At 33.1% G+C, this 60,948-nt stretch overlaps 7 protein-coding genes across 9 annotated transcripts; 2 read left to right on the top strand and 5 right to left on the bottom strand.

Annotated features, from left to right (window-relative positions):
• Window positions 1–305: 305 nt before the first annotated feature.
• LOC130625882 (angiopoietin-2-like) lies at window positions 306–4,567 on the top strand. 3 transcript variants are annotated; one of them, XM_057441000.1, is made up of 6 exons: window positions 306–419; window positions 596–976; window positions 1,149–2,747; window positions 2,860–3,064; window positions 3,174–3,440; window positions 3,978–4,567. In XM_057441000.1, exons 3-6 carry the CDS (start codon window positions 2,382–2,384, stop codon window positions 4,202–4,204), a joined length of 1,065 nt encoding a protein of 354 aa, XP_057296983.1. In that variant the 5' UTR covers window positions 306–419; window positions 596–976; window positions 1,149–2,381; the 3' UTR covers window positions 4,205–4,567. The 3 variants fall into 3 exon arrangements, 2 of the variants coding, with proteins under 2 accessions (XP_057296983.1, XP_057296982.1); XR_008981771.1 differs by lacking the exons at window positions 306–419; window positions 596–976 and adding an exon at window positions 3,544–3,773 and having other exon boundaries at window positions 1,086–2,747; window positions 3,978–4,195; XM_057440999.1 differs by lacking the exons at window positions 306–419; window positions 596–976 and having other exon boundaries at window positions 1,100–2,747.
• A 9,325-nt stretch (window positions 4,568–13,892) lies between these two features.
• LOC130625219 (vomeronasal type-2 receptor 116-like) lies at window positions 13,893–16,316 on the top strand. Its single transcript, XM_057440279.1, has one exon. The coding sequence runs from the start codon at window positions 13,893–13,895 to the stop codon at window positions 16,314–16,316; it is 2,424 nt and encodes an 807-aa protein (XP_057296262.1).
• Window positions 16,317–17,009: 693 nt separating this feature from the next.
• Window positions 17,010–22,591, bottom strand: LOC130625971 (GRB2-associated-binding protein 3-like). The gene is made up of 4 exons (XM_057441092.1): window positions 22,051–22,591; window positions 20,468–20,682; window positions 19,869–20,056; window positions 17,010–19,179 (listed from the first exon to the last, which is right to left on the bottom strand). The coding sequence occupies exons 1-4, from the start codon at window positions 22,307–22,309 to the stop codon at window positions 18,741–18,743; spliced, it is 1,101 nt and encodes a 366-aa protein (XP_057297075.1). The 5' UTR covers window positions 22,310–22,591; the 3' UTR covers window positions 17,010–18,740.
• An 841-nt stretch (window positions 22,592–23,432) lies between these two features.
• Window positions 23,433–28,791, bottom strand: LOC130625908 (GRB2-associated-binding protein 3-like). The gene is made up of 4 exons (XM_057441035.1): window positions 28,191–28,791; window positions 25,105–25,319; window positions 24,779–24,837; window positions 23,433–24,243 (listed from the first exon to the last, which is right to left on the bottom strand). Exons 1-4 carry the CDS (start codon window positions 28,453–28,455, stop codon window positions 23,715–23,717), a joined length of 1,068 nt encoding a protein of 355 aa, XP_057297018.1. The 5' UTR covers window positions 28,456–28,791; the 3' UTR covers window positions 23,433–23,714.
• A 4,498-nt stretch (window positions 28,792–33,289) lies between these two features.
• On the bottom strand, window positions 33,290–36,676 carry LOC130625636 (uncharacterized). Its single transcript, XM_057440735.1, has 4 exons — window positions 36,150–36,676; window positions 34,715–34,938; window positions 34,552–34,622; window positions 33,290–34,454 (listed from the first exon to the last, which is right to left on the bottom strand). The coding sequence occupies exons 1-4, from the start codon at window positions 36,409–36,411 to the stop codon at window positions 33,710–33,712; spliced, it is 1,302 nt and encodes a 433-aa protein (XP_057296718.1). The 5' UTR covers window positions 36,412–36,676; the 3' UTR covers window positions 33,290–33,709.
• A 14,125-nt stretch (window positions 36,677–50,801) lies between these two features.
• LOC130626003 (ras-like protein 2) lies at window positions 50,802–55,505 on the bottom strand. The gene is made up of 3 exons (XM_057441123.1): window positions 55,022–55,505; window positions 54,624–54,801; window positions 50,802–52,241 (listed from the first exon to the last, which is right to left on the bottom strand). Exon 3 carries the CDS (start codon window positions 52,078–52,080, stop codon window positions 51,331–51,333), a length of 750 nt encoding a protein of 249 aa, XP_057297106.1. The 5' UTR covers window positions 52,081–52,241; window positions 54,624–54,801; window positions 55,022–55,505; the 3' UTR covers window positions 50,802–51,330.
• Window positions 55,506–57,566: 2,061 nt separating this feature from the next.
• LOC130625727 (uncharacterized) lies at window positions 57,567–60,275 on the bottom strand. The gene is made up of 3 exons (XM_057440830.1): window positions 60,174–60,275; window positions 59,018–59,256; window positions 57,567–58,367 (listed from the first exon to the last, which is right to left on the bottom strand). Exons 1-3 carry the CDS (start codon window positions 60,220–60,222, stop codon window positions 58,221–58,223), a joined length of 435 nt encoding a protein of 144 aa, XP_057296813.1. The 5' UTR covers window positions 60,223–60,275; the 3' UTR covers window positions 57,567–58,220.
• Between the last annotated feature and the right edge of the window lie 673 nt (window positions 60,276–60,948).

Raw genomic sequence — 60,948 nt, 5'->3', positions numbered from 1 at the left:
CAATTATTTGAAAGATCAACTTTCATTAGTGGTTCTATTTTGGATCATGTTTATGTTAAACAATCACTTTTTCAAAATATAGGGTGGAGGCTGAAGTTGAAAAAGTCTTTTTTTCACAACATGATTCTGTCAAAGTAACGATTTTTTTAATTTTATGATGCCATAAATTGTACAGTGTTTTAAGGGGAAAAGTTTTGGTTAAATTCTAATTTTCGTAAATCCCGTCAAAATTTGCCATGTGATTTGATAGCTTTTGGAGGATTTCTCATAAGATGTATATTTATATATTTCAAATGTTAGATTTAAAGTAAAAATGGATAAAAAAGAGAAAGAATCATTTATATATAAAGGAAAAAAATCGAGAACAAAAAATCCGTTGGAATTCCAGCAGCAACAGCCGAAACATTTCCAATGTACATGTAAGTTTTTACTTTCTTTTCTTTTCTTTCTTTCTTTCTTTCTTTTTCATTATTATTTTTATTTATTTTCGTTATTGCTCAATTCCATCCCGTCTTAATGTAAAATTTCAAGTTTTCATATACGTAATACAATGTCTTAAAACTCTTAAATGTTTTGTTTGTTCCATTAAATGCAGCTCATCTCAAAAACAGCGATCTCTCTCCTGATACTAAAAGTTCAACCAAATCAGTCACTCCAATGAAGCTAAATGACAAAAATAACAAGAATCTTCAATCGTCAAGTAATTTGGACCCATCCAAATCACCACAAGTTACTCCAACCAAGCTCACCAGCAAAAATAACAAGAACATTCAGTCACCAAGTAACTTCGATCCATCCAAATCAACACAAGTCACTCCTTGTAAGGTCACACGTAAAGATGCTGAGAAACTACAAACCTCAAATGACCTGAAATCACCACCCTTCACTCCAACAAAGCTCTTCACTGGATACTCTCCACCAATATCGCCATCTCCAAATAAACGGTTTAAAAGTTCTCCTTCTCCAACTCTAATTGGTATGATTTATCTTTAATAATTCAAAGTAATTATTATATTACTCATTGTCATTGTTTTAGCAATCAAATCAAAAATCGTTAATCTGTTATTAATACAAGTCCCTTTAAAGTTTAAATATAATTTTATTGTTTCAATTAGACATAACACAAACACATTTGTATGTATAATTAGGAAATCTACATTCTGCTATTTGATGACTACATAGTGACGGTTAACTCAATTATATCTAAATCTGGTAATGAATTCATTGATGTTTTGATGAAAACCACGGAAACAGAAAACGCAATCATTCGAATCATGAAAAACTTAAATTTAAGCATATCAATTGGATTGTTGACAGGTTACAAGTCTTCATCGCAACCAGTGCAGTTTTCAAACCTTTAACCTTCTTCCACCACAGGAACGTTTTTCTTCAATTCTTTCCGGGGGAGCAGAATTCAAACTTCGAATCAGGTGACATTCTCGTATGATTCTAGTGCAGTTACAATAAAAGAAATCCTGTGTCAAAACGTTGGAACCTATGATGTTGTTGGATCGTTAAAATGGCTCAAAGAATTGATAATGGTAACAACTTCAAATGGAAAATTGCCTCTACGTGAGGCGGTTCTTTATGACGGAACAGGAATGATTTAATTGATTCTGTTATTGAGGAAAAGCAATACAGTATCACAAATCTTAGTCTAAGGAACTTTTATGGAGAGAAATTGTCGACTACAAAAGTAACCACATTCTCGGTTCTAGATTCCAACGATACTTCACCGATTTTGAGCGCTGTTAGATATCAAACTTATCTGTCAGATGAAATGACAACAAAAATCGTAAATTAATTATGTTTTCCAGAGATCATAAATTTGGAGCTTGAAGTAATTGTATGATTTTGTGGATAAAGTTAAAAAAATGGTTCAGATCAGGGAGTATAATATTTTGTTAGAAGATAGCACCATTTCGGATATTATCGCCTGACTAAGAACTATTAGATTCGTGAAATTTTTTCTATCTTTCTATACTTAAATGGAATGATACTATGCGTCTATTACTTGACAAAGACAGTTTCAGTATTCTATTCGAAAATACTTCTTTTGCATAACAACGATACTTTCAAAGGCGTTGCTCACCCGTCTCAAGCTGTTCTAGTTTTAGTATTATCTTCACAAAGTGAGTAAGAGAACTTAGACTTTGAAACTCTAACCCTGGTCTGTATAAAATTAAAAATTAACAATTTCTAACTTGAATAATGTGACAAATTGGCTCAAACAACATTGAGAATGCTTGATTCAACTGAGCTTTCAATCGATTGGTGATCTGTTTGATTTATGAATTACAGTCATGGCTACTAAGGTGCTTACGATAGATTTGTTTTGAAAAGGTTTACTTCTTGAAAAATTTTAAAAGAGAAAGACAAGAATGGTGAAGTTACGAAAGAAATTATCCATATGTATAAAACTAACGTTCTTTTTCACAACGTTGATTACAATAAGCAGCACCACTGTACAACGTATGAGAAACTCACAAAATTTCAACAACGTTAAAGTTGCTTGGATAAACTTTGCAAAATATACCGAAAGATATTTCAACGCTACTGCATTTCATGAACAAAAAGTTACGAGTGTTGCAGTTTGTCAAAGGTTGTGTATACTCAATGAAGCGTGTAAGAGTATGAATTTGTTACCAACAAGTAATGATTTGCAATGCGAACTGTTTACTAAGAACTTTCACAGTGATCCTTGCAAACTGGAAAGACACACCTCCGCAACACATTACACTATCTCGGTAAGCATGTTTGAGACAAACTAGAAATTTGATAATAAGTAGACGTATTACTATATTTAATTGTAGATGGAAATATTTTTCTAAAAGATTCATGCATGTCACCCTTTATTAGAATCCATGCACAAAAGATGACACGATATGTCCAAAACACCAGAGGTGTATTCCAGACCATTCCATGATGTCACACAGCTGCAAAAACAAAACAAACCTAGCAGTAGGACAGTGGTGCCCAACAAACAATAAAAGTTCTTGGGTTTTCCATGAAGTATATCTAAGGACGCCTTTTTGTCTGTTATGTGACGGAAACAACCCCCTAGGTAAAAGATTTGGTTCCATAATCATTTATTTTCTGCTACTGTTTGTTGTGAAATAGTTTCCTGAACTGGCCATTCAATGCTTTTTACACTTCCGGTCTTCGTGTTTTAGGTTCGCTTGTTATTTTACACATGAAAAGAGGAGGAGATTTTAACCGAAGCTGGGAAGAGTACAGACTCGGATTTGGAGGAAGCTCTTACTTTTATATCGGACACAAGTTGGTAAAAGCAACAACCAAGGCGTTCCCTACTGAGTTGTATGTGCATATGTCTGGTCCAATGGGTACATATGAGTTTTATTACGAGAACTTTAAACTTGAGAATGACCATTCTAATTTCAAGTTGTTAACAGTAAATGGATACCATTTATTGTCGAACGGTGAGTAGTTTGTTTTTTATGATTACCATACTTAGAACCTTTACCAATGCTCATCATTATTTGCTCATCATTATTCACAATACTTTATTTCTCATTGTTTTAGGTGAAATACCCTCAAAGTATTTGAAATTTCACCCCAAAAATTGACCATTATTACAGAGAAAATTCATCCGAGATGAACAGCAAGTTTAAGTGCATAGCAACGCCCATAACAAACATTTTACCGTTTCTATAATAGTATGGGGGTACTGCGACATGAAAGAACAGCGTATTAGAATAAAATAACAAAAAAAAATAAAACATTCATTTCCTGAAATTTTACAAACGAAATTCGTAAGTAAAAGTAAAATGACATTGCTTGATTCATTGTTGAATGTTTCTGGTCTGCAAACTTATTAAACTTGGTGCAATATCATCACAATGAACTTGATCTTTCCCAAAACTTACTCGGGTTCCATATTTTTACAACTTTTCTTATCCCTGAACTTAGTATATGTGTATTAAGCCCTTTCAAACCCGAAAATTTTATTATTTTAGAAGAAGGACAAGCAGATCTGATAGATGAATTCTCTACTTCCGTAGACAGAGAATTCAGTACGTATGATTATGGAGAACACCAAACAACTGCTAGGGAAGAGAAAGCTGGAAATTGGTATGCTGGTACGGCGAATTTCTTCACCGGATATTGGAAGCAAAAAACAAATGATGACCCAAACAAGTTCTTTACCGATATTGTTCTCAAAGTGAAAAGAAAAGAGACATAAAATGTGCGCATGTACTCCTAACCTTAGCATGTCGCGTTTTGATATACACAAACAGCTAGTACTGAAACCCACAACAAGGTAATAATGAAATACACAACAGAAACAAAATACACGATGTTATTAAACTCCTTAATTCATGTTACTGTTTCACCTTTATAAATAGTTTACCTTTTAATGTACATATGATAGTTTTTGCCTTTTTTAAATTTTTTCTATCACTTACACTTACACTTGTAAATAAATATGTTATCCCACAGTCTTCCATTGTTCATGTTCTTTTGCGATATTTTATTGGATATTTTAAAATCACGTGATCGATCTATATAAAGATGGCCTTGTTTTGTAGCGATGCACTGAAATGTAATCACAAAGAAAACACAAAAAGAAAATAAACTCGTAAAATTTGAGCGCTTTAAATGTGCCAAGAAAACCCAAGCTTATTAATCGGTATTTATAACGAATTTATGTAATTTATTAATCCTAAAAAAAATGTCTAATGGTATGGCCATAACATGTCTTTCTTTTTCTTTTTTCTTCTTTTTTCTTCTTATTTTTTTTTTTCTTCTTTTTCTTTTTTTTATCTTTTCACTCACACTGCATAGGGGAGAGTGTTTTAAACGCAATGCAAAAAGCAAATGTCGATAGCGCGCTTTTTAACCAAAAACGTTTTCCTAATGGCGCCTGTTTGTACGACACTTTACCGGTATCCAAGAAGACCTTGATGATGTTATACAACATCATGATAACAAATTAAAAGTTCTGATTTTGATTGTTGAGGAACTATCATTAATTGTTTAAATTAAGAATCAATATATAAAAGTTTACAGATAATTTGGTTGATTTTATGTAGTTTAAACAACATCAAACTGTGGATTCATCTGATAGTTGGAAAGGCCTTATTTTCATAACTTCAGGCAGCAGTATTTCAAAAATTTGGAACAAACCATTCGTGTTTGACAATTAAACAATTAATAAGTGGATTGCCTAACATTTATAAACGATTCCCAGAAAGCATATAGGGTCTGAAAGTACGAACTAAATCTGATAAGAATTAGCTACATAGCTAGCTGCCAGGTTACTTGACTCAATAGTCACATGGTTTTTTTTTTATTCTCAGCTGGAACAACTGTTTGGTAATACTAAATTTTGAAACCACAGTATGTATTACATTTTCGAGCCGATCTAGTGTATATATCCTAGTTATTTAGCTTAAAATATATAAACCAACAGCCAGAGGAAACAAACTATGTAGTCTGCCACAATTCAAAAACATGAGATATATAGCTACATTTGTGAAAATTTGAGTGTTGCTAGAAATACCTGATTAAAAGTTTGGATTTTTTCGATATATAGTTTTTTTTAAAAAAAAAGAAAGATAGTAAAGCTAGGCATATTTTAAAACAAACTTTATTTCGTTAATAACAAGAAAAAATTAAAGACAGCTTTAAAAGTTGTCTATGAGTGTCTTTATTTTTTTTTGAAAAATCTTTCTTGGTTTGGGGAGATAAAAGTTTGCTAGTTATGCAAAACTATGACATCATCGATTAGATGCTCAGAAACGATTGCTGGTATGAATGATAATCAGGGTAACTAAAGGCTAAAATACACGGTAAGTTTAAACGGACCGTTTAGTCTCTTTAATAATAGCCGTATTTTGTCTGTCTGTCCGCGAAAGCCGCGCCCTGTTACGGAAACACGAAATGCGATATATAAAGGACAGGCGACCCCGTGGATTTTTCCACGGGTTAACGGCTATCTCTATAATAATAGCCGTCGTCTGTCTGTCTCTGCGCGGACCCCCGCTAAGTTAGAAAATGATGTTACGGAAACACGAATATCAAATGCGATATATTCTTATCCACTTTGTTGCCACGGGTAAATTCAAAGGACGGGCGAACCCGTGGATTTTTCCACGGGCAACGACTAGTCTATATTATAATGCCCATATACGTCTGTCTGTCTGTCTGTCTGTCACGCAAAATGGTAGCTTAGCTGCGACGGGCGAACCCGTGGATTTTCCACGGGCTAACGACTAGTTGTAAGAAAAAACTTACAAGTTTCGTTGCAGGTAATATACCTGTCTACACGTTAAGTTAAAATGTATAAGTTTTTCTAAAAAACTCTTTCTTTACAATGAATACCAAAGAAAAAAACTCGTAAATCTTCCGTTGCATGTATTGTTATAGCAGCGGCAGGCGAAATGCTTCCGTTGCATGTATTGTTATAGCAGCGGCAGGCGAAATGCTGAAAGAAAAAAAGGGGTTATGATTAGAAATTTAAAAAAATATGCTCACATTTTTCGTTTAAACAATAGCCATTAATCATTCTGTTAATTTCAATAGAAAAAACTTAAGGCTAAAATACACGGTAAGTTTAAATGGACCGTTTAAATGTAAGACTTACCGTGTAAATAGCAAAGATGTACAACTTTTCTCGGTTTTATAAGTTTTTTTAAAAGTTGGACATGTTCAACTTTTCCTAAGTTTTTTCTATTGAAATTAACAGAATAATTATTGAGGTATTGTTAAACTAAAGATTTGAGCATATATTTTCGGTTTCTAACCAGTAGTCTGCTTTTTTTCTTCTACGATTACCCCTTCTGCTGCTATAGCAATAACCGCAATGAAAGATAAACGTGTTTTTTATTTGGTATTTACTGTAAAAATTTTTTTTTAAAGAAACCTATACATTTTAACTTAACTTTTAAAACCGAAAAAAGTTGTACATCTTTCCTGTTTACACGGAAGTTTTTTATCTTATATTTACACAGTCTATTTAAACTTACCGTGTATTTTAGCCTTAAGTATTAATATCAATATGCTCAAAATATCAAACTAGATAGGTAAAAGCATATTTACATCACCACATACCTTGATAACTTTTAAAACAGCACTGCGTTTTTTCTACTCCATGATATCATTCATTAATAAGCACAATTATCAGAACTTTTAAGTCAAAAATCATGTGATCATGTTTTTTAGAAAAAGTAGAAAGATTCATAGACAAAATTTTAGGCTATATCATATGAAATCAACTTGTTTTCGCAGGTGGTGAGTTTAAAATTGTATCTATGATCTAAACGGAAGTTAAGGCTTGTTTACACTTTGACAATCTATATAATAATACGCCAGTTCCGTGTGTCTGTCTGTCACTTTTGCAAAGTGGATTACATTCTTCAAAATTTTCTTTAACAAATTCTATAAAACATCGCCTATAAAATTGTTCTGTAATTTACCAAACTTTACCGATAAAATAGTATTGACGTCAAAGGAAAGTTAATTAAGATTAGTGAAGCCATTACAATGCACTTAAAACTTTGAGGCCAAATAACTTGGAAACGAGGTGGTGACGTCAATGTTTTTTCACCGCGTGGGTAACTAGGGACAACCTGGGACCAATTTGAGTAAGTTTTCCAAACCTGGGTCCCCTAATCCGTTTCGGAATGGACGGTTTGATAACGTCATCAAAAAACCTTTAAACCTTGATATCTCTGCAACCGTTTGTCAAAGATACATGATCATAAACATTTTCTTGATCAGCATTTCAAGATATATACGATGAAGGCAACAGGTATACAAATTTCTAAAAAAATATATTTATTTTGTATTTGCACTACTGACGTCAGCATAAATCTAAAACAACCTATTTTTCCATTGTCCTTCTGCCTAAGTGGATTTTTCCACGGGCCTTATCGACTATCTATATAATAATACGCCAGTTCCGTGTGTCTGTGACAGGCAAAGTTGATATCGTCATTTTCCTTTGATGTTGCCGAAATTCTCTTTGAAGTCGCCAAAAAAATTATGTCCATTTTGCTAGCGGGTTTACTTTGTTTACGTCACGTGATGAAAACGACTCAATTTGATTTGCTGAAATAAATTCAACGGCTAACTTTCCAAAAATGGTGTCCCTCGACACCGAAAAAAGCACAAAAGAAAGGTCCCTTTGTCTTGAAGAAAGTGCAAAAAGTGATTCAGAGAAAAAAAAAATCTAAGTAAAGAAGTAGAAGTAGAAAAATAAAGTTGAAAGCCACAAGAAGTTACTTCGGAAGTGAAGAGTGGAGCTAGGAAGTAGTAAAGTTAGAAGTAGAAAATGCATACTAGAGTTTTAAGTGGATTGGAATTCAGGAAAAGTAAGAACTTTGGTATATTTAGACGTTCCGTTCCGTTTTTACGTTGCTGAAGCTGCGTGTTACTTTTTTTTATGTAGTACACTTAAAATTCTCAAGCAGAATCGCATTCTCAAAGAAATCCATTAAAGCTCCAAATTCTTAAAGTTTTTACCGCGTTTTTTAAAAATAAAAAAGCTAGCCATATTTGTTTACAATTTTTTGCATAATTAATGTACCCCCTGGTGTGTAACTAATGGATTTGTACTAAAATTCAAAATGCTAGATAAAGCTTTTAGCTGGCTAACAAACTAATTTGCTGGAAAAACATAAAACTTTGGTTTGTTTTACATTACTATTGTTTCTCTTTATAATGTCTTTAACTAAGCATGAATAGCTAGCTATAGACCCAGTTAAGTCTCCCCAGTTCAAGTATATTTAACTGGGTGTCTTACCTACTGTTATCTGATAGCTAATGTTAGCTTCAAGGCTCCCATCCCAAGCTTAGCTATACCTCTAACCTATCTCTTCTTTTTTGAACACGAATTATGATGTAACAAGCTAGCTACAAAATCTTTCTTGAACTTTTAGGATGGTGTGACTCATTGTTATGCCTATAGAGTATAATTTTTTCACATTACCTAATGAACTTTACAATGGGGACCACAATATTTATTGTTTTGTTTCTGACATCCCGTTAAACTTTTGTCAGCCTACATGTAATATGCCAGGCTTTTTGCCAGGTTTTTTTTTTTACATTCGATTGGAAATTTACGTGGGTTAATGATGACTGGGTTAAAAAAAATTATGAGAAGATGGTATGATTAAGTCAGTTTAATATTGTTTGTGTTGCAAAATTCTGTTTTTTAAAATTTTGTGTAAACTTTTGTGGAAATAGACCACATGCAATATGTACTGAAAGAACAAATTTTTGTAGAATCGGACTTCACTGTAAGCTGTTGTATAAGATGATGTTTTTATATTTCGTAATATAAACTATTGTTGGAGAGAACTAACTGTATGTGATGTCATTTTTGTTGGAAGAAAATTCCATGGTTTCACGGTTTTGTTTTTCTTGAAAATTTTACAAAATTTTTTAGGGATATATAAATGTTTGCTGATGATAAAAAAATACTTAATGTTCTGACTGAAACTGTTTTTGTTTTTTATATTTTGTAATCTAACGGGCGAGGACTGTATACACTGAAATGACTGATTTTTCTAAATTTTGATGTGTTTTATAACCTTTTTGTGGAAGATTAATGGGTATTGGCAATATACGATATGCTGAATGAAATTATTTTGTTGATTTAGATGTGCTTCTCAAAAACCAATCTATTTTACATTTTGTGTAAACTTTTGTTTACAAACCGTATACAATGTTTCCAAAATAATGAGCTTTTTTATTCAAGTTTATCCTTTGCTTATTGATTTTTTGACATTTAGGTTCAAAATTGTTGATAAAGGGCAGTACGGATCATCATACTTAAAAAGAAAATTTTTTTCTTCTTAACTGGTTGATTTTTACATTTTGTGTAAATTTTTTGTGGAAGAGGATGGTATGCAACTGAAATGACTGATTTTTCTAGATTTAAATGTGATGTTTTCCAAACTATGGCCTTTATAAGTATAAGACAATATTTAAAATGTGTAAAGAACTTATTTTTGTTGATTTATGCTAACTCTTGCAGGCCAACTTTTTGACATTTCAGAATAAAATTCTGAGTGTTTTCAACATAATCACTTATAAAATGTATACATATTTGAGACGCGTTATTTCTGACATTGTTATTATCCGTGTTGTGACTGTCAGTGCTGTAACTGTTGGTGTTCTTACTGTCTGTTTAGTGAGTATTGGTGTTGTGAGTGTCGATGTTGTGAGTGTCGTTGTTGTAAATTTTTATCAACTAGATTTTGCACCTTGCATGCTGTTCTTTTTCATTTTGTGTAAGATTTGTGTGGAGGATTTAATGCGATTTGACATTTGATATTGGTGTAAAATTTTAAGAACATTTTTTTTGTATATGCACTGCTGACGGCAGAAAAACATCTAAAGCAACCTATTTTTTCGTTGTCCTTTATTCTAAGTGGATTTTTCCACGGTCCTTATCGACTAGTCTAATAATATGCCAGTTCCGTGTCTCTGTGACAGGCAAACTGGATGTGTTCATTTTCCTTTGATGTTGCCGAAAAATGCATGTCTAATATGTTAAATTTTCTAATGTTACGGCGTGACGTCAATAACACTACTTTAACGACAATATCCTATATTAAATTGACGAAGCCATTACAGTGCACTTAAAACTTTTACGCCAAATAACTTGGAAACGAGGTGATGACGTCAATGTTTTTTCACCGCGCGCGTAACTAGGGACCACCTAGGACCAATTTGTGTACTTTTCTCAAACCTGGGTCCCCGAATCCGTTTCGGAATGGACGGGATAATGACGTCATCAAAAAACATTCAAACCCTAATATCTCTGCAACCGTTTGTCAAAAGTACGCAATCCTATACATTTCCTTGATCGGCGTTTCAAGATCCATACGATAAAGGCAACAGCTATACGAATTTCTTATAAAAAATTTGATTTGGTCAGGCCATTGCTAACGTCAGCTAAATTTTTGAACCCTTATATCTCATTAACCGCTCATCAAAAGCACATGATCATGCACATTTTCTTGATTAACGCTTTAAGCTCTCCACAATAGAGGCAACGTGAAAACAAATTCTATTATTTTTGGTGGATGGGTTGCTGACGTCATCAAAATTAAAATGATGTTTTTTATCCTGCCTAAGTGGATTTTTCCACGGGTTTTATCGACTAGTCTATATAATAATACGCCAGTTCCATGTCTCTGCGACAGGCAAAGTGGTAGTGCTGTTTTTTCTAAACAGACAGCTGCGGTAACGTGTCGCTTTTGCTAAACTTTTCTTTTATTCTGTCTTTCGTGTGATTTTCAAATTGATTTTAAAATTTTTGTTAAAAAAAGTCATGGTTGATTTATTTTGTTCTCATAAAAACCTTTGTGTAATGATGTAAACTTTATTACACAAAAGTCACGGGTAATTAATTTTTATTATTCCCTTTAGCACGTTTCTATTGTCTACTGTTATATAGAAAACATATTGGTTTCATTTATTCTTGTTTGAATGGAATAAACAACGAAACATTTGACGAAAAGAACAATAAATTTCGCTGTTTTTTTTAATTTGATCTCTATAGTGGATTTTACCACGGGACTAAATACCAGTTGTAAATAATACCCGATAACAAATCTATATCTAGTCTCTGAAACGGAAAAGATTTGATAAGCCATGTGTGTCCTAAAAATAACAGTGGCTTTACATCATATTAATGCTTCACGTATTAGTTTTTAATAGTTTTTTCCTAGTTTATAATGATAAAATTTCTAAATAATAAAGAACGAGAAACATTTTTTATAGGTTTCAGGGATAAAGCTGTCAAAGTGTGTATAAACACCACTCAAAGTGGATTTTCTATAAACTTATGTAACAAATAACAATGATTAGATGCAATGTAAATATGGAGAAAAAAATTAATGTTGGTTTCAGTTTTAAAGGAAAAGAAAATGTTAGGATGACATCCGGTGACGAAAATAAAACAAATGTATCATCCACGTACCTTTTATAATAAACTGGTTTGAATTCTCGTGGACAGTTTTCTAATCATATCATCTTGCGATAAGCTTTTCATCTCGTGATTTGTTCCTTTGTTATCTATGTTAATAGTTAATGAATATATTGTTGATGATTCGTTTTACATTCGCTGAGGAAGTTACCAGTCAGAACGGCAATCCCTTCATGGCTAGTTGAGAGATAGACACTTTGTTTGCTAACATTCATTTTGACCTAGCAACATTTTGTGCTTTCATAGTGCTAAATAACAAAAGCTAGTTATATACAAAAAAAGTGCAATATTTAAACTTGACTAAAATTAACTAAATAAATTAGCTTAATCCTAAATGTAGCTATAAGTCCCTGTTTGATTACAACATAAAAACAACACTGAAGTTGTCCTCTTTTTTGTAAACATCCGCCGGTGGTATTTGTGACAAGTACCAAACTTTATGTGTACAATATTTGCGTGCACAGCGCATGTGAATTAAAGTTTGCGCCATTGGCTGCATCTTCATGAATCACACCAACGGACCAAAAACCGTGTTATGCTATTTCCTGTCACCGATACGGAGGTCTGGATGTGATATAAATCGGAATTAATAGAAACGCTATATTTTTAGTCGCCTTTCTGAATGCAAGCCCCTGTATGCTTTGTGACGCGTTCCTTTGATGAATACAGGATGAAGTTTTAAATAGCAAAATGATATCTCAAAAGCCAACGTAATGGATAAAGTTATTAGCTTTTTTGTATTGTGGGTTAAACATTGAAGCTCTTTACGCCTAACAGTCACACTAAATTTTTCGTTAACATCTTTAACGCTTTTAGCCCGTTAATTAATGCTGTTGACCCGTAACGTAAACAAGGCTGTCTAATTTAAGTGCTTCACATTATAAGGCAATGATCTGTTGTGACGCTTACGATTGCTGAAACCTCCATGGTGTTGGCCACGGCAAAAAAAATTAGACAGTTAATCTCAACCTGCTTGTATCACTTGACATCTTCAAACTTTACCATATAATCTAGCATGGTCTTATTCAGCACCAAAGTGGTACATGTCTCGCGCTTTTTGGCTAGTGTACAAACTGCTCTTTCTGCGCGAATCCTTTTTCTAATGGAAAGTATTGGTGATACTTAACTAATTTTGGCACCAACAAAACGATAAACAACTTGTGTAATATACAGACTACAAAATTAACACCAAGTCTGCAAAATATATATTTTAAAAACAAGAACCTGTTTATTGTTACAAGAGTCGCTTTCTTATCATGTTTCGGACAATTAGAAAGTTAAATAAAATTGCTTCCCGTAAAGGTTGAATTAAATGAAAAAACAAAACAGTTTTACACATTAGTGAGCAAAAGGCTAACCACCACAAGGACACCATAATACTTGATACAAAAAAAATAGAAAAACTAGATTAAAAAGATGTGTCTTTTAATCAAAAAAATTTAAGCGGAATGTGATATGCAAAAGAAATAAAATGAAAAAAATTATCATTTGATTATTGGTATGATGGGATTTTTTTGAAACATTCATAGGTCAAAGAAGATCAATTTATGTTGCACAAAAAGAAGACAATTTTTTTAAACGATATGAATGCTTTGTTAACCAAAACAGTAACAGGTGCAATGTTATCTTTACTTTTTTTGCACGCAAACAATCTCAGCTGTTCCAGCCACCGTGTGGTAGTATTTAGAACGTAAAAATAGAAATGAAGATAAAAAAAGAAAGTATTTTGTAATCTAAACTATATAACAGTACGCAAAAGTTAAAAGAAAAACAATTCCTGTCAAAAACACTAAAAAATTTTAAATTTATAAAAAAGTAAAAAATAAAAACGAATAGAAAGTCAAATAAAGATTAGATAAAAATTGCGTTACTTAAAATTGACTGAAGAAAGAGCAGTGTTGAAAAAGGTATAATGAACTAACCGGTTATCATGGCTAGTGCAATGCATCTCGTAGTTTTTCTTTTGTCATGTACTGCAGGATATGGTACATCGCAACAAGAATGTCAAGTGGCACAGAAAATAACAAAGTACGGTGAAGTGTACATTGTGGGCATATTCTCTATGTGGTCGCAATATAATCAGAGCGTCTACGATGTTGAAGCGATGATTCACCACTTAGCTATAACACGTTCCGGAGGAAATCAGATTGGGTATGTCTCATATGATATATGCAACAATACAAACTTGCTAGTTGAGATCTTGCTATCATTAGCACTTGGAAAGGAATACAGAAGCGAAACTAACCCCGATCCTCTGCGGCCTCCAATCATGGGGCAAATAGAATGTCAATGCAAGAAATCAAATGTCTTAGTTGTGCTGGGATATATGCCTGAGTTCTTGATTAGACTTACTGCTAATATTTTATTACCAACAAGGATACCATTTTGTTCAAATAACCAATTTTCAATCTTTCCAGACGTAGCGAATTCTCACCCACATTACGTACCTGTATTCGAAGATGGAGAACCATACAATCACCTTCTACGATTAATTACTAAATTCCAATGGAAAAATATTGGTTTGATTACAATAGGAAAAGACAAGGTAAAGTTTTCCCAAGTGCTTAACGAGACGTGGAACGTTTTAACAAATGAAAAAACAGACATCTGTGTGTCGGCTAACACAAACGTTAACGATATAGAAGTCCTTTCTTCAAACAAAAATATCAGCGTTGTTATAATTTGGGGTACGGATAGAGATTTGCAAAAATTTCTCTATAGTTTAAAAAATATTACAGGAATAACTTGGATAGCTATTATAAGTCGGAGTTTTCTTTTCAGACTGTCATACATTCCTAAAAATACAGTTGATGGTTTATTTGCACTAATGGACAAATACGGTTCGGATAGCGTAGACTATCTATCTTATACGTTAAGCAAAATAACCAAGTTGACTGCAGATCGTTGGATACAGAAGTTTTTTAACATCTCCAATGCGACAGATGACACGTCATTGAAGGACTTTTTAAACCATCAACAAGTACGCCTTTACAGTTACCTTTATCGTATTCTCCTAGTGTTTTCAAGCAGAGACAAAGCAGAATCTAGTGCAGAAAATACGTGGTCTAAGAGTGTGGAGTGGATTCGAAATGCTGTATTATTTTTCAATTTTGACTTTACTGGTCTTACTCTATCTGGATTCACCGAAGTCTCAAGAATTACATTTCCATCCAATGAAATACCAAACAATTTATATTGGTCTCAAAATGCAACAAACCCAACTGTTTCACAATGCTTTCAAAAACCTTGTCAACCAGGCTGGGAATCTAAATTTAAAAGTTTACTTTCGAATGAAACTAAATGGGGAAGAGCCTACGGCTGGACTTGCAGGAGGTGCAAAACAGGATTTTTTAAGTCGGTATACGGCACACAACCCTGCGAACCGTGTAGTGGCCTAACCATACCTGTATATGATGCTACCAGTTGTTATGATCCGTATAAAGAAACATTTGTTGACTATAAAAACCCAACTGCAATATTTGCTTTAGCACTGGCGGGATGTGGAATGTGCATTGCACTCTTCATTTTCATGGTGTTCTTTAAATACCGGAAAACGCCTTGCGTTAAAAGCACAGACAGTAGGCGAACATTTGTCCAACTAATCAATACAATCTTCTTCTATCCAATATTTATAATGCTGGTAATGACAAAACCAACGATTGTAACCTGTACTGCTATTCCATTTTATGTAGGGTTAGCATTTACACTAGTATGTTCAATAACTTTAGCAAAAACGCAGAGACTACTCTTTGCGTTTCAAGCCAAGTTAAAGCTCTCTCATACACAAGTTGTGTTGACTAGAGCAGCTGAAGTCGTAATTGTAGCCATCTCTGTTTTAGCTCAATGTTCCTTGTTCGCAATAACGTTGGTTAGTAAGCCAGTGAAAGTGTTGTCCACCCTTGACAAGGAAAGCATGGAAAGGCACATGTTCTGCAACACGGACAGCCATCTGCATATTCAGATTGCGTTTCTGTTAGTTCTAACAATTATGTGTAACATTCAAGCGTTCCGTGCAAGGACGTTGCCCCAAAATTTTAATGAAGCAAAGGACATTGTGTACGCGGCATTAATCACAAATTTATGCTTAATCAGCATATTCCCATTATATTATAGCCAGGTGGTTCAGTCAAAAAAAACATTGGTCAACATATTCGTACTTCTTCTAACAAATATATTCTACATGCCCTTTCTTTACAGTAACAAAGTGTACATTATATTATTTCAACCAAGTCGGAACACTACGCAAGCATTCCGTGAATCCATGTTGCAAGAAATGAAGAAGAAAGTTGCTAAAGCCACAACGAAAAGAGAACGTAAATCGCTGGAGAAGAAAAAGTCAGGCCAATCCGCCTAATTATAAGAGAATTGACGGAAGTACTTTTATTGCGTGGTGTGTGCAAGTGATGCAATCAAGAACAGCTATGATTTACCATGACTAGTTATTGATATAGGGTTGCACAGTATGAAAAGTTTTATTATTAAATGTGTAGTTTGTATATTTAAAGAAACTATTTTATGTGGTCACGGATGGATACGGTCCAGCTTCTTCACATTGTTTTATAAATGGATGTTTCAGCCATCTTGGTATGGGAATTAAATTGTCTTTGTTCCTTTAAAAACATACAAATATCAAGAAAAGTTCGTTTTGGTCTACATCTTCACAAAGAAAGAAAATAGCGATAAAATCTAACCAAATCATCGTTGCAAATTAAATATTGTTAAGAATAACTTGTAATGTATTATCAAAAAATAATTTGCAAAAGAAAAATCACTAGCATGGGATATCTGTCAAACGTTTTTTGGTTAAAGGGTTTCATGCAGCGCGGGATACCAGTTTGCACTAAAAAAAGAGCTGCTTTTTGTGTTTTGATGATTTGAAAAGAAGGGCTACATTATTTTTTAATTCGTACCTCAAACGAAAATAACTTTATTTATTATTATCTTTACATCTTTGTTATAGTAGAGTCAGTCTAGAAAGAAAGAAAGGTGCAGCGAGTGTCATACAATACCTAACACAAAATATTTATTCCTTTGCGCTTATTTTGTACTGTTCTGGTATATTTACAATGCATGTGGAAAACTCGTACTCGTGACTTAAAATTCTTTTTATGCACAATAATATAATTTGCTGTAGCTTATTGGCCAACTATAGAAGTTAGTTTAATGAGGCTAATTTATTCTCTATTAACGTACCATAACGTCACAAGCTTTCGTTAAACTGATAAGAAGATTGGTGGAAGGATTTGTGATGATGTTATCAGGCTGTTCACATTCAATATAAATTTGAAACTTGTTATTGCGTAAAGTTTAAAATAGTGATTAAAATAATATTATGCGTTCAATACACATAAATTGAGATATCTGGGTTATTTTGTATGAAATATGTAAGGAAAAATAAAAAAAATCTATATTACCATTTATAAAAAATAGAGAATATACACATAGTCAAGGACTACTGTCTCGCTACTTGCAGTACCATTTCGCATGACAGACGTATTCAACGGGTGTTATAAAATGGATACATATTCCACGTATCAATTACATTCACCTGTGTCTTCCTTTACGGACCTGCGTCTGGAGTTGTCCTTTACAGTTCTGAGCCCTTTGTTCTGGGTATAGGCATAAAGGTCTTAGATCCTACTCATCCTGTTCAAACATATACCCAATTATTGTCAAATTTATAGCGCTACAACATAAAATTCTTATGCAACTTGAAGCTATGGGCTATAAAAGTCAATGAGTGGGATCTCTTATCGGGGACGATAAAATTTTATCCAAGAGCACCAGGTAAACAAGCCCTGGCATTAATTCATAAATCCGCTGCTAATTTCGCTTTTATAAGAGCACAAGGCAGGAGCCATATTTAACTACATGGCAATGCGCCAGAAGAACGGTGATCAACCTTGTCATCAACCTGAATTGTGACATGAAAACACTCTCTAATATAACTGATTTGTGATCTTATCAACCTCTCCCATTGTTATGATACCGTGAGGCAATTTCATAAATGCAGTATAAGGTTTCAAGCATTCAGACTTTTAATTAGCGAGGATCCCACAACGTGCAATACAAGAGATGGTTCAAAAAACAAACATGCCAGTAATATAACATACTTCACTCTTTAATAATTTACATAATACATAGTATTTATGCTAAATATGTCTAAAGACAGAAAATAACTTTGTATAAAAATCGTTTACAAAGGAAATTTTTTTTATTTTTTTAAAACAATATACAACATAATTACGATCAATTTTTTTGTTCCATTTCTTTTTTCGCCATCTTTAATCTCCCATTCAAACCGTGCACATTGCCTTTTTCAGACCAGGTAGGCTAATTGTGTTCTAATTTTCAGCCTCAAAATTCCACTTAATGTTATTCTTTCCATCCAAAATCAATCTTTATCGTAAATTCAGTTAACCGACAAAAGTTTTGGCATGTTCTACGCACTTTGTTGCTTTTATAAAAACGAAAAGCTAAGAAAGTCAAAATAATAAATTGAAATGGTTGAAATGCTAACGAAAAGTTTATTGTTGATGAGGTGCCATGGTTTTTAAAATGTTTTTTATGCAGCGACGAAAATTGAGAGTTAAGGACTTTAGCTATTTTATGTGTTGCACACCCCTCCTCAAACCTCTTCCCCTCTTAAACCACTTCAAGACACTTTTCGTTGTAGCTACTAATTTCTGTCATTTCTTACAGATGCATCTTGTTTACAGAATAAGTACTTTTCTGCTATTTTAATTTTTTCATTCATTTTGCTTTTTGATACTTTTTCTTACGTTTGCTTTATTTTTGTCAAAACACATTGACATTCTGATGTTGTCACCTTTATGCCATCTTCTAAATTTTCAATTGACTTTAAATGTGAAACTTCTAATTTAGTATTTAAGAAGAAAATAGTTCCGGAATGTCCCTCTATTAAAATCTTTGATACTGTTTTTTCATTTAAAAAAGGTACTGGTCTTTTATCAATACAATGGTCGTCCAGAGGAGGGCCGACATGTAAACTTCGAGTCCGCCGTGGTTTCTTTCCATTCTCTCTTGGAGGCACACGTTGATACGCCTCAGTCACCGGCCGTGGTGGTGGATTCTTTTCTTTCAAAGGAACCATGGGCACGTAAAAGCTGTCATTTTTTTCCTCTGATAGGGTTAAGGCTGTGCCAGACATGAAACCACTCTCTGAATTCGAAGACAGACTTGATGAGGTACTGGGACTGCAAAACAAAAACAAGTATCACAGTTTCTAAGCGCAACTTTGTCCCCAACAAATCTAACAGTCCTCAGAGCGAGATTGGGCGAGTGGTGCACAATAATCCTCTCAGAAGCTACTAATAAAATTCTAATGAGCCAGTTATATGACACCACAAAATGAGTAGGTGAGTTTAAATTGAAGTAGAATCGAAATGATCGTGTAAACAATAATCTAATTATCTGTTAAAACGGCGCGCCTATTGCCTAGCTGGTATTAGTTGTTAAAATGGCGCGTTTATAATATTAAAGAGAACTCGATAATAATAGAATGTAATTATTGTAATTAAATTGTTATTTCTCGGATCTAACGACATTGAAAAACAGACTGACAAACCACAAAGCAGCTTAACATAAGCAAGAACCTTGCAAACGTTGTAGCTACTTAGCCAATCGCGGTAGTTGTCCTTATGTTTTTGTTTGACTTAAAAAATCGACGTTACAAGTCATTTTAATCTCTTCTACAATAATATGCTCCTAAAAATAAGATTCAATATAGAAAACTGCAGTTGCTGTTTCTGAGGATAATCCTAATCACCTGTGGTTCTCCTAATCAGACCTTCCTTATAGAATGTAAAAGAGTTTTGAAGTTCGTGTTATCTTAATGACAAATAAACATTAGTAAAAACAAAACAAAACTATAAAGGATCCATACTTTCTACGCCCTATGGTCGTTGCTTCGTTCATCGGTTTACTTGTTGGTTCGCTTGTTGCTTTGCTCGTCGGTTCGTTCTTCAGTTCGCTTGTTGGTTTGCTCGTCAGTTCGTGCGTATGTTCGGTAGGCGGTTTGCTAGGCGGTCTGCTCGGCACGTCAATCATAATATTTCGAATTACTTCATATATCTAAGGTCGATGTAAGTTGAAAATTACCGTCAAACAATTTTGAGCTCTGCTCAGTAATATCAAATGGAAAATTTACCATATAAACACTGTTAGTGAGATTAATTAATAGCCAAATTAATTTTTGCGCACTTTGCGAAAATAAGTCGAAATATAATAAGAAAATAATGACAATAGAAATTATTCGCGAAAATGAATTTCTATGAAAATCCTATCTGCATTTCTCTATTCGCAGAATTTCTGAAATTTGTGTCAAAATAAAAGTAATTCACCGAATATTTCTAGTACATTGCATAATCCTCTTATATCATAATAGTATGCATCAAATTCATTTCCAATTTTTTTCAATTCTCTTAAACATTTTTGTAATGCTGCATGATTCAGTACTTAATAGCGAAAAAGAAATTTAATTACATGTTCTTTGCAATAATGTCCGGCATCTACGTGTAGCGTTGACTCGATTGCATTCAAAAGTTCTTTAAGCCATTTCTTTCCAGCTTTCTCTGTGTCAGCGCAAAGATAAAACTTTCTTTCGATAGTGTCGAGGAGTATAACATGATGATGTGTTGTTTCAAAGCATGGTGGTTTGCATTCGCTGACAGTGTAGTTTTTTAAAATCGGTATTGTTTCTGAAACGCAAATATTATATCCATATCAACGCTGATTCTAAAATTTAAGTTTGTAATTGGAGCAAAGATATCAGTTCGCAAACGAATACCAATCAATTTTTTTCATCAAGGCAAATTTGCCTCGATTATCTAGCTTAAAATTCTGATCGCGATTAATGTCTTAATGTGAACAATTATTAAAAAATTTTATTAAGAGCATAAAAATTCAAAAACAAGAGCATTTCCGTACGCTGCTCTAATATATTTTTGAATGAACTCATTGTCTCGATAACCTCAAACACAACAAAGAGAATTTTAATTTAAAATGATCATGTACTCACGAAACACAGAGATTTATTTGCTACTCACAAAACTTTGAAAAGGGACACTTCACTCTGGGTATCAATCCTGGTACTTCTTAACCTATTAGCTGCAAATGAAGAAACATATCTTTTGATTTAACTGACTTTCTCTTAATCCAGGAATTTGCCAACCGCTTCTCGCAGCTACCATTTTAGACTTACAGATGGAAAGTTTGAAATTATACAAAAGAACAGTAATTAGTTTGTGGAAAAGACACAATATCACATTTCTTATTTGCACCCTGGAGATTCTGTGCGTCATTTAACGGTTTTGGTCGACAACGTCCTTGATTATAGAGGCTATTTGTTACCCTGTGGAATATTCCACGGATGATTTCCCGTCATTTATATTTCCCATTTCGCAATTTCTTGCATTCTAGCCCGCCTGTTAACTTAAAGTAATGAATTTTGCTTGCACGAATTCTTACTACTATTAGAAGTGAACTTATAATGAATTTTTTAGTTTAATAAACTTATGGTTCCTAAAACATTGCAAAGAGATCGTAAGAATAGAAGCTATTATGCGCCTTTCATTGCAATATATTATACCAGTTGGGATAAAAGCTTATTAAGTTTTCTAGATTGCCTGTTCATGTTAATACTTTTATTGTCAGCATGCAATTAAGGACTTTTCGTGTCAGCTTGCGAAACTTAAAAGGAAATACCCTTTACCTGATTTTGGATTTTTATTCAGCCTACGTACTTTTGTTATAAAATTATGTGTAGAAATTTTCAGAGCAGTTTTTGCATTAAACGTCGTATAAGACTGGAGTTTCAAGAGCAAGTGGTCAGAGTTTTTTCTATCAACTGTCTAGTAATTTAGTTATTTCGCAATCTTTCGTTCTGCAAATTAATCCTTTTACTATCTTTACCTCGTGCATTTTAGTGATGAAAATTAAAAACAAAACAAACAAGCAAGCGGGAACTGAAACAAAAAAGGTAAAATAAAATATGAAAAAAACAGAATAGAAAAAGCAATAGTAAAAATGAAGATAGGCAAAAAAATTACTAACAAAAATAAACTAACTTATAGGTTTTACGCCATTCTTTCGATCCTTATCATCTTTCCAATAAACCAAATACACATCGTGCAAATTTTCTAACGATTTAGAACCCTTTTTTGACCAATTATGAGGCACAGTGTGTTTATGATTTATATGAAGCAAAGCAAAATATCGCCTTCGCCAAGATTGTAATTGTTGAAGTTTCTCAACTGGAGGCGATTTAATCATCCAATCTTCCATCAGCACGTCTCCAAGTTTTCCTTCGTTGTTCTTCGCGCTCATCGTAAATTGTGTTGTTATTTTGATGTGCTCTTCCAACTATTGTGTCTTGTTGTCTTACGACTTTGGTAAGCATGCCTTCTAATACTTAAGTAATAACCGTTTTTTAATTATCTTTCAGATTTAGAAAGCGTTTCAGCTCAATATCATATAATAGGACAGGAGATCAAGAAAGTTAATTTTATTTGTTCTAATTTGAATTGCTCGATGTTGCCACTAATATTGATGTATTTGTCTACCATCGTAACTATTGCATAGCCCAATTGCACACCAGTCTATGTACTTATACTCCTTAACAAAATCATTTAAATATCAATAATCAGACTAAAGCCCTATAGAGCAAAAGCCATGTTTTTATAATGTAAGGTTTAATAGTTTATATGAACAAAAAGCATTATTAATTAACATTCTGTCTAAATATTAGACAGATTAATAATGGATCGTAATATAAATGGATCGTAATATAAATATTAAGAAAGTCACAGCGTTCGGATCCTAGTAAATTATGCTTCAGTTTGGCTAGTTTCATAAAAACAAAACAAATGCATTTTTTTATTTATTTACGACCTAAAATAAGTTGATACTTCTCTTACGAGATCTAAAAATCCATCACACATTATTGATTTGTCGATATTCAACAGCGACAAAGAACAACATTTATCAAACTAAGTATAAATAGCAAATTCTCTGCAACTGGCAGACTGCAAAGATTCCTATTTTTGTACATCAGGTGGACGGCGATTAGAATATGCAAGTCGCATTATCGAGCACGCCTGCACCACAAGTCAACGTTCCCGAAATATCAACAAAATGATCATGCTGATGTCAGCAACAATTAAAGCGATTAAAGAGTTTTGATTTAATAAAAAAACAACTTAAGATCGTATATTGACAGGTAAATTGTGACGTTAATCTGTTTTAGAAATAGCCTATTCAGTTGCTTGTGGCGATGAAGTAAAAAATTAGCTGTCAACATAATTTGACCAAGATTATAGATGAGATGTATACGTTAAAAATTGTAATGTTAAAGTACACTCTGTTGATTTCTTTTTGCACGTGTGTGTCGGTTACAACAGAACTATAGCGCTGTAACTTAACAAAAGAAGACTTTATTAAAAGAAATTCTCAAAGTATATATTTAATTAAATTGTTTACATGCAGTTGACAATAGTGCAACAATGGAAGCTAATAATAAATACATTTAATTTATCTCATTAAATACTAATAATAATTCAATATATTTTTGTGCGCATTTGCAATCATTCTTTTACATTTCTGTAGCACAATCTAAAATTACACTTCAAATACTGTACCAGTTTGAGTGTTGATACAACGCCAAACTAGTATTTATTATTATTACCAGTTTTTAAAAATCAGTCGACATACGAAAAATCGAGGTTATAAAAAACTACGTTCTATGTTCCTGTTTTGCTTCTTCCTCTTTCCTTTGTACGAGTGTTGAAAACACGCATTGACCTTGTGATGTCGTCACTTTTAAAACGTTCTCTGATAATTCAATTGAGCTTGAACTTGGAAATTCTAATTTCATGTCTGAAAAAACAATCGTTCCACACTCTTTGTTTATCGATATCATTGACGCTAAATTTTTAAAGTCGGAGTCGTTACTGTTTTTCCCGTTATTGGTATTATTGGCAGGTTCTTTGGAATTCAAAGAGAATGATACTTCTTCGTGGTGGTCGTCAAAATTATTTTTAGTTTCTGCCAAGCTGTGGGTTCTCGAAAACAAATTGTTATCAGATACTGATCGTGGTCGTGGTCTTGGGACAACGTAGTGAGGAAACTCACTAGAGTTTAATTTGTCTTCTTGAAGATATAATTGGGAATTATCCGGGGATGTGATAGAGAATGACCCAATTGTCTTCCTGTTTTGATCAAACTCATCGGATATCGAAGAAAGACTCGATGCACTACTTGAACTGCAAAATATAAACATGAAATCTTAGTTTAAACTTGGTCTTCGTATTTTTTTAATCTTTTTTTTGAAGACTAGAGGAACTGGATTTTTTTAAACATTCAGTAAAAGGAGCGAAACCTTACTTAATAGATGACTTACATGTCTACAAAAGTTAAAAATTTGCAATTTCTTTGCACAAGTGCAAGCATTTTTGTAGGTGGAACATATAAACAAAAGACCAAAAGGAAGTTAATTAAAAAAAAAAGAGATATTTGCTTAAGATTAGTAAAAAGAAAAAAAGAATTGTAAGAATATTGTTAAAATTTAATTCCAGTTCCTCTCGGATCTTATGCTACCCGAAAAATCTTATATCTTCTTCAATAGCCTTCGCACCCTGTGTCAATCCTGCTTTTTCACCTAAACAAAAGTGCGCGCATGCCTACTGTTCTCAAAATGAAATTAAAAGAACTACGTCACGCGGAAAGTGGTCCTTAAAACAATTATCAAGACTACTTATTATTGGGAATTAAAATAAACAAAAAAAAATGTGTTGATACCTCCTGGTTCCTCTTGTTGCTGGCATTTGTTTCATTATGTCTTGGATCATTTCATATATCTAAGATCAACATACATTTCAAGTTAACATTAAGGATAAGTAAAACTTCAATAAAGGGCCTGATAATTTTTCTAAATACGGATTAGTATCAATTAATGTACAAGGGGTATAACATGGTTTTTAAAGTATGGGTAGGAGGCGGTAAATCATCCATAAGTTGTTTTATTATTTTTTGAGTCATAAACGCATCGCCTCCGTCAACTTTTCAATGTCGTAGGATCCGTTCTTATTTTTTAACTACTGTAAGAACAAAAATGTAAAGCTTACTGGTTCATTTGGTGTATTAGCATCGTCTATGTGTGGTCTTGATTCGATTGCCAGCGAAAGAGCTTCATGCCAATCTTTTTTTGCTTTCTCTGATTCAGCAGACAGATAAAACTCTCTTCCGACGGTGTCAAGAAGTAAAACATGAAGAAATTTGTTTTCAAAGTATGGAGGTTTGCATTCCTTAACAGTGCAGCCTTTTAAAATCGGTATTGTTCCTAAAGTACGGATTCTATTGAACTAGTTATTCAAACACGTAGAAAGACCCATAAATTTTTTGAAATTTTATCACAAAGCGGTTTGTTGTTAATTTCATTGAAAAGAGACTGCTGACAAAACATTTTAGAAGAAAGAGACAATAACAATGTGCATGTGACATTGCTCGTATATTAATCCTAACAAAGGAAATAAATTTCCTCTGATTATAAAACCTTTATAGTAAATTTAAATGAGCATACAGTAGAATTCACAGCTAATCAAATTGCTTTATTTTGTATCACATGATTTGTTCTAACCAATTAAAAACGTAAAACGTTTATAAAATACAGAACATATTCATAGAGGAAATATAGTAAAAATATAGTAGAATTTACCGGTTACAAAGGGACATAAACAGCTTTTGCATTAATATAATTGACTAGTTATATACCCCGTGGAAGTATCCACTTATTTTTTTTGCTTTTTATCACAACGGTTGGTTGCTAATTTCGTTAAAAAAGCTGAAAATAAAACACGAAAAACCGAGGTAGTATTCCAAAAAACGTTTTAAAAATTTAACTACTTCTTATCACAAAATGGTTTGTTATCAATAAAAGTAAAAAGACACGAACAATCCATTAAAACTTTCAAAACGATATAGACAACAATAATAACAACTTTAATTACCCGCGGATTTTACTTGTACAATACTTTACAACAAAGCAACCTTCCTGGTAAACCTACATTAGCACACACAAAAAATTCCCGCTGTTGAAACTGTAGCAACAATAAATAGAAAATGTAGCAATATCATATTGTAAAGTTTAAATTTAATAACCGTAATTGTACTGAGACCAAATGATCATCAGAAACAAGCCTGGAATAATTAGTTCGGCAGCCTTGGTTACAAAACCGGCGGTTGAATTTCGACTTTAGTGATCTACACAAAACGAAAGCAACTCTTAATCATCTTTAATATAGTATTTGGCACCCAAATATAACTAAAAATAGCAATAAAATAACTTAAAAATATTTAAGCTTTATCCATAATTTATTTTGTATAATCGCGTACTTTGCTTTTCAATCAAGTTGTTTGGTAAAATAAACTTTAAATTTTTTTGACCCTGCTAGCTATGTATTTTCTATTTAATTCTGCTGAGAAACATACCAAATTATTTTATATAAAGTCAATTAAGGCAACATCGAAGTTTTTTTAGGCTATTTAGTATAGCATTTTGGTCAAATACGGTCCCTCGTGTTGCCTCTGTTTCTTCACCAAAACAAACTTTTGGTTCTACATTTAACATTATATTTTGCGAATTGCAGTTTAAAAAACAATATATATGCATAATATCGTATGTATTTTTCTCAAAAAATGTTGCCAATCATAAAGGGAGTAATTTTTCATTAACAGGTTGTCTATAGTGTTGCAATAAAGTTGGAAATAATTTCTTTTACCTTGACCTTCGGAGTGGTCTCGTTAAGACACAATTCAGAAAGTGAGCCATTTGTAACCCCTTTAACAGCATTTCAATATAATGACTCCATTTTTTGACAAAGAAATCAATTCGCTAGTTTAAAGACACACGGGACATTATCGACGTTCGATGATAAAGGAAATCGACTAATTGTTGTTGCGGAACGAAAACAATTACCTTAATGGAATACATTTTCGCGGGAATTAATTTTTTAAGATTTTGCGAGAATTTATTTGATGTTTTCATAGTCGTCATTAAGCTTCTTAAAAATTTGTTTTCACAAAAATTGAATATACACAAAATAATATCCATCACGAATATTGCTTTTTTTATTGTCTTTTATCATTTTACACGTAAGAATATCGACGAAAGGGTAATATTATCATTCAAATATTATCTCTTTAATAATAGCCGTCGTCCGTCTGTCTGTGTGTCCGCAAAAGCCGCGTACCGTAACGGAAATACGAAATTTTTAAAATGTACACCAATACCAAATGCGATATATTTTGTCTACTTTGTTGCAACGGGCGAAACCGTGGATTTTTCCATGGGCTAACGACTAGTCTATATTATAATGCCCGTATACGTCTGTCTGTCACGCAAAATGGTAGCTTAGCTGCGCAAGTAGCGAGACGCACACAATGCGGTATAAAAAGGACGGGCGAACCCGTGGATTTTTCCACGGGCTAACGACTAGTTTATAATAATTAACGAAAGAATAAAACGCGTTGAAGAATTAATAACTGAATATGATTAATCTTTCAACACGTTTTTGAACAACCCGTAAATTCGAAACAAAAGAAAATACGACAAACCCTTATCGAATATTTTTGTGTAGTGAATTAAATCAAACTGGTTTGAATTAATTCACTCTCTACAAGAATATTTAAAAATAGGTTTATTTGTGCATTTTTTTTTTACTTCCTTAAGCTCTTCAACAACATACATGGAAAAATATGAGAAAAATATGGAAAAATAAGTAAACTTTCTTCATGATTAATCTGTATAAGTCCGCCGCAGTAGCTACTTTCCATTATGTCAATTGCACGTTATTGTTTTGTTTTTTTTGTTTTTTCAAGAAAATCAAATTTTTAACCAGGGTGTTCATTATAGTTATATCTCTGTTGTCAAAAATTGGTGAATTTAAGCACACGTAATAAATCATCAAACATTTTTTAAAAATATTGTGTTGAAACATCGCATTTAGAGAATAGTGTGGAGTCCACAGAAATTGTCAATAACATGTTTTCGTGAAAGGTGACAGTGGTACTTATAACGCATTTCGCAAAAACCACAAAAACTCGTGAAATCGCGAAATTTAATTCCAGCAAAGTTTTTTTTCCCATTAAATCACGTTGTTTATTTAAAAAAACAAAAACAGAAACAAAACAAAAATAATTCGCAATAACGTACTTATTGGTTTCTCTCCCATCTTTCGCTCTGTATCCTTCTTCCAATAAACCAAATACACATCGTGTAAGTTCTCCGAAGATTCTGGGCCCTTTTTTGACAATTTTTTAGGTACGGTGTGTACCTGTCTGTGATTTATCTCAAGTAAAGCAAAATATCGTCGACGCCATGACTGTAAGTGACTAAGTTTACCATCTGGAGGCGATTTAATCATCCAATCTTCTATCAGCACGTCTCCAAGTTTTCCTACGTTATTCTTCGCGCTCATCGTAAATTATGTTTATATGTCTATGTAAGAATTTATCTTGTCTTTTCTGTCTTCCCAAGCATCACGATACATATAATTAATTCTTATTAAAACTTTGTTGTTCGACCCCGCGTTATTACATTGGTATTAAAGGAAGCATTTATATGCCAGTAAAGTTTCGTATCAGATTGAAAGTAGTTTCGGTATGACGTTCTGTTACTGTTATTTAATCTGCGGTGGAGGGTCAAGAATATATGTATGCACAGAGAATGCATGTTATGAATGATAGAAAGGCAAAGAAGATTCATCAAAGCTAATCTCTTAATTGCCATATTGCTGTCAACAGCATGATATGCTAACATCATTAGCTTTAAGCATTAAAGTCTGTTTTTCTTCGCCAAATTGAATGACAGCTTGTTCCAACTCGCCTAATAAGTTTCTTATAACAATGAAATTCTATTGAACAGCAGGTTTCATAACGTTTCATGCAAATGAGAATAAACCCTATATTAATTATTCCATTGTCAACGTTTTCAAAATGGTAACCAGTTCTCTATTTATATTACAACTAGTCGTTAACCCGTGGAAAATCCACGGGTTCGCCCGTTCTTTAGATTTACCCGTAGCAACAAAGTGGATTAAAATATATCGCATTTGATATTCGTGTTTCCGTAGCACGATTTTCTAATTCAGCGGGGGGTCCGCGCAGAGACAGACAGACGGAATACGGCTATTATTAAAGAGACTAGTCGTCACGCGTCCTTTAAATTAACCCGTTGCAACAAAATGGACAGAAATTTATCGCATTTAGTGTTGATGCGCATTTTAAAAATTTCGTGTTTCCGTTACGGGAAACGGCTTTCGCGGACACACAGACAAACAGACGACGGCTATTATTAAAGAGATGCCACGAAATGGGGATAGTTGGAGTAGGTCCAATGAAGGGACGTATGGTTTTTTCGATAAGCTAGCAATAAGTGACTTATTGTATTGGATCATTTTTGTTATCACTTATGATGCACTACCTTTGCTACTAAATAAACACAAGGAAAGAACGTACGCATGCCAGTTTGGAGATGTAACACATTTTAAATTAGCAATGCTGTCGAATACAAATTCAAATAATAGAGTGCTGAGAAAAAGGAAATCTTCAAGTGCCTTTCTGCGGATTTGAATGCGTTGTTTTCAACCCTGGTCATCAATATTATTGCATTTTTCGTATTTTTGCTGTTTTAGTAGGTTTTTTAGAGCTACAATAGAAAGTTTTTTAATACTAACGCCCAATTGTTTGTGCAAATCGGATAAACTCACTAGCAAACTAAAACTGATGTTTAAAAATATTTTTACACTGTAAGATTATTTTATGTTCATGATAGATCACACGCATCTCAAAATACTTTCTTTGAATCAACGCAACTTGCGATCTACTTTCCTTGTTTAGAAAACATAAAGTGCTTCCACTATATCGATCTATTTGTGCCCCCTTTTTTCTTATAGCACGGACAAAGAAGTTTTTACTATCATTTAATCTGAAAAGAAGCTTAACCATTCTCCCTGGAAACGAATTAGGAGAAACAAAGAGTTGCTTTGAAATAGGAGTCTAATAGAGTGAAAGAAACTTCTAGAAACAACCAATCTGCTTCACAAATTTTAAAGAGAATTGAATTCAAACAAAACTTAAACACTAGATTACATCGAAAAACAAGAAAGTTAAGGCAAAACAAGTAGCTCCTGCAGCCTAAGTTTAAAAGTATTTAAATCTAATGTTATTTTACTCGGAAAAAAACAAGATCAACGAACCGTTTAGCAGCTAGCTAAAACTTGTAAAATAAGCTTATACAAATAGGGATCAGATCACCATCGGAACTGTGGAGGAATACCTGTCCGATTATTTGACAAGCGATTAAGATAACGAAAACCGGGTAAAATCAGCAAAGCTTAAAATAATTGCAAACAGGAAGTTAAAGGCATAGGTTTCCATTCAAACGAATGTAGTCGAATCGATTCATGTCGATCGCACCGATGTTCAAAATAGAACATTGCATAATCTTCGTCCATTGATTGAAATTTATCCAATGAGAATAATTTATACTCACGTGAAGTAAACAAATCGACGAGGATTTGAACTTCACTTAAAAGCAGGAAAAAATAAAAAATAGCTAAAAGCATTTTAAACAAACGAAAATTTAATTGCATATTTGATGCAGCATCATCAATGCACTATTTAACACGAACAACCGTTGCAAATAATTTGGTATGTTTCAAAGACAGTCTCACAAAGTAAGAGGCAAATTATTTTCCAATTGCTCGAGTAAACGTTCCATTACGAGCTAATCACACAATGAACTATTCTTTTAAGAGTAGCACAGCATGTCAATTTCAATGTTTTATTCGATTTATAATTAGTTGGATTCATTGTAAAGATATCTTTTTTTTTGACTTATCATAAAACGCGAGAAAATAAATATTTATGGGTATGAATCCAAAAGCAACAGTAATTATTTTAAACGACAAGTAAACGCTTAAGAAAATATATTTTTTTCTATATCGAATGTTTTTATTTCTCTTGTTCAGATTTAATAAAAAACACATTATTGTTTTATGACCTTTTTATTACCTTATTGTTTTATGGGCTTTTTCATGAGTCCCAAGAAACTGAATTAAATATGCTGACGAATTGAGTCGTTACAATGACACGGGCAATTGGGAAACCACAAGAAAATTTAATTGCTTATTTCGCTAATTTCTACATCCGTCTTAAGCCTTTTAGCATGCAGTAATTAAATGACTCCGCGGTAGCCGTATGGTCACTGGAAAAAATGCTCAACAAACCACTGCACGGATACTCGATTTACAAAAGCAGGCGTTTAAAATTGGTTTAAAGCCTACAGATTAATCGAAAAAGCTAAACCGGTCCAACTTTTAAAAAAATTGAATTCGTCTGAGCATGGTAAAACCATTCGATTTTTTTGTGAAACCCGATCCATCGATTATACGGATCGTGTATCACTGCCCGTAAAAAGTCGCTGTCATTCTGTAAATCGAATTCTGTGTAATTTCACCCTGAACCGTGTAAACTGACCATTGTATAACCATCAAGTTTTTAATGCTTTGATGTTTTTTTATCGATGACTTAACATGAGGTAAGCATAGCAAAGTTTGTTTAACTGGAAAGGCTGTGGGTAATGTAAGTGGAGAACTACTTATTTATCTATTAGGCACCTACATGCGAAACTTCTAGGTCCCATACCTCAGAAAGCTTTAGACATTGGCTATTACTCTAAGCTACTTATAAAAATATCTATGAAGCCCGTATTTTTTGAAAAAATATGGTAACTTCTGTTAGGATAATCCTTAGGAATTTCAACTTACACGACAACTTTATTTTTGGTGGGAAATCTTTCTGAGATTTTTGTCCACGTAATTTATCCGATCATCCGATTTTTTCAGAGTTTATCTTTTAATCCGTAAAAATCAGATTTTCTGGCATTTTTTGTCCTTTATTTAAGCGGACAATGTAAAAACCGGAAAATATGTTAAATAACTTTTGCTTGGCTCTCAGAAACTTTAAAAAGAATATAAGAATTTGCTCTAGAACGCAAGTATTTGAATTTAAGCAGCCAAATGTCCAGCTTTCACAGAAAAAGTGCTGACGTGAGCAAAAATTTATTGCTGCTATTTTGTTTATTTCATGACGTGCTATAAGTGTGCCAAGTTTAAGTTACTTTGTAACAAAAGTTATGGAGGGGACCCCAGACCGAAAAGGCTTAATCAAAATGATGTCAAAAACTCCACGTTCTATAACTGGAATCTTTCTCTCTAATAATGTTTCTATTATAACAATGACCAAAGTCATCCTAGGAAGTGTTGAGTCGCTGTAAAATCTCTCTTTCCGACAAGATCGAAATCAAAAGTGAGTTTTTCTTAAGTAGAAGTGAGATCAGGAACACTGCCAACATATTTTGTTAACATTTTAGAAATGTCGTGAAAGACCTGAAGTTTTTAGAGAAATTTTACTATTTGAAATAGAAGAAATTTTTTGATTCTCCTATATCCAAAGCTTTCTTCGAGAATCAACGGATTTTACTTACACTTACTAAAGTAACAGAACTTCATAACCTTCCACTATTTCGCTAAAAATGGTGGAAGGTTATTTGGTAAAGAGATTGACTTATATCATTATTTTGCCACTTAGAGTCTATCCGAAAACATGCAAAACGTTATCGTAATTAAACAAGAGTGGGTCACAGACGGAGTTCAGAATCAGATTCAAAACTGTATGGAGCCAGAAAAAGTTAAGATAAATTTTAAATTACGCGTTCCACTTCACGCCAAATGGATTACACCGGTCTATGATCAAATTCAAATCCAGAAACTTATTTTTACAAAAAGATGCAATAGCGCGAGAATAACCAACTTTTTAAAATTGAAAGTTTGCTGCATACAAATAATATTTTATGTCTTTTCTTTCTTTTTTAATAAAGAAAAGAAATTGGGACCTGAAAAAGTGTCTGCTATTGAGAGGTTCTTCCCAAACTTATTTATATTACAAAAACCTGCGTTGATTTTGACTGAAAAATAGTCTAGAAAGTATTTATTGTACAGATATAAAATTAAAACAGATTCAAGACTTTGCCTTAGAGAAGACAATTTTTTGACAAACTTGACAATTTTGTGACAAGAATTTTTTATATGACCAATTGGTGGGCGTTTCCACCACAAAGAGGTCGTTTTAAGGCGTAATCTAAAAGAGAATCTTAACATACCGTCTGCTATTCAAACTTCCTATGTGATATACCAAGGTACCGTCAATTCTTATCCCCTCTGCACTACAATGCAAAAATACGAATCAAAATTTCTTGTTTAATATCTTCAGATACAGGTAATTATTATTTCACGAGCATTACGGGAAACAAATTCTTTATATTACATAATTTCGTATCAATATACCATCAGATTTGACCAATCAAAAACAACTACTCACACGTTCGTGAACATGCTATAGACCAGCTACAGCTGATGATGTTTTCTAAATATTTTTGCAAGCACTCCTTTGCATTCTTCTTCACAACTAATTTTCTAAGTTTATTACAAGATACTTGCAAAATGTATTGTAGAGTGAAAAGGTTATGCAATTCATATATGTACAACCCATTCATGATAAAAAAGATTTAAAAAAATCGTGAAATAAATTTAAAAAGTATGTTTACATATACGGAGTAATATATCCGCCACTGTTGTATTTATCATACAATGAGATCCTTATTTACACTCTCTAAAGACATGTTGTTGTTGTCGGCTCAATAGATCCACCAATTGGTTGAATGTTACACACTTTCTTTTGGGTTTCTTCTTCTCTCTTTTGGTTTTCTTCTTCTCTCTTTTGGTTTTCTTCTTCTCTCTTGTCTTTTTCATTTATTTCTTTATCTTTCCCATTCTTCTGAATTTCTTTTTGCTCTTCTCTTTGTTTGGTCATGGTAAACACACATTGGCAATGTGATGTCGTCACTGTTAAACAGTTATCTGAGAATGCAATGGAACTTGAATGTGGAACTTCTAATTTGAAATCAAAAAATACAATAGTTCTTGAATCTTTGTTCACAGTTATCATTGAGGATTTGCTAGGGTTGCAGTTGTCATTTTGATTGAAATCCTCCGGCTCCAGTTGGCGATATAAAGGCTCGCTAAAATTCATTTGGGGAGATGTTTCTTCAATACTCTCAGCGTCAGGACTAATTTTATTTCCTGGACATTTAAACTGCTTAATATGATCATCAGCAGAATAAGAAGAATATGGTCGTGGTTTATTTCTTGCTGGCAAAGATCTGGTTTTGAGCTGGATCTTGTCCAGCGACGGATCAGGAGATGCATGCATCTTTTCATACACATTTACGCCATCTTCATCTGAATTTGTGGAGTCTGATGCAGGTGATGACATAAGTGAAGATGTAGTAGACGGTCTTCTATAATCAGCGCTAGTAAGCTCTGATATGGAAGAGCAACTTGATATTCTGCTGGAGCTGGAAATAAATCACAGTTTTTAGGTAATTACACGTTGGATTAAGTAACAATAACTACCGTGAATGCGGAAAAAGTTTTTGTACTAGCAAAATTTACCTTTCGTTTTGTGTAGGTGAATCAATTGAGTTGATTGAACCTTTTAAGATGTCCCGTATTACCTCGTAGATCTAAGGAAGGAATTTTAAAATGCACAGATATTTATATTTACATATTTTAGAGATGTTTCTTCAACAGGGTAAAAGTCATAAATTAGCCTTACTGGTTCCGTTATCGCATCACCATCCTTTGCAATGCAACTTTCGTCTCTTGTTTTAATAACTTGAAAAAGTGTGTCTAGCCAACGTTGTTTCATGTCTTCGCTTTCAGCACAAAGGTAAAACTTTCGTTCTATGGTATTGAGAAGTAACACGTGATGAAATTTTGATTCAAAGAATGGAGGTTGTTGGGCATGCACAGAATAGCCTTTTAACAGTGGTATTGTCCCTGTAAGTAAAAAAATACAATATTCAGTCATTACATTTTCAATGGAGTGGTTGCTGAAGCAGCTGTTTAAAAAATAATGGATTCTTCATTAAATAATGTTATGGGCAAAGCAAAAAAACTAGTATATAGCACACTTCAGTAAATATTACATGGCGCGTGACCTAGTTGTTATGGAGTTCGCTTCGCAATGATAACTTCCCTCTTTCAGACCACATCATAGGCATGTTTAGCAAGTGCCTTTACTACAACTAAAGGAAAATCCAAACAAGCAAGGGAAATTAGAAAGGCCATGTCGCTGTATACCTAATGTAAACATTCAGACTACATGATCCACATTGATAACAGTGTTTCCAACACTGAAATGGCTATTCTGTATAAATATATGGAACAATAATAATGCTAGTAAAAAATAATAGTATGAGTTATTTCCTAATTCAACTTTATAGACTTTCCTCGCCATTATAAAATAACCATACTGAGCTCATTATATTTATACAGGATAGCCACTTCAGTGTTGAAAACACTGTTATCAATGTGGGTCCTGTGTTCTGAATGCATACATTAGGTTTACACCAATATTTCTTACCCATTTTCCCTCACATCGCATTGGTTGACCCGTAGCTGTGGTAAAGACACTAAATATGCCCGCGCTGAGGACTGAACCACGGATCTTGTAATTACAAAGCTAACCCCATAACTACAAAACCACACGCCACACGCCACACGCCACACGCCACACGCCACACGCCACACGCCACAGTCATCGCAATGATGATGATGTTTTTAGTTTCAAGAACAAAAATAATTAAACGCTGCAACAACCCTTTTTACTCAGGGCCGGTTTAAGATCTTAAAGCTTTTGTGTAATAACAAAAAAAAGTACTTCTCTTTGTTGAATAACTTCAAAATATTTGTGTGGAGACAACATATAAAATCTAGCCTTATATTAAAGGTTAAAGAATATACTTTAGTGGAAATTTAAGACTGAGTGTTTTTTTTTAAAACAAGAAAAACCACATTGGTAATGTAAGATATTGTGGCAGCACAAACCTTAACACGCGGTCATGTTTTCCAAGTACCATGAATGCTTTTTCAAAAAAACGTCTTAACTTTTACTATTTTAATTATTTTTATTTTTTCTTATATTTCAAAGTAAGCTTTTCTCGATGTAAACTGTAGAAGAGTTTATCAAAAGCATTAAAAATACTTACTGATAGGTTTGACCCCTTTTTTTCGATCACTCTTTTTTTCCCAATATACCAAATAAACATCGTGCAGATTCTCTAAAGATTTTGGACCTTTTTTAGACCAATTGCGAGGTACAGTGTATGTTTTTCCATGATTGATCTGCAACAAGGCGAAATACCTTCGATGCCATGATTTTATTTGGTGAATCTTCGCAAACGGTGGCGACTTGACCATCCAATCTTCTAACAAAACTACACCTAACTTGCTAACTTTGCTTTTTGTCATTATGTCTGCTTTGCTGCAGTGTTTTCGTTATGTTGATGTGCTGGCTTGCTATGCTTAAAACTTTTCTGTAATTTCCCCGAAAGTATTTAGTTATTATATACTTGTTCCTGCCACAAATAAATAAATCCTGACACAAATATTTTTTCATACAAAACAAAATATTAAGTTTCTTTCAGATTGGAATTTGTGTCAATATACTATTGAATTCTTTTAATACTTTAAAATTCTAATGTTTATAAAGCTGACACGTTTAACGTAAATCACAACTGAAAAGATGCCAAGGTTTTAACAACAAAAAAATGATCAAACAGTGAAGGAGTGTATAATAGAAGCTTGAAGCATCAGTACTCCCACGCGATGTCTTTTTTTAAAAAAACATACACAATTGTGATTACAATGTGAGCTGATTTTTCTATATTAAGTCATCTAATGCCAATTTGCGCATAATTGTCGGTATTAGAATCTTTTTATAATGCAATCGAAAGACGTGAGATAACAGTTTTGCTAGTTTTCATACCTTGTACGTCAAACGTACATACGCTTCTAATAAGAAGGAGATGTTCTCAAATGATAAAGATAGATCGACATGTGGAATGAATGTCTGGATGTTATCATCTTTTTAACCCTTCAGGAAAGTCAAATGAAACGCACTTCTGGTGCATGTGCTGATAATCGATCATGAATGTTATGTTAAGTAGAAACTCACAAGTGAGACACCACACAAGAAAGGGACAAAAGACATCTTTAGTAAGAGTCTCACTCTAATGAACTTGGAGTAAGACTTTAGCGAACATAAAAAATGATTGGAGAAATAAATAAACAGTATGTGGTTTTATATGTGAAGTAATAACTACTTATTATCGCAAAAAAAAAGTTTATGTCTCTGGCTGCTTTAGAAGACAAACTAATCCAATAAGTAAAAATAATTGTTAATTTTAGAAAAAAATCTCATAATTCTTAAGTTCTCATAAACCCCTTTGCTTATGGACTCGTCACATTACGTTGTTCTCTTCTGACATTTTAAGCTTGTTAAGAGCTCCAGGCGACGAAAAAAAAACCAACACAATGGAAGAAAAAGTGTTACTAAGTGTTACTAATATACAGCATTTAAAAAAAGGGAACTCAAGGTTTTAAAAGAAATAAGGTGCTAAAGTTTTTCTCGAATTGAGTTTTAGATTAAAAGAGCCAGAAACAAAGCTGTCTCAAGCAATTTACCAACAAAACATTGAAGTCGGGGTCGTGTTTACGTTACGCAGTATTTTGTTTACAAAAAAATATGTGTCCTTCACACAGATCAATTAAAACTTTGGCTACTCCGCTGTTAATTTTATGCAAGCTCCTTAATGCAGTTCATAACAGATATATATTTTTTTGCGAAAGTGAAAGTAGAATAGCAAATAAATTTATTTTTGTGTTAATGTTGGAAAATATATTTGTTTTATTGTCTATTTGTTTACTTGTCATTTCATTTTTAACGTGTCAGCTTTAATTTCATTTCACATGTAGTAATAATATAAGTATTATCGGAAGTATTTTGTTGCATGTTGCAAGAAACTCTACAATGCTGATTTGGACAAGAATTGCACCTCTATAATAATAGCCGTCGTCTGTCTGTTCTTGTGTTTGTTTGTTTTTTTGTTACGGAAACACGAAATGCGATATATAAAGGAAAAATGGTACTACAAGTAGCGAGGCGTACGCAATGTGGTATAAAAAACGGGAATTTTTCCACGCGTCACAGACTAGTTTAGCTAAATTTATGCACTTAAAGAACCTTTGGAACTCCTTGGTTGATAAGCGATGAATATTTCTAACAAAGGTATTACCGTTAGTCATTTCACATCGATTTTAAAAAATATGCTCTTGAATGAATTACAGATTCATCCAAACGTATAAATTTTCATTTAAGATTCAACATTTTTGAGAAGAGTCCTGTAAACTAAATTTATAAATTACGCCTGTCAATATCGTTTTTTTTCTTTTGCAAAAACTTGTTGTTTTAGTAACACCACAAAACCACAACAAATGCCACAGAGGAAATACTAGGAAATCGGGATTAGAATACTAAAGAAGGACCCAGAACCCAAAAACCCAAGGGAGAACCCAGGGTCTAGGAACTACGAAACAGAAACCGGGATTCTGAAAGAGGAATTATGATCCAGGAACCTATAAGAGAACTGAGAACACAGGATAGGAAGAATCAAACTGAATATATAAAAATATTTTGTTTATGTCAGTGAGCGTAGGTTTTTACATAAAATTAGTGGATATCTCTATTCTGAAGTTAAAAGTAGCCAAGGCGACGGTTTGTTAAAATAAACTTTGTTGTAGCTTACTTCAAACATTAAGTTAGCTACAATGTGTGTATTCAATATAATCTCCCCTGTGCGACCCTAAGTCTTGATACCCTTTTAGAGTGCTGGGTCTGTCTACAGAGTACTTGATCCTGGGTCGTTTTTAGGATCCTGGGTCCCAGTTGTCCGGTAAACCGCTACAGGAGGCTTTGCAGAAAATACGCAAGTTATTATTCTATATTGTTTAACGTCTCAAAGTTAGTCCAAATAAGCGTAATTATAAGATAAACTTTCGGTTAAACGATAGAGGTGCGTCATATTAGTAAATATACATAATTTGGTAATGACTTCTTAAAGCCTTTAATATGATAATAGAAAAGAAAAACGATAGAGTGATTCGTTTGTTGTTGTGGGTTATTATGATGTTTTGGAATGCTTTTTGTGCTTTCTTCAAGATAATGTCTTTTTCGGGCGATTTAATGCAGTTATGTTAAAAATAGGTGGTGAAAGCTCTTTGCAAAAACCCTCTACTGTGCATATGTCGCAGACAGTTTGTTAGAATTAGTCATAAGCCCCTGGAAAATCCATGCCCGATGCATCAAATTCAATAAAACTATACCTTAAAAGCTGAAAATATTTACGTTAATGTACTCTCCCACTTTGTGCTTTTTTGAAAATAAGCTAATCCGTTTCTCGTATTTAGTAAAAAAAGGTTTTATGGCATTGCATGAGATTTGTTAAGCTTTTTGGTTGTCTTTGAGAATTTTAAGACATTTTTGAATATCCTTTAACACGTTAAAAAACCATGACATAATTAAAAGATAACAATTTAAAATAAAGTCTTGTATTTATAGGGGACAATCAAGGATAGTTTAATTTTCAGGGGGTGGATTGGAAAACAAAAATACAAGTCGTTAGCCTGTGGAAGAGTCCAGAGAGAGGTAATGAAATTCTTGGACTTTTTACCATAATTATACGTGCGATTAAAATGCGGATTTATTATTTCCCTGTTTCTTTGTCATTTCACAGCAAGCATATGTGCCAGGTTTTGCAAAAGACATAACAATCTTTGTTATGAGATTGTATAGAAGACATAATTTCAACGCATGTTATCCACAAACTTTGCCACCGCAGACGTCGCAGGGATGAAACGAATTTATGACCGCTTAAGTATTTGCCCAAACTGCTGTATAAAAAGTATCAGCCTTTCTACGAACATTAATTAATCAAAATAAATTTGGTTTATTGAGGGCTGGAGAAAGAAGCACTTTTAATAGTCAATAACAGTGACAATGAGAAGTTATACCTAATTTGTCACACTGAAAACTACCTCCGTATTCTTCGCTGATGAATTTGACAGCTTAAAAAGTAATTTGATAACTTACCGGGAAAACATGTGGTATATGAAGCGCCTTCATTCAAGTCATGTAAATTTCTCACCGTTTAAAATAAACACATGTCTATTTCTAACGTGCCAACTGAAAGCTACTTAACGCTTTCAATTTTTGAAAGATACTCGAACTGAAAGCATGATAGTAGCTGGTAAGTCAACAACAATGTGGTACTACATTATTCGAGTCGTAAAGTTGATTAATTAGGTAGTTGCTGAGGGGAGAGTTAGGAAGCTGCTGTATTTCAAGGGTTACAAAGTTGAAATTCGTATATTCTTCACTCGTAGAGCCTATAATTTTCTTATACTTTTAACACGAAAAAAAAATTCATAATGGCTAAACTGGGCGGAATATTTTTGTAAACAACTCTAGTTCCCAAACCCTACCTTTTTATTTACATAGTTTGCGTTATCTGAATTCAAGAATCCCCTGACTTATGACGCCGCACAAAAATATCAGCACGTTGGAAGCATTCTGATATTCTGATTGGTTTCTTGAAACAGGGCGGAATGGTATCGAGGAGAATCTAGGACCAAGGTGTTGACAAAACCAAGATTGAAAAAGACTTTTTTATAAAGAATTCTCTCGCACGAGATCGTGTTAGGAAGGGAACGATAATAATGACAGGCTTAATAATGGCACTTTTAACCAGGAGACTTTTGTTTGAATTCTTATATTTCTGTTTTGAAAAAAAAATAGATTTATTACATTCATTGTGTAACTGCGACCACGCGACAAACTTAAACTTGACAGCAAAGAGTAACGAAGATACTTATCCAGACATAAATAAAAAAAGCTTAAACACGACATGTACAGGATATTAAAAGAATTAAAAATTACACAGAAACTCGAAAAACACACTTTAAGAGGTAACATGTTTGTTATATTGCAGAACCTTCTTCGCTTCGGTTTTCTCTTTTCGGTTGATAAACAACTTATTTCCATGCGCACATGGTAAACCGGGGGTAAAATTAAATTATTTTAACTGTAACGACCAAGAACGGCGCTGTAGCATAAATGACAAATGGACCCCTTAATTTCTTATTTGGCGGCTTACTTATTTTTTTAGTTAGATTTTAGCGTACAGCCACGTCATAAAAAAGTGACCCGTGATTTCCGTGTCGTGGACTCACAGTTTTACTCACGCAAGGGAATTAATATGTAAGATTACGACGTTAAAGTGGTGTTTGTGACGTTGCGTCATAACGTCAGAAAATGTAACATTTGCGACATAACTTTTTCGGCGATGTCAAAGGAAAATGAGCAAAACCACTGAGCCTGTCACAGAAAGACACACTGTTCGTATTATTATAAGAGATAATACCCGCATACGTCTGTCCGTCTGTCTGTCTGTCACGCGAAATGGTAACTTTGCTGCGCAAGTACAGAGAAGCACGCAATGCGGTATAAAAAGGACGGGCGAGTCCGGGGATTTTTCCACGGGCTAACGACTAGTTTATAATATTTATAAACAACACATGAAGAAGGGGAGAGTTTGGTAACCCTAAGTTAAAATCGGCCGAAATAACCAAATAGATTGCTTTTGTTTTCTAATTTCTTTAAAAAAAATAAAAAAGCAATAATAAATATGGCGGAGGAGAACAAAGTTCAAATAAGAAAAATGTTATGATCAAATCATCATGATCCAAGGTCTGATTGAGAATGAAATACGGATGTGCTATGGTAAATATTCACCTATGTATACACACCATCCGGATAAACAATCTGAGTTCATCACTAACATATTGCCGCACGTAGTGTAGTGGGTTCGTCTGCGGCTCCCAGTTCTGGGGACCGCGGATCGAATCCCGCTCACTGCCGGGCAGTGTGTTAGTGATGAACAAAGTAGTTCTTCTACAATATGAATTACAAGCATTATACTATCCCGTCATGATCAAAGGACTGATCGGGGTGAAGCATTCTCTGTTGAGAATGAAATACGGATGTGCTATGATAAATATTCACCTATGTATACACACCATCCGGATAAACTATTTGAGTTCATCACTAACATATTGCCGCACGTAGTGTAGTGGGTTTGTCTGCGGCTCCCAGTTCTGGGGACCGCGGATTGGATCCCGCTAACTGGCAGGCAGTGTGTTAGTGATGAAAAAGCAACTCGTAATTAACTAAGGCTGAAATTTGTACAGATGAAAAAACCATTAAGAAACTTTGAGGAGGAAATTGCAAAGGCCTTAGCAACCCAAGGCTGAACCCAAAAATACATTTGCTTATATAAAAAAAACCTGTACTATAGCTAGCTAATGGCAATTTCTACTACATGTAACGGCCCATTGCTTGAACACAAAAAATTTCAGTTCGTTTCAAACAAACTGAAATTTTGATTAGAAATTGAACAACAAAATTGATTAAAAGTTTACTTTTTTGATTGTATATCAATTGCTGACGTCGACAAAACATCTGAAACAACCTATTTTTCCATTGTTTTTTTGCCTAAGTGGATTTTTCCAAGGGCTTTATCGACTAGTAATATAGATATTAATATACAAATGCGAGTCTATGAAAAAGAAAAAAATTGGTTACCGAAATATGACACATTTGGCATACAGAGTTTTAAGTAATTTGAATAAAAAGCTAGCTAACAAAGAAGATAAATTATTATTCTTGTGAACTCGTTTAACTTTGCGTCTTTTGTAAGAGGATTATAAGGTAAAGTGGATCACTTTCTAACAGGTGGTTTTGGAAAAAAAGAGACCACTCGATAATTCCAAACTTTTTAATTACCAACTAACAACAGCAACATTTACCTAATTATAATTTTTTTAACAATAAAGTGTATGTTTTCATGTGATGTCTCCTCCTTGTCGTGGGGATGGTTCAGAAAAGAGAGCGGGAAGAAATATCTGAAACGGAAGTTATCGTAGGTAGAAGCCTGGAAGACATGACACAGGGTGTTAAGGAAGGGTTTGTTTGGGGAGATTATTGCACTAAAACAGTAATTATCGCAAATTTTACATTGTCTCGTCGATTTGAAAAATATATTTAACAAAATGAGTATTTTCACACATACATAAAGTCGTTTAAAAACACATCGGAAAGCATGTGTTATTCTTTAGCAGACCAACATCGGTGATTTCAGAACAGGAACAGGCAGGCTTCTTTGACTTGTGTAGAGCCCCTAACAGTCTCGAAATGCGTTTAAATAAACTTGTTAAAAATGTTTATTGAAGTGGCAGACACTGCTTTCTCTGGTAGAATGTTCCATTCATTAAAACCCGAGAAACAAATGATTTTTTAATCCAAGCTGCTATGAGGCTTCAATATCTTCTGAGTGTCCTCTTGTCAGTAAGTTCTTACTCTGTTCAAAAATCTTTATCATTCGGCTTTAAATATTTCATCCTTTATTATTTTAAACGCTTCCATGAGGTCAGCTCTTAATCTCCTTATTTCCAGAGACATCAAATTACATTGTTTAAACCAATGTTTCAGCATAAGTTCAAATGTGTCTGCGTGAAAAAAAACCCGACAACTTTTGTAAAAAGTTCATGTCAGCTTTCGCCCTCTTCATGCGAGCATGATCACACAATCAAGATTTCAACCAAATCATTGCGTTATAAAATAAAAAGTAATAATAAAATTAATGACTCGTATCAAAATAGCTCAAGAGGCATACCGACCTATTAAGGAATGGTCGGTCTCGATCAATGAGCAGACTCTCCTTCAGCGTGACTTTTAAATTATTAGACTCATGGCAGGTATTCAAATATTCAAAAAAAGGTTGCATATTATCTTTCATAGTGACACGTGAACGCATTTGCTAGGGTTTGGTACCAATGGCGATCTTATTGCAACACCGTCAACTTGCTTGTAGTATTTTCCATTAAATAAAAAGATGGACTCGGTCACCACCAACGTTTGCAGCTCCTTAAACTCTTCTTTCTCGATAATATGGATTTTAGCATCAGGTGTTGTTGATATATCTTTCATGGTATTATCGATCGTCTCTGTTAATGTAATGATCGTAAATAAAGAAAACATCAAAGCTAGCCATGTAACCTTTACAATCCTGTTTTGTAACATCTGCAGCAGAGGAGAACGAGTCTTTAGCAGTATAGTCATTGATAGTTAATCCAAAAAGTAATGGAAGGAAACTTTGCAATTTTATATATTGACGCTCCAATGGCTGACAATATCGGACGAAATGACGGAAAGTTATCTTTCAACGGTTTTTGTACCTTGACAAGACCATACATAATGCCTGGATTAATACAGGTTGGGCTAAGCTTTTTGTGCAACGCGTCCGATACAAAATCTTTCTTCTTTACATTTTTAAGTAACTCTTTCAATCGATTTTCCATGTTGATTATATAATTTAGGTCTTTACACGGTGGAATCTTGTCGTATTCAAATTTCGGGGTGTCAGACAGGAGTTTTTTGATTGCTTTGTGGCACGCACTTTTATCCTTTCTGAATTACACATCTTTATTTGCTCTCAAATTCTTCAAAGCATTGATTTAATCACTCGAAAGGTTCTTTGGTTTTACATTCATGTTGTAACCTCTCTATGAAGATAATGCAGCATCTTGAATCCTCGCTTTGGCACATTTCAATTCTTCCGATGACAAATTATCAGCCTTTATGTCTCTCATCAGCAACTCACATGGTGAAAGATAACTGGAACATTTCAAATGACTAGGTGGGACTGTGAAGTTCAGTCCTTTGCAAAGTAACGACTTTTTAGTGCCAGACAACACATACGAAGATAGAATAGAGATGATTTTTTAGGATCGTGGCTGTAATTCTGCTGACCTTTATTAATGAATTTTTTATTTTGCTTCTTTTGTATTTCGGCTGAATTCTTGATGTTAATTTTTAAAAAGAAACAATGTTGTGGCATCGCAAAAGGTCAATTTTGTTCAATAGGGAGAACAGTGCTTCTTTTGAAATAACGAAATCGTTGGTAAGAATACGAATTTTACTTTTCTTCTCACTAATCTCCTCTTTAAGCAAGGAACGTTGACATTTTCGATACACAGATAAATCACGAAGGTTCGTGTTTGCAACTTAAAACTGTAAAAACCTTGGTATGATGTTGTTATTTTTACAGTGGTTAAGAAAATCCAAATCCAGCTGACATTTCCTTAATTTTACGTACTTCTGTTCAAACTTTCTAACATCTTTCAAAACTTCATTTACATATCTCTTACAAGTGACACCAGTAACGGAATGATTAGCTGGAAATCGCAATCTGATAACAAAAATGAATATTTAACCAATAACTTTGATAAACATGTTGTGGACGATGACGAAGAATCTTGTATTTAAATACGACTTATTGAGGTTGTTGACGACTTGCGGCATGATAAAACTGTAGCATCCTTTGAATTAAATTATTTAAACGAGATTAAAAGCTATTGTGATGCTAGTCATTAATTTTATTATTACGTTTTACTTTATAACGTGATGATTTTGTTAAAACATTGGTTGTGTGATTATGCTCGCATGAAGTGGACGAAAGTAACATGATCTTGTTACATTGTTTAGGTGTTTCTTCATATGGTTGATGACAAATAGCTGTGATCATCCTAGTAAATCTTCTCTGGACCTTTTCTATGTTGCCAATGTCATTGTGCAGGAATTGTGTCGTATGCTGGATTCAACATGAGGTGTCATTAGAGATTTGTATAATACACAAAAGTTGCTTTTGGTTTGGAATTCAAATGTTTGTTTGATGACACCCAAGGTTCTGTTTGCTTTGGACACAGCTTACCACGTCAAAGAAAAACAATCGGTCATCCTTATTTATAATTCAAAAAATGTTCCCGTGAAAGTTCAAAAATAAATATTACTCCGGAACGAGCGCTTAGTACATGATGTAACCGTGTCACACATGCGTATAGGTGTGATACCCTTTTTATAAAAAACTCCATATCAACTTGATGATATTATAAAAAAAGACAATGAAATTGCTTAGTAAAACATAAGGATGACAACCCACAATATATAAAGTAGATTATAAATCAAAAACATACACAGACGTATCTATTTATTTATTTTTGTTTTTCGTTTCTCAGTGCCTTTTTAGAATATGTGCAGCTGGCATGACTTAGCTAAAAATTTTACTCACAATGTAAAAAAGTATGCAAAAAATAAAAGTCTAAATGTTGAGTTGGAATTGGCTTTAAATCCGGCTTTTTTGTACGTCAGACATGTCATTTCTAGATCAAAATGCTATAACAATAAAATAATTTTTTTTGTATTTTATTATAAAACCAAGTGTGTCTGTCTGTCTGTGACAGCCATAGTGGATGTGTTCACTTTTCTTTGATGTTGCCAAAATTTTCTTTAAAGTCGCCGAAAAAAGTATGTTTAATTTGCTACAAGTAACACCACGGGTTTAAAAATACCCAACTTTATTTGCTGAAGTAATTTTAACAGCGGACTTCAGAACAAGGTTACTCTCCACACAAAAAACAGAAGAATGGTTACTTCGTCTTGAAAAAAATGTGGCAAAGGTAAATTGGTAAATAAAGCATATTTAAAAAAGAATGAAAAATCCAGGTGAAGTATTAGAAGCAGAAAGTGAAGTTAGAAGTCACGAGAAGTTACTTTGGAAGTGAATGGTGGAGATAAATGTAGAATATAGCTAGCTAAAATGGCTAGCGTTTGAAGTGGATTGAAATTGAGAAAAATGAGAACTTTGATATTTTCAGCTGTTCAGTTTTTATGTCGCTAGAGCTATGTGTGTTACTTTTGATGTAGTACGTTTCAATTGCATTCTCATAAAAAGGCCAATAAAGCCTCAAATTTCTAAAGTTTTATATGATACCGCGTTTTTTATAAAATAACAAAATTTAGCATATTTGTTACCTTTTTTGCATAATTATTGTCTCCCCTCGTGTGTAACTAATGTATTTATCCTAAAAAATTTTAAAAACCTGGCTACTAAACAAATTTGCTAGCGAGACAGAGTATAGCTAAGTAGCATAAATGGCTACCTAGCTATATACCTCCTCCCAGTCCAGTTAATCCAGTTAAATTTTGTGAGCTAGCATGTAAATTATCTGTTTTTCTTTTACAAGGGTTGATATTTTTATACAGGGTGTTGACATATCGGGGTGAAATTTATGTGGGTTTATGCCTTTTTTGGTTAAAATTTTTTAGGAGAGAATGGCATAGCTGTCCGTTTATTTTGTTCGTTGTTCAAACAAACTACTGCTTTTTGAAATTTTGTATCATCTTTTGTGGAAATAGACCACATGCTATATACTAAAAGAACAAGATTTGGTAGAAGAAGACTTCATCGTAAGCTGTTGCGAAAGCTGATTAATTTTTATATTTTTTTTTTATAAACTTTTGTTTAGAAGAATTAGCTGTATTTGATGTTAGTTTAGCTGTAAGAATATTCTATGGTTTTACATTTTTGTTTTTGTTAAAACTTTCAAAATATTTTGTTGGAACGGTCACGTGGTTTTTTTTAGTGTTTAAAGGGCGTACAAGACATGGAAGCGCTCACATGTCAATTAGTTCTTGAACCGTACACGTTAAAACTGTTTGATTATCTATAAGATAAGCAGTTTTATTTTGAATAGTTTATAATGTTGTTGTTAATAACAGTGTAATTTTTAATGATACCCTTAACATTGGAGGGTTAGTGGCTGTAGGACTGGGGTCTAAGGATATGTTTCCCCATAGAATAGGGTTTTTCGCATCCGGCTTAGCCACGATTTCGCAAACGTTTGGAATGTAAATTAGTGGTTGTAATTTAGTTTGTAGGAGACATAGATGTAGTATATTGTGTTATGACTACCGATAGCTCACGGTTCCTAACTAAGATGACAAACACATAACACACAATAACTACTACTACTAGTCGAAGATCTTTGAGTTATTTTTGGTTGAGCGCAGCGAATTAGAAAATAATTGGTGATGATAAAAAATTACGGTTTTTTTTGACTGAAACTGTTTTTGACATTTTATGTTCAAATTTTGTAAGAGAGAGGACCATATGCAAATATATATACTAAAAGAAATAATTTGTATCTATATTATGATAACCGTATACGTCTGTTTGTCTGTCGCGCTATATGGCAACCGCAGTAGCGGGACACGCGAAATACGGTAATTAAGGACGGGTGAACCGGTGGATTTATCTACGGGCCACCGACTAGTATATATATTTTCTACACCTTCCAAGTTGTATTTTTGTACCTTGTGATCTATTGGCGGTGACTATGCAGTGTAATGACTGATCGTCTATAATTTGATGTCCTTTTTGTGGAATATATTATGGGTGAAGACAATATAGAACATATACTGATTTTTGTTGATTTTGATTTGCTCCTTAGAAACTGATCTCATTTGCATTTTGTGTAAACTGATTTGAGGAAGCACCGTATGTTTCCAATCTTTGTTGAATTAAAATTTACTCCTTGCTCATTGCTTTTTCGACATTTGGGTGAAAAATGTATGGTAAAGTGCGTAGTGGATCATCATACAAAAAAATTGTTTCGTTAAATGATTAATTTTTACATTTTGTGTATAATTTTAGGGGAGAGGATGATACGCAACCAAATAAATGATTTTTCCAAATTTAAATTTGATATTTTTTCAACTATGAATTTTCATATTTTTTTTGTATGAGTTTTTAGGGAAAAGAAGATGTTTAAAATTCGTAAAGAACCTATTTTCATTGAATTGTGCTTACTCTTGTAAGCATTTCTCTTTTGGCCATCCAGATTAAAAAATTGGAGGTTTTTAACATAATCACTTAATAAGATAAGTACATATTTGAGATGTGTTATTTCTGTCGTTGTTATTGTCTGTGTTGTTACAGTGGGTGTTACAACTTTTTATCAACTAGACTTTGCACCTTGCAAGCTGTTTTTTTTATATTTTGTGTGAGGTTTTTATGCGATTTGACATTTGACATTTTGTGTAAAATTTTAAGAACTTTTTTGTTAAATTAGGACTTGCGTTCTTTTTTGTATTTTGAGATCAATCCACTTAGTAAAGGGAAATATTGAACATACTGAAAGGCAGTATTTAGTATACTGAGTATTTGCAGTTGTCATCAAAATTCAACTTTCTTCATTGTTCTTCTACCTAAGTGTATCTTTCAACGGGATTTTTCGACTAGTATTTTATGGACTCAACAATAAAGTTACTCGGCGAAATATCAAGTTACAAGTCAATGTGATTAAATTTAGCGACAGTAACTAATACTTTTACTGACTAAAAATATTAACCGACTTTAGTTACCAATAATTTATTGCACTTTATGGAGAAAATTGCGAAATTATGGTCCGCTTTTACATTAAAAACTCGTTCTGCAAAAAAAATACAAGCTCTTTTTTAAAAGAATATCGAGATTTTACCCAAACTTGCCATTATTTTTATTTCTCTGTTGTCCTAAACGATAGACCTTTTGTTTTTAACCTAAAATCCCAAATTACTTAAAAATCATATTAATATAAATAAAAATCGTGTATTTTAAGTCTCTGCCATATGATCTATAAGAATTGCAAACGTCTCCATCTAGCAAACGAACTTTGAAGTTCATTAAAAGGAAAACACCGCAATATATTTCTCCACGTCTGCAATCATTGTATTAGTTTAACTTTTTTTCTTCAAAATTTAAAAACTTACGTTTTTAACACCAGCTACTTTTTGTTTATTTTAATAAAAGCGCAGTTGTTTGAATTAAGTTCTGATCACCATCTTGTTGTGATTACGTCAATACTCACTCAAAAATTAAAATGACAGTTTTTTCGTCTCAGCTTGTCTTGTCTTGTTTGAAATGTGAGCCTTGCTTGAATAAAATTTTTCTTCGAAAAATTGTACTAAAAAATAACAGTACGTGGTTTACTAAAAAACAAAATACAACATTTTAATAATGCATAATTAAGCTGATTTCTTAGAAAAAGTTTCCTACCCAAACGAGCACTAACTTCAGAAAGGCCATGGCTAAAAGTTGTGCCAAAAGAGTGGAAAAAATATCAAAACACCAGTTAACGTGATCGCAGCATGAACAAAATTATTCCAAAGTCACGATGTCCCAAGTCACAAGATGTTACAAAGTCATAAGTTTTTGTCAGTCAATAAACTTTTAAGATTTTCAGGCGACTTATCAACACAAAAAGTTGGTTTGGTATTTTTTTCTTTGTATCAATACTATTGTTTTTATAACTCATTGATTTTTTTTATAAATATGTATATTTATACTCATAATTGTGTTAACATATTGTTTAATTCTTGGCTATAAAAATGAAAACTGTCAAAGCTATGCTTAAAGCGGTTTTAAACCCAGCTTTTTCGAAGCAACTTTTGTCATTTTTTGTTTACACTTGCTTTTCTTTTGGCTTTTTTAAAAATGTCTATTTTTTGACTTGAGCCTAGTGCATAGTATCGAGTTATTTTCTTCTCGGGAATAAGTTCATTTACTTTATTGTGCCTTAAAGGATGAACCTAAGAAATATTTTGACTTCCATTCTTTTGAAATTTAGAACTTTAAAGTTTATTTCTCCATATGCTTCAATTTTTAAATTAATCGCAAAATTACAAACCAGATCTTGCGTAAAAAACCTGTTTGAAATCGCCAAAATTTCAAGGTTGAAGCTCCGTGATAGGATTATATTTCTCTACATTTATAAGCAATGTATATTCAAGCTTTCAATTCTTTGTCATTTTTGTTAAGTACTTATATTTTATCAACAGCTATCATTTGTTTATTCTATATGAAGCACAGTTATTTGAAAGTAGTTCTGACCATGTTGTGATTGCGTTTGGAGGAAGGATTACGTAACCTCTCACTTAAGATTAGCGTGTGAGTCTCCTACGTCTCAGCTTGACTTGGCTTGTTTGAAAGTTGAGTCTCGCACCAAAAGAGAAGCTTTATGCAAACTATAATAAAACATTTTCTCTTACTTTTCTTTGAACTAGTTGGTGGCCGATAGATAGATCCACGGTTTCGCCAGTCCTTTATTTACCGCATTTATCGTGTCTCGCTACTCTATATGAGCATTATAAAATAGATACTAGCTAAATTTAAATTTTTTGGATGTCATGCAGTTTACATCAAAACATTCAAGGTCTTGATGCATGTAATAATTACCTATAGAATAATAAATCGAATCAAAAAAGGGTCAATTTTAACGAATTTCTGAAAAAAGGGTGCATATCAAAATAATAGTATTTATCAAATTCATTTCTCTAAGCTCCAGTATGTACGCTTTTAAAATAATATATGAAGATACAGATTTAATTTATCAATATCAATCTTGCTTTATAAACGATAGTTTTCTCATTATTGGTAATTTTTTAACGTGTTTTTCAAGATGGCGTCCAACACGTCTTTTTAAGTTATTATCATAATACACATATCTTCCACTCACGAGATCGTTCTGCTTTGTTTTCTCTTCTATAGCTCTATGTATATAAACACTCTCAGAGAGTAAATATTCATCAACTGCGTGCATGTTAAAACCTGTCCTTGCAGATGTCTCCAAGTACGAGTAACACCAATTTAAAACTGAATCAGTTCTCCTTCTTTTTTTAGATGTAGATTTGCATAAATCCATTTTGTTTTTTATAACAGTAATTGACAACTCTGTCGTGTGTCGAGATTTTATTTGTTCGATTTCTTTGCGAAGTTTGTCAATTTCATCGAAGCTGTTTTTATCTTGTTCAGAGAACACCAATAAAAATATATCAGCTTGTTGAATATATAGTTTTTTCATGGCTGGGAAAGAATATGAACCAGATATATCTAATAACTCAAACTTCACATAGAAGTCATCAATCAAGGCCTCTTTTTCATAAATATCAAAAACCGTGGGCCTGTACATAGATTTAAACTCTTCATTGCACAAATTATGAATTATAGAAGTCTTTCCAACTCCAGCGTTACCCATTAACAACACTTTAACAGTTCTACGTTTAATAGACGCGGCTTTTTCTCTTCCTGTACTCAGTCTTGATGGTGAAAGTCTGTTAAATATACCAAAAGCTTTGTTGTTTTTCATCTTAGCGTTTCTGTTTTCTTTCGTTAAATTTTCAGCACACCTCTTTAAACTTTTAAAAGTCCTTCTAAGATTCTTCGCTCTGTGCAACGTACTGAATTTTTTGTCTCTAAAATCTTGTTTATTTGAACAACGCAATCAACACTTTTCAAATTATTTACAATCTAAACAAAAATAGTTTTAACAGAAGAAAAAACTTTGTGACTTAAGCGGTAGTAATCCACTTTGCAAATCCAAAGCTAGAATAGGAATCCGTAGTTAAAAATACAATATTAAAGTATTAAAAAAAAAAAAAAATACTTTTTAAAGACAAAAATGCTTTATCCTGCTCACCAGAGTATCCATAGACGATCATTCTCGACCAACTAATTTTACATTTATATGGCGAGCATTAATACAAGTGGACCAACAGTGACGGTAATGTAACAAGTGAACTACTTGATTTAAAAGCACTAATCACCCGATCTTAACTAACAAAGCTTAACTAAGCTTCTTTAAATAAAACTATTTTGAAGTCGAACGAAAATGACTTCATAGCGATTGATGTGACGTAAATAACGTCATTTCTCTTATGTGCCTCGTTTGAATATTGTCTTCGTTCTGTCATATTGTAGATGTTCTTATCTTACGTCATTTATATTAACAACATGATATTAGTTTTGCATGACTGATTTTTGTCGTGTTCGTGCTTTTTACAAAAAAAAAAGAGAAACAAGGTCAGATTTTCCTTCTTCTAAACATGTCTGAAGTCATCTATAATTTACGTTTCTTAAGCAGTGGTTATCAATTTGCGCAGTTCAAAGCCAATATAAAAAATAATTATGATATACATGCACAATTTATCAATGGATGTCATCTCTGTCTTATCATAATACGTCATGTTCAAAAACAAGTATCAGCTTTCTAAAAAATAAACAACGTCAATTGTCAAGAATATGAACCATGTCCTTAACCCAGGCGAACTGCAATCTAAGACATGCTGACTTCATTGATATGCTTACAGTGTGAAAAGTGCAACAAGCGGCGTTGTTTAGCCCTGGCTAGTGAACATTTTGTCGTCCACCGGCTGTAGACAAATGCCCAAGTGATGCTTAGCCAATAAAGGGAATTTTAACAAATAACAATTGTACGGCGAGGAATACTCTGACGGAAACCTACTTTTGCGTCGCCTTTCCCTCATTTGTTAATTTCGTGATATAATTTTTTCATGACTAGTTTGCGTGCGTGTATGTCATTTTTGAAAATAAACAAGAAAAGAAAGTCAAACCCACCTTTTTCTAAAAATGATTAAACTATATGTCAAAACCAATTATAACTTCCTCTTTTTCAAAGAAGGAATACACTCACGCAGGCCGCCATTATCAATAATTTGAAAGCTTTCCAGTGGTGCGCGATGACGTAATTTATTATTTTGAAGACAACAGCCATTATGTTCTTTCATAGGTAGTGTTTGTATAAGGTCGGCTAGCTAACCGTAAACACCTTTAGAGGCACTATGTAATTCTTTTAAAATGACGAGTATAAATTTTTTTTGAAACATATAAATACTCGGTATTTCGTGCAAATAAAGGAGAAATTTCTATTCAGTCTGCAAATTACTATGTAATTTTTAAATATGGCGGAAGCGTTCCTTACTTTAATTGTAGTCAGCTACAGTAATGTAAAAACCTAATAAGTGGAAATATTACCTGTTAGAATTCTACGTCTAGTGTAAACTTAAAAAGACGTGTAACCTGTAACCATTTGTTTTCTTATTTAATACAAAAAGAATTTCCGAAAGAACTATCGCAAAAATATTTGAGATTACAAAGTGCGACAGGTCGAGGGAAACAATTGGATTACAAAAATGCGATGGAATGACAATATGCGGTGGGATTACAAAGTGCGATGAGATTTCAAAGTGATACACTACAAATATTTTCTCGGTCACTTGAAATAATATAACATCTACTTTTTATTAACACTGTATGAAATTAAATTTTCAAACATGACAAGAATATATTGTTTATTTTCAAAAATTGTCAACATAAATTTGTTTGCCCATACCGAAGAAAATTCAGTTTATATGGGGAAATAAATTACCCACTGGCTGGTAAGTGATTTTCTCACAACCAATAGCTCGACTTAAAAAAAGTCTGAACCCCTCGAGAAGATATGTTTTGTTTTCCCGCTTCTCCGAGGATTTATTTCCAATAAGATTATAGATAGAAGTACTCACGTGACGTTAATGGTAACATGTGGTTGCAGTGGTTGTGTGTAGGAAGGGAAAGGGAAGAGAGCTGTCTGTTACAATTGTCGTTGTTTCTGCTTCGAAGGGCAGAATGTAATCATCTGCGGTCATACTACCATAATCAATGATTTGATAACGCTACATGCAAATTCGCAAATTAAAACTCTTACCTATAGGAAATACACTCCCAAGATTATATATTTTGCGATTTTTGAGAATTATTTAATACACCTTTCCCGTATTAATTTTCTTTGATGTACCGTTGCTATTTTTCCACTTTTTTAAACAAAATCAATGCAATTTAAAAAATCCTCACCTGAAACTAATTATAATGTGGCAATTTTTTTTTTGTGATGTGTACATAAGTCAATTTTCATCATCATACAGCAAACAAACTTCAAACGTAACTTTAACACCACCAAAACAGCAATTTCACATGTCGGATTAAGTTAAAAATTTATGCACACACCAATTCAACGATGTTAAATACGATCCTAAAGTCAAAACTTCAAAATTATAAAATTATGAAAAACATGCAACTCGGGAAACGTGCAGTATATTCAAGACAAAGATGCCGTATTTTTGTATTTATTACAAATCTGTCTTCTTTCACCTACAATCAAATTCGAATACTTATTTCCTGACATCCAACACAAAAGTTTTACTGTTCATGCTTAAAATAATCACCATTGAAGCTAAAATAAACTGGCATACCAAAGACAACAACATTGTTAAACGAAATTTGAAATCGCAAGTAAACTTGTCAGCTTCTCACGCGATCCTAACACCAAACAACTTTGATCTGTTTTGCCTTCCCAAACGAAATAGTCTTTCGAAGAACAATCTTGCGTTTAAATCATGTTAACGTAAATTATGTATACATAGCAAACAGGAAAATAATTTTCGTTCACAATAAATTGTGCTGACACAACAACTGCTTTTGTTACTTTCTACTGAATAATATATTTAATGAAAACCGCGCGAAAGTTGACTACATAAGTAAAAGCACTTCGTGCGCTATGCAATATTTATGAACAAATCTTTTTTTATGAAGTTCACAATGGCAGCTATTGAAATAACTGTAAGTAAGTCATATAATGTCCTTTGTTTACTGAAGTATTAATTCTAAGAGGATTCCGATATAGAGCCGGCGTTAAGCTTGCTAAACTTTTCCTGTTTCTCAATCTAATCTGCAAAGGAATGCGTATGAGTTATTTGAAGGCCTTTAGTTTACACGGTAAAATTATATGTCCAAAATTTGGATCAACCAATGACAGGCAAGATACTACATTCTATATAGCTAACCAAAAGCCAAAATGAAAATTTTACATTTGGCAAAAGTAATACTTGTACAAATTTATCCGAGTGCATTTTACCAATCTAATTTATGTTTAGTTTATAAAATATAAACAAGTAAACACTCGCTCATATAGAAATTTAGGAACATTAAAAAACAAATTTAACATGTATCAGCAAGTTCTGGTTTCATTGTACCTTGCGAGGCTGTGAAAGTTAATAAATTTTCAAAAGACAGAAGTATGCAGCTATCCCCTGCGTTTGATAGCATATTTCAATTTTTTGGTATTTTACACCTGACTTGGAAATGAAACGAAAAGCAACAGATATCATTATCGTTTAAAGAACACAAAATAAAATAAACAAAAGAGCTGAGCGGGTAATGAACTGTGAGACAAATAAAATTATAAAATATTGAAACACCACCTTATAATTTCGGAGGTTAAGTTCACACTAAAAAAAAGGTCTGCATCTTGGCGCGTTGATAATTTATGACAGTCGCCAAATACTCACTTTCGGTATGCCGCATGACAATGCAGAAGGTATAGAACTTGGCCTAATGAGCATTTTACAAGTTATTTTGGAATCACATGTATCATCGTATACATTGTGTATGGAGAGGGAGCAAGGTATAGACAGCTAGCTGTATTTATACTATTTTGTTAAGGTTTTTATTCAGTTTAGTGCTTTTTTTATTGTTTTTTTTTGTGTTATTTTCACTAATCTTATCTCTACCTTATCTTGTAGCTGGCTAAGCTATTGTACGTCCAACTAGAAAGTGAAAAGCTTTAACTTTTTAGTAGCCAAACACAGTTTCTTATGTGTAGTTTGGTCACTAAAACTTTTACTGTAGTATAAATTTGACTAGATAAAAAAGATAGGTATGTTTTCTTTTCATTATTTTGTAACGTAGCCAGGTTTTCTTTAAAAAAAAACCCTGATGATAATTTGAAACTCTCAGAACAAACTTATCGCACAAACATAAATGTCTGTGCGACTAGCTTAACAGTGTAACATCAGGCAAAATTCTTATTCCACATGATAAATTTCAGTGTCGCTATTTTAGCTAAACGAAGTAACAACGGGCGATTGTCTTTTTTTATTGTAAGCGAACTTGCATTATATACAAGGAATTTCGCAAATATTTTGGAAAACTTCCTCAAAATGAAATTATTTTATTGTTTAAGCTCGACAGTGAAACCACAGGTTTTTGATCATGTTTTCCATTTAGACCGAATTTCTTGAAAAGAACATTGCGCCTAAAAGGACGCCCTACATTTAAAATGGTCTATCGCCATAAGCGCTTCGCTGTATTTGTGGCACATGGCTATTACTATCAGACTGTGTGGCGATATTCAGTTATTATTAAACGCCTAACCTGGCGTTCAATGCCGCGTTATTTAACTGGTTTATAAATATAAAACATTTTTATCGTCGTAGTTATAACCTGCGGGAAATACATTATATAGGTAAGTGGTTAAAGGATTCATTTTTACCCAATGGTACCACTTGATTACTATATGGGTCGTTTAGATACATCTCTTCATTCATGTATCCAATTAGCGGAATTACACGAATTATGCAATCGCTTTCTAAATGCGGTTTGATAACGTAGAACTTGCTGAAAAACTAAAGACGAATTTCTGAAATTTATTCTGTTTATAACTTCGTGTTATTAGCTAAAAGAGTCTAGCTATCTTATCAGTAAAAAAATGGCAAAAGGTTGGTGCAAATTTTTAGTTGGTAAAAAGATAAGTCGCTTACACAAAATTTTATCAAAAAATTAATGGAAAAGATTCTTTAACAACAATGAAAGGACTGAAGTAAAAATGGATAATAAATTTTTCCTACGTGCAAGGTAATTTCCCGAATTCTCCTTTATAAATACAGTTAACAATTTGGAAATGGTAAACTGAAAATAAGTAACCGTTGTATTTTTATATTTTAATGCAATTTGATTCTTGATCAGAAGAAAGTCAAAGTGCGGATTTACTGGGGCGAGCTGGGTGGCTTAATGCCTTCAACGCGGTTAGTACCTTAATTAATTCATGGTGAAGGCTATTAAATCATTGTTGCGAATAATGTAGCTGTCCTAATGCGAATTAATTTAGTCCACCATTTTAATTCATTTTCTTTTTTCTTACATTTATAAAGAAAATATGCAAACACGGAGCTATCTGTTTAACGTTTGGCAGATAGTGTGGGTGAAAGATACTTTAATTTGACTCCAGAGCTTCATCGCTTGTGGCGCAATATCGATAATAGCCGTCTTAAAAAACGATAGAAGTAACACAGTTGGTTGTTCTCTCTAAGATTAAAATATTTTAACAGCAAAATGACATATGCGTTTACATTCATAGCGTTTAAAGCTAAAAACAACTTACAAAAAAGTGTAGTTTTGTTGTAAGACTAAAGAAAAAAAACTGGACGTAGATGTATCTTTTTATGGCAATATCCCACTTTTACACAATAAGAATGGCGATCTTGGAAACAACTTAGAAGAAACACAGTTGCTTTCGCTAAGATTGAAAGAATTTGACCACAGAATAATATACGTTTACATCTACTAAGAAAAAAAATGTGTAGTTTTGTTGTAAGGTTAAAGGATTTTTTAACTTTACACAATATATTTGTAGACAACAAGCAGCAGTACTATGAGTATGTCATATCGAGTTCTGTTCTTCGTGCACTCACTGGTCAACGAAGCTGGAACAAGTTTTTCATTTGAGGGATGATTACACAAATCATTGGAACAGCAGGATGACTAAAAAGACATAAAAACAAATGAAAAGAACTATCTAAATAATAAACAGCTCTGTTCCTGTTCCCAATCTATCAAATGCTTGTGAGTTTTTCCTCGTGAGAAATGTCACACTAGATGTGTATTACATATATAATATTACATACATAACCTGGCCAACATTTATCAAGTGTGTATATTTCGTCATCATTTTAAGCCTCACAAAAAAATATCTAGTCTTTATCAGGGTTGCCTTTTTACCAATTGTAGAAAATAATAACAACAACTTCGGGTATGAGAAGTAGTTTAAGGTTTGTTTCTTCGAACAAATTGTCAAAATTAAAGGATTTTGAATCATTCGAGCCTGGACGTAATGGAATCCCAAACACATAAAAGATATTTCGTAGTTTGTCATTCCTAATTTTCACGTACTTACCTGCATAAGATTCTAACTCCTTCAACATTTGAACACATTTTTACAGCAAATACTAAATCGGCGAAAAAAGTAAACCTATGAAGTAGCAAAAAACTCAGAAGGTAAATCCTAACGTCGATGATTTGTTTCACGTTACCTACGTTCCTGTTCTTTATGTTATTTTCCCTGTAAATTCTGCTGTAGGCTCAAGATTTTATTTGATAACGTAATTTTTACAATGTTATGATATGTTACTTACCTGACATTGAGATTCTCCAGATAACAACATCAGTTTGCAATGAAAATCACATTTCTCATAAGATGGTGCACATCCTGTTTGATACACTCGTTCCGAATTATGTTTGTCTTCGACGAGCAAGTAAGACATCGTGATACACATATCGTCTTTGTGTTTTTCAGAACATTTAACCACTGTTTTTGTCCTGTTGCAACTTTTTATATTGCTTGAAAAACATTCATAACATCGCAAAGCTAATCCTGGCATAGATGTAACAAAAAAATTTATACATATTCACAACATCTGATTTTTAAACAAATCTACTGCAAAATAAAAGAAAAAGCTTATGGGAATGCTATAAAAATATAGTATTTACTTTTTTATGAAATGCTATTCTTTTAACGCTATTTTCCAAAAAAATAGATCATTGTCTTTCAATATTCTTTTTTAGCAAAATGGTCTTTAAACTTTAATACATAACAGCAAAATCGAAAGTTAGTTTTTATGCGGAAGCAAGGACAACACAAGGGACTAAATTTGTCAAGAATGTTGTCAGAATAGCCTTAAGAAGGTGATTAATACCTCTAAAAAGATTTTAAAGTCTTTGTTGTTGTCTCAATTGGCTTTATCCCATAATTTTATATGGTTCTGTGCAGAATTTAAAAATAGCTAGCTTGGTCAAAACATAAAGAATAAATTATGAATATTAGATATTTTTAAGGTACTTTTCTGTTGTTTTAAGTTATATTTGTGCGAATATCCAAGATGATTTGATTTGAAGTTTTTGTCCTTATTGCTCATAAACTTTCCCTCCGCCATTAACTCGACTTTCGTGTAAGTTAATTATGTCAAAAATCAACAGCTCGTGTTGTAGCCCCTTTAACAGAAATTTTGTCTTGCTGAATTTTCAGGTTTAACTGTGCATTGATTTTGCCACTTCCTCTCCTAAATTTTACATCTTGTCATACTGTAAAAACGAGAAAAAAGATGAGATGTATCCACTTATAACTTTTAAAGTCCAGATTCAGTGTCCATGCTTTAGATCAAATAAAGAAGCTACATTTTCTGTACGCTTTTTCCAAACTGACAAATTTTTCAGCAAAAACAGAGAAAAGCTGCTCGTACCAAATAAGTGTGACAATATTACAATCTTCATAAATAAATTTTAAGGCAATACCTTGCATCAACAAAGCCGCAAAACACAACACAAAGCATAGCCAAGTCATAATTCAAATCTTTTTATTTTTAACCTTTCAGTACTTTCTCTCGCTGTCATGGGTAGAGCTTTTATGAAGTTTCAGCATTTTAGTAGAACAAGCAGGTGTATGGCGATCTCATACCCAAAGTTGACTATCACAGATCGCTTTCTTACACAGTCGGTAAAGCAGTTGATATTGACAGCGATAAGGGAAACCACTTGAAGCAAGTCATTAAACGAGACAAAGTGAGTCAAGAAAAAAGCTTAAAGAAAGTTCTGTACTTTTTCAACTTGGATCTCACAATCAATAGTTTGTTTTGAAAGCAATTTCAATAATTCATGATTGAGTTTTCTGTGTGAAATTATTTTATAATTAGACGAACTATAGATAAACTATAGATAAACCACACTTGGACTAGATATATTAAAACAGAGTTGGTTTTCACAAGAAACCCCGTGCTTTAAACATATCAAGATTTAATTGAGAATATTCACAGCAGACTTTTACATATTTTCAGGTCTTTTTCAGGTCCTAAAATGGATCATTTTATGACGCCGGATGCTAATATAATGCTCCCAATGAATCCTTAAACGATGTTAACTGGTGAAAATGTGGCACATATGCAGCCTACCCGCTGCTATAATAACGTTTAAACACCAGTGCGGGGAATTTGTTTGCATGGAAAAACTCTAACAGCATCCTACTTGACAAAAATTAGTACTGATAAGTTAAGGTTTTAAATGGTGTACTTAA

This window comes from Hydractinia symbiolongicarpus, chromosome 14 (genome assembly GCF_029227915.1).
Source record: "Hydractinia symbiolongicarpus strain clone_291-10 chromosome 14, HSymV2.1, whole genome shotgun sequence".
Classification (NCBI taxonomy): domain Eukaryota; kingdom Metazoa; phylum Cnidaria; class Hydrozoa; order Anthoathecata; family Hydractiniidae; genus Hydractinia; species Hydractinia symbiolongicarpus.
Note: the sequence above shows the minus strand (reverse complement) of the source record. Positions and strands in the feature narration are given on the sequence as shown.

What these genes read in the sequence shown, in the direction of transcription:
- LOC130625882 (XM_057441000.1), top strand. Translation starts at nt 2,382, where the DNA reads ATGGTGAAGTTACGAAAGAAATTATCCATATGTATAAAACTAACGTTC. An exon ending in CAACACATTACACTATCTCG is followed by an intron (nt 2,748 to 2,859) that starts GTAAGCATGTTT and finishes ACCCTTTATTAG; the next exon opens with AATCCATGCACAAAAGATGA. An exon ending in ATACCATTTATTGTCGAACG is followed by an intron (nt 3,441 to 3,977) that starts GTGAGTAGTTTG and finishes TTATTATTTTAG; the next exon opens with AAGAAGGACAAGCAGATCTG.
- LOC130625219 (XM_057440279.1), top strand. Translation starts at nt 13,893, where the DNA reads ATGGCTAGTGCAATGCATCTCGTAGTTTTTCTTTTGTCATGTACTGCA.
- LOC130625971 (XM_057441092.1), bottom strand. Translation starts at nt 22,309, where the DNA reads ATGAGCGCGAAGAACAACGAAGGAAAACTTGGAGACGTGCTGATGGAA. An exon ending in GAATGGCGTAAAACCTATAA is followed by an intron (nt 20,683 to 22,050) that starts GTTAGTTTATTT and finishes TTTGCGTTTCAG; the next exon opens with AAACAATACCGATTTTAAAA. An exon ending in ACGACCATAGGGCGTAGAAA is followed by an intron (nt 19,180 to 19,868) that starts GTATGGATCCTT and finishes TTTGTTTTGCAG; the next exon opens with TCCCAGTACCTCATCAAGTC.
- LOC130625908 (XM_057441035.1), bottom strand. Translation starts at nt 28,455, where the DNA reads ATGAGCGCGAAGAATAACGTAGGAAAACTTGGAGACGTGCTGATAGAA. An exon ending in CTAATACACCAAATGAACCA is followed by an intron (nt 24,838 to 25,104) that starts GTAAGCTTTACA and finishes TGTTGATCTTAG; the next exon opens with ATATATGAAATGATCCAAGA. An exon ending in GCAACAAGAGGAACCAGGAG is followed by an intron (nt 24,244 to 24,778) that starts GTATCAACACAT and finishes TATATTTTGCAG; the next exon opens with TTCAAGTAGTGCATCGAGTC.
- LOC130625636 (XM_057440735.1), bottom strand. Translation starts at nt 36,411, where the DNA reads ATGACAAAAAGCAAAGTTAGCAAGTTAGGTGTAGTTTTGTTAGAAGAT. An exon ending in AAAAGGGGTCAAACCTATCA is followed by an intron (nt 34,939 to 36,149) that starts GTAAGTATTTTT and finishes TTTTACTTACAG; the next exon opens with GGACAATACCACTGTTAAAA. An exon ending in TCACCTACACAAAACGAAAG is followed by an intron (nt 34,455 to 34,551) that starts GTAAATTTTGCT and finishes ATTTATTTCCAG; the next exon opens with CTCCAGCAGAATATCAAGTT.
- LOC130626003 (XM_057441123.1), bottom strand. Translation starts at nt 52,080, where the DNA reads ATGAAAAACAACAAAGCTTTTGGTATATTTAACAGACTTTCACCATCA.
- LOC130625727 (XM_057440830.1), bottom strand. Translation starts at nt 60,222, where the DNA reads ATGACTTGGCTATGCTTTGTGTTGTGTTTTGCGGCTTTGTTGATGCAA. An exon ending in TGCGGCTTTGTTGATGCAAG is followed by an intron (nt 59,257 to 60,173) that starts GTATTGCCTTAA and finishes CATCTATGCCAG; the next exon opens with GATTAGCTTTGCGATGTTAT. An exon ending in CTGGAGAATCTCAATGTCAG is followed by an intron (nt 58,368 to 59,017) that starts GTAAGTAACATA and finishes ATGTCTTTTTAG; the next exon opens with TCATCCTGCTGTTCCAATGA.